The 68,467-nt window shown below is 47.3% G+C and overlaps 5 protein-coding genes and 1 pseudogene across 15 annotated transcripts; 2 read left to right on the forward strand and 4 right to left on the reverse strand.

Annotated features, from left to right (window-relative positions):
- Positions 1-12,309: 12,309 nt before the first annotated feature.
- LOC308346093 (ribonuclease 7-like) lies at positions 12,310-12,778 on the reverse strand (annotated as a pseudogene). The gene has a single exon. The product of its transcript is annotated as a ribonuclease 7-like (transcript).
- A 7,307-nt stretch (positions 12,779-20,085) lies between these two features.
- Positions 20,086-23,767, forward strand: RNASE13 (ribonuclease A family member 13 (inactive)). 3 transcript variants are annotated; one of them, XR_013967162.1, is made up of 3 exons: positions 20,086-21,898; positions 22,079-22,661; positions 23,338-23,767. XR_013967162.1 is itself a non-coding variant. In XM_080809129.1 (2 exons), exon 2 carries the CDS (start codon positions 22,087-22,089, stop codon positions 22,546-22,548), a length of 462 nt encoding a protein of 153 aa, XP_080665255.1. In that variant the 5' UTR covers positions 20,086-21,898; positions 22,079-22,086; the 3' UTR covers positions 22,549-23,767. The 3 variants fall into 3 exon arrangements, 2 of the variants coding, with proteins under 2 accessions (XP_080665255.1, XP_080665256.1); XM_080809129.1 differs by having other exon boundaries at positions 22,079-23,767; XM_080809130.1 differs by having other exon boundaries at positions 22,082-23,767.
- A 657-nt stretch (positions 23,768-24,424) lies between these two features.
- On the reverse strand, positions 24,425-30,681 carry TPPP2 (tubulin polymerization promoting protein family member 2). Of its 2 annotated transcripts, none has more exons than XM_080809004.1 (5): positions 30,412-30,681; positions 26,758-26,943; positions 25,851-26,092; positions 25,439-25,592; positions 24,425-24,706 (listed from the first exon to the last, which is right to left on the reverse strand). In XM_080809004.1, exons 3-5 carry the CDS (start codon positions 26,021-26,023, stop codon positions 24,518-24,520), a joined length of 516 nt encoding a protein of 171 aa, XP_080665130.1. In that variant the 5' UTR covers positions 26,024-26,092; positions 26,758-26,943; positions 30,412-30,681; the 3' UTR covers positions 24,425-24,517. The 2 variants fall into 2 exon arrangements, with proteins under 2 accessions (XP_080665130.1, XP_080665131.1); XM_080809005.1 differs by having other exon boundaries at positions 26,758-26,978.
- Positions 30,163-38,903, forward strand: NDRG2 (NDRG family member 2; the record flags this gene model as incomplete). Of its 6 annotated transcripts, XR_013967157.1 has the most annotated exons (18): positions 30,163-30,238; positions 31,835-31,897; positions 32,611-32,691; positions 33,058-33,099; positions 33,501-33,606; positions 33,833-33,953; positions 34,137-34,199; positions 35,166-35,226; positions 35,453-35,539; positions 35,684-35,740; positions 35,913-36,016; positions 36,452-36,496; positions 36,787-36,838; positions 37,076-37,123; positions 37,391-37,426; positions 37,588-37,639; positions 37,913-38,647; positions 38,796-38,903. XR_013967157.1 is itself a non-coding variant. In XM_080808999.1 (17 exons), the coding sequence occupies 15 exons, from the start codon at positions 32,617-32,619 to the stop codon at positions 38,077-38,079; spliced, it is 1,116 nt and encodes a 371-aa protein (XP_080665125.1). In that variant the 3' UTR covers positions 38,080-38,903. The 6 variants fall into 6 exon arrangements, 5 of the variants coding, with proteins under 5 accessions (XP_080665125.1, XP_080665127.1, XP_080665128.1 ...); XM_080808999.1 differs by having other exon boundaries at positions 37,913-38,903; XM_080809000.1 differs by lacking the exon at positions 30,163-30,238 and adding an exon at positions 30,824-30,901 and having other exon boundaries at positions 37,913-38,903.
- Positions 38,904-44,951: 6,048 nt separating this feature from the next.
- SLC39A2 (solute carrier family 39 member 2) lies at positions 44,952-47,269 on the reverse strand. Its single transcript, XM_080808484.1, has 4 exons — positions 47,004-47,269; positions 46,691-46,821; positions 46,423-46,473; positions 44,952-45,880 (listed from the first exon to the last, which is right to left on the reverse strand). The coding sequence occupies exons 1-4, from the start codon at positions 47,116-47,118 to the stop codon at positions 45,251-45,253; spliced, it is 927 nt and encodes a 308-aa protein (XP_080664610.1). The 5' UTR covers positions 47,119-47,269; the 3' UTR covers positions 44,952-45,250.
- A 1,576-nt stretch (positions 47,270-48,845) lies between these two features.
- On the reverse strand, positions 48,846-55,415 carry METTL17 (methyltransferase like 17). Of its 2 annotated transcripts, none has more exons than XR_013967204.1 (14): positions 55,311-55,402; positions 55,038-55,191; positions 54,819-54,953; positions 53,819-53,900; positions 53,487-53,568; positions 53,090-53,163; positions 52,547-52,641; positions 51,724-51,794; positions 51,421-51,528; positions 50,846-50,914; positions 49,932-49,982; positions 49,589-49,681; positions 49,168-49,377; positions 48,846-49,093 (listed from the first exon to the last, which is right to left on the reverse strand). XR_013967204.1 is itself a non-coding variant. In XM_080809807.1 (14 exons), exons 1-14 carry the CDS (start codon positions 55,389-55,391, stop codon positions 48,982-48,984), a joined length of 1,395 nt encoding a protein of 464 aa, XP_080665933.1. In that variant the 5' UTR covers positions 55,392-55,415; the 3' UTR covers positions 48,846-48,981. The 2 variants fall into 2 exon arrangements, 1 of the variants encoding a protein (XP_080665933.1); XM_080809807.1 differs by having other exon boundaries at positions 49,168-49,355; positions 55,311-55,415.
- Positions 55,416-68,467: the final 13,052 nt, after the last annotated feature.

A 68,467-nucleotide genomic window follows, 5' to 3' on the forward strand; every position in this document is an offset into this window, starting at 1 on the left:
ACTTTAACCCACCCCTTTGGTGTGGTGCCAGGCTGAAAAGGGAGGGAGAAAATGGTTCCCATAGGGAGAGCGCACAGTGAGGTCTCTGTTTGTGGTCTTGGGTGGTGCACGAACATTGCCTTCAGTAATTCTCTTCTGATCCTTGTGATAACATTTAGGAGGAAGTCTATTAGAGTAAGGAGGTAAATTCTTTCTCCCCCTTTCTAATAGAGACCACAGATCTCAGGCTGAGTCTTTAGCTGCAAACAATATCTGGATAGAATTTTTAAAATTTGGGTGATACTGGGGCTCCTGGCTGGCTCAGTCTATGGACCATGCGACTCGATCTCAGGGTTGTGAGTTCGAGCCCCACGCTGAAGGTAGGGATTACTTAAAAAATATCATAATTAAGGGGCGCCTGGGTGGCTCAGTGGGTTAAAGCCTCTGCCTTCGGCTCAGGTCATGATCCCAGGGTCCTGGGATTGAGCCCCGCATCGGGCTCCGTGGAGAGCCTGCTTTCTCCTCTCTCTCTGCCTGCCTCTCTGCCTACTTGTGATCTCTGTCAAATAAATAAATAAAATCTTTTAAAAAAATCATAATAAATCATAAAAAATCATAAAAAAAATCATAATAAATCATAAAAAAAAATAAAATGGGTGCCTGAATGGCTCAACTGGTTAGGTGTCTGCCTTTGGCTCGGGTCATGATCTTAGGGTCATGATCTCAGGGTCATTAGATCAAGCCCCACGTTGGGTGTAGAAATTACTTAAATAAGTAAAACTTTAAAAAATTTTTAAAATACCAAAGAATTTATATATATGTATGTCTTTTAAAGATTTATTTATATATTTATATAAAGATTTATTTATATATTGATATAAATATTCTCTCTGTATATATATTTTAAATATTTATTTATTTATTTGAGAGGTGGGGCAGAGAGAGTCCCAAGCACGCTCCACACCCTGGGCAGAGCCCCAGGTGGGGCTCAGCCTCACTATCCTGAGATCATGACCTGAGCGGAAACCAAGAGTCAGATGCCCAAAAGACCGCCCTACGTATATATTTAGTAAGTTACAGGACCGGCAGTGAGGGGATATTGTAACAATCGTCAAGGGACAAAGCAAATGACTGCAGTTGGCACACTTGCTCTGGGCTACAGCTTATCACTTACACACTTATCACTTCACTGCCTTTGAGATAAAATGCTCCTCAAAGTACCACAAATCACAGAGGCTCCTAGGATCTGCGTTGCCAGAGGGGAAACTGCTGAGATTTTTGTCCCTCTGCCACCGAGGTGGAGCCTGGTTTACCAACGCAGCTCACCTTTTCCGCAGCAGGGATCTCTTCATGTGCTCCTCCCCTCAAAGCTAACAAAACATTGATTTTTGAGCCCAGGAGAACATGATCTAGCCAACAGTTGACTTGGGCCCCAGGGAGCAAATATATACTTATTTATCCGGAAGTCATTTCTCTTTTGCAGGCCCTCAGCTGAGCTTCTCCCATGGGGTTGGGAGGATCACCAAGTGATTATTCATTAACAGTTGCAGACCCAAACCTCTGGGCTTTGGAATGAGGGTGGGGATGGGAGGGATGGGGGACGGGGGGAGCCAAGGGCTGGCATGAACATTCCATGCTGACTGAGATGATTGACCACAGATTTTGCAAGCTCTGAATCCAATTAAGTTGCAAACATGCTTTAACTCAGGTAGATGCTGAGCCTGCAGCTGGCCAACCCCACTCAGGCAGGCCTGGGAAAGGGGTTCCTTCGATCCTGTGTTTGGTCCTAGTCATCATCATAACTCTTCCCAACTGCCACAGTCTCAGGGCCCTTTTATCCACTAAGCACCAGAAGCTCAGTGCCTAGGGTTTGGGAGGTTTTCCAGGGCCTATGCTATTGAAGACCGGGAAGAAAACTACATTCTCTCCAATACAGGAAAAGTCAACTTCCAAAATCAACTGTAAAATACGCACTTACCTGTTATCACAGTAACAAAGTTGACTTCATTTATTTTGAAATTTTAAAAAGTTTATTACATTGCAAAACAATCTTAGGTTAGATATTCTCATTTTATAAGTATTCTCAAGTACTATAATTGCAGAAGAAGCAGTACCAATTTCAAAGTATTTGTAGTCAATTTCAGATGTAAAGCTTTAAATATCATTTCAGATACACTTTGGCAAGAATGATACTGAATGAGGAATATGTATATTAAATATATTCAGTGTGACGGAGTGTTATGGTGTCAAGCATGGTATAGTGGTACTAAACACGGCCCTACTTGTGGGTCCAGTCAGCACAGGCTGTACCACCCCAGCAGAAGGAAAGAGACACTACTAACCACAATTTCGTGAAGGTCTGCTTGGCACAGTGATAAGTACTTTATTAAGAATTCTAGCTATCATTTTAAAAAGCATTTACTGGGACACCTGGGTGGTTCAGTCGGTTAAGTGTATGACTCTTGATTTCAGCTCAAGTCATGATCTTGGGGTCCTGGGATGACCCCTGCATCAGGCTCTGTGTTTAGTGCGGAGGCTGCTTGAGATTCTCTCTCTCTGCCCCTCCCCATACTCATGAGTGTGTGCGCGCTCTCTCTCAAATAAATAAGTTTTCTTTCTTACTTTTTTTTTTTTTTAAGATTTTATTTATTCATTTGACAGAGAGAGAGAGATCGCAAGTAGGCAGAGCAGCAGGCGGTTGGGGGGGTGGGGAACAGGCTCCCTGCTGAGCAGAGATCCTGATGTGGGAGTTGATCCCAGGACCCTGAGATCATGACATTAGCCAAAGGCAGAGGCTTAACCCACTGAGCCACCCAGGTGTCCCCAAATAAATAAAAATTTAAAAAAGTGTTTACTGTGTGCCAAGGCATTGTACTTTGTATAAAATTTTATCTGCAAAGCAATTATGTGGTCCACATTATTACCCACCCCCCTTTTACAGAAAAGGAAACAGAGGCTTGGGAAGGTTAAGGTTACAGATTTATTAAGTGGGATTGAAAATGAGGTAGGTCTGGTTCCAAAGTTATGTTCTTCCTTTCTGCCATATTGTTTACCCATTTATTGATGTTACCTTATGGGCTAAGAGTCACCTGGTGACCAAATTCTATTCTAATGGACTGGTCTTCCTTTTGTCTACTGGACATGTTTCGCTCTTTTCAACTGTACTTTTGTTTTGTTGTTTGTTTGTTCTTTGTTTTTCCTTCCCTGAGAGCCTCCCTCAAATGTTATTCATCTTTCAGAGCTCAGCTTGATCACATGTGTGAACCCTCCCAGTCAAATCTACCCTGGGCTAATCCCTCCTGAACCTCACATCCTTCAGCATTACTTCCTGGTACCACTCATTTGGGTTTTTAGATGTGTGCTTCCTTGCTTTGTTATTTGATTCTTACATGTGTGTCCAGTCTTCCCAACTGGATGGAAAACTCGTGGGACAGGAATCAGGTCGTCTCGTGCTTCTCTAGCCCAGAGGGGGACACTCAGTGACTGTGCTGCCTCTCAGAATCCTCGTTGTTTTTTAACACAAGGATGTGTAACAGTTGTATAACTTCTAAAATGCCCCCGGTACTAAGACTCTATGAAACAAGAAGAAACATCCAAGTGCTCACAGCCAGACTAGAACGTAAGAAGAAACTGCACAGTTAGACCCTGAGGTAGCTCAAAGGAGGAAACGCAGAGAATCAGCGATGATCCCCTAAAGACTAGTGTTTTCCGGATCCTCAAGGAAGGGTGGGTGAGAGTGCCACAAAAGTCTGTCTGGGTCGTGGGTGTGAAGGACAGCAGCAGCATGAAGAAAGTCCTTGACCTACAAGTGCCACCCTCAGGATGGGTCATCAGGCTTCCTCCTTTGAACGTCCTTCTGGTGGTGAGAGACAGAGTCTCCAGGAGGAAGGGGGTTCTGGAGGAGTGAGGTGGTGCAGGAGGGGCCGGCGCCACTAGGAGTGGCTAAGGGGAACATGGCGTATGCATTTTTTTCATCCTTTGCTTGGGTCCTGTGTGAGCCTGTCCAGAAGTGCTTCCTGGTCGCTCAGTGGAGAGCAATGGGGGATCTATTGTGACTACTGAACTGGAAGCAACTTGCTCTGATAAGTTCCTCGCGACGGGGTGTGAGAGGAACTGCTGCTGCCGCCGTCTGGAGGTGCCAAGGTGGAGACAAGCTGGGATGCAGAAGGCTTGAAATAAAATCTACCCAGAGGGAAGCCCGATGATGGTAGAACATCAGCTGCTGGAGGCAAGTGGTTGCTGACAGTTGAGTCTCTGGGCTCCACATAGCTTTTCAGCTAACTTTCTGCCCGACAGCTTGACACATCCATGGTGGACCACCTAGAGCCAGGACAGGTGACAGGGAGGAGCACTTACTCCTGACAGTGATCCCCGCCGTCCTGGCCTTTGATTGGCTCCAGTCGTACAAAACCTGGTGTGGTGCTGATTCAAAAATGAGATGAGATTGTGCATGTTGAGCTTTCCAGTGATGTATGTCCTGAGTATGTATAATGATATCCTTGCGAGAGAGAGAAGAGACAAAGGAACAGAATAGTGTAAACCGACTGATCGTCCAGGGAACTGGGTAGAGGCGGGCTCAGGCTGGAAAAGCCCAAAGGCAAACAAGAAGGGTGAGGCTTCAGGGCAGCTCTGCAAGAACAAGCCTACCATGCCCAGCTCTTCTGACTATACTTCTTTGTCTGTTTACTGGGATCCAGGACCTTGGCGATGAGTCAACAACCACCAGGGCTGGGGGTGGTTGGTCTCACACTGAGGCAGGGGTTTTGTCAGAAGCTTCCAACAGGGAATCTCTCCAAGAGAGATTCTCATCCAAGAGGGGTCCTTGGCTCTGAAGACCCATGGCCATGACATATCTTGGATCCTGGTTTCTGAACTCTGAGTCTCAGAGTTCTGTTACAAGAAATTCATTGCCATATTCCTTCTAAAAAGAATCACTCTGTTCCCAGTGACTGACCCTGTCCCCTGCCAGGTCCATTTCCTCTTTACTGTGTAGCTCTTTGGGGTCTTCTCAGGGAGCCCAGTCCCACCACGATCTTGCCTCAGCAGTTGGACTGTCTCCCTTGTTCTTGAGTATAGGATCTGTCCTCAGGAAACAGAGCATGTAATCTTCAGCCCAACCAGAGCTGAAGCAGGGGGCTCTGCTCACATGTGTTTTGCAGTCTTTGACTTATTACAAGCCTGTGTGCAGCATTTGGATCTCCCAGGGGTGGCAAAAACAACAGTGATAGAAATGATCATAGCTGATATTTACTGAGGGGTTTCTGGGTTCTAGTCACTGTTCTAAATGCCTTATGTATGTTTTTTCTCTGCCTCTCTTTTATTTATTTATTTATTTATTTATTTATTTATTTATTAGCACGTGAAGGACCTTCCTACTGCCCTTACCCCATACTATCTTATCTTTCTTACCCAGTTCTTGAAGAGAAATACCGGTCAGAGACTCAGACCCACGGAGAGCAAGTTAAGGAAAACCTCGTTAAGGCCAGTGTACTACCTTTGACTGACATATGAGGGGTATACAAAGACACATAAGATAACTGTCTTCTTTCCCAGTTTTCCTGAAGTTATTTGGGGGTGGGAAGAGGAAGTAATTTAAAACATTATTTTTACATAAAATAAAACTGTATGATGGAGTATATTGAAAAATTCAAATAAATTACAGATTTTTTTTTACAATTTAAAATGTTTTTGCTTTGAAGTAATTTCGAATTTATAAGTAAGTTTCAGAAAAAGTACACAGAGCTCCCCTATATGCTCTGACCAGATTACCCAATTATTAACATTTCTGAACTATTTGAGAATAGGTTACAGACATTATGTTCCCTTACCCCTTAATACCAAAGTGAGTACTTCCTAATTACAAGTTCCCTTGCCTACATCAGCACAGCACAACCATCCAAACCGGGAAATTAGCTTTGATCTCTTATTACCCACAAATGAAATTTTAAGATAACATATAAAAAATCTATGCACATGGCTATTCTAAAAATATTAGTTAAGTGAAAGAAGGAGTCTTCAGAGAAGGTTCATGTTTGCTGGGCAAGAGTTGAGGTATTTTAATGAATTCTCCTTTGCCATTACTAGCTCTTCAGGGAAAAGTCTGAGACACATTGCTCTGTGTCTAGTTGACTAGGAAAACTCAGCCGTGGATGTACCAACTTCGAAGGTAAAGAATAGTGACCCTTACCAATGATAAAATGTTTTGGGATGTCTCAGGCCCACCTGGAGGTCTGCCAAATGTTTTCCTACTGGCTCCAAATAGCAGATGGAAAGTGAAGACCTTTGTTCTTGCAGCATGCCCTTATTCATGTCTCCAACAGCCAGTGGTATGGCCCGCGGACATACTTGACTAGTTTGTAACCAAGTCCCTGGGTACTGTTTTGTTCCCATCTCACTGACACAATATGAACATTCAGGTGAAGGGGATGTGGTCCATGGGTGAGAGGCAGAAACGTAAACACACTGGGATTATGGACACTAAAGCCTCTTTTGGATGAACATGTTTTTCTCTCAAGTCTGGGAATCTACCCATTTGCAGATTGATTTGCCAGACCATGGACAGTGAATTTGACTTTGGAAAATGTCTAAGATCCATCTGGGATAATTAATTAGAATTCCAGTTTGGAAATATCACTGGACTGGTTCAAGAAGCCCGAGTACTTACTTAAACTAGCCATGTGATCTTGGACAAGATGTTCAAGTCCTCTGGGTATTATTTTTCTCATTTGCAAAATGGGGAAGGCTGGACTAGATGACCTCTGAAGTCAGTGGATACAATCTCTTGTAACATTTTAATTTTATGAATATCTGCCGAAAGAGCCTAAAGCTTTATAGACGTGTAGATCTGTGTTGTGTTAGATGCCACAGCCTGAGCAGGAGTTTGTACTAATTTATACCAAGTCAGTTTATGCTTTAAATGTGTAAGCTCAACTAAGTTTCTATGTGAAGACCACTGAAAGTGACAGCTATGATGTTTTCCCACTGCAAGCAGTCTGTTGGAAAGCAGGGAAGGACCATGAGCCATGGGCGCTGGTGGCAATTTTGAGTGATGGAAGACAAAGTAGGAAAGGGAGCTGAATCTGGGAGAGGGAAGGATGTGAGGGTCCACGATGGAGGCAAGGGCATAGTGAGCTCACCTGAGGTTGGACTTAGATGTCAGGAGGGGAAGTTGGAAATGTCACTAGAGCCCTGTCGCCATTAATTGCTGTGATACATGAACCCTTTAGAGAGGAGCTGGAGTAGAGGACACCCTCAAAAATTAGTGGCCCTAAATCCTCTGCCTTCTTTTTATATCTTTTGATTCGTGGAGGGTAGAGCTGGGGAGGGGGGGAACCCTTAACTAGTCTGAACAGAAATACTCAATTTAACGCCCCCCCCTTTTCGCTCCAATTGGAGCTTTGCCCCCTACCCCCACCCCACTCCAAATTACTTTACCTAGAGCAATAATGCATATTGTCCTTTTTGTCTGACCTTGAGCCTTACTTTATCCACTTTTGGCTAGGGACGACTTTTGGCAAAGGGAGGCTAAGGAGGAGTTTGGCCTCTGTTTAAATCCTTTGTTCTTCTGTCACGGAAGTCAGGCCTGTTCCATCCATCACAGGTTTGGCCACTTGACATTTGACACCGCAGCAATAAATATAAATGATAACACCTCTTGAACTTTTCCTACAGGCCAGCCACTGTACTAAGTGCTTAAAATATATTGTCACATTTAATCTACCTAATACTCCTATGAAGTAGTTTACCTTTATATAGATGAGGATTTTCCATCATAATGTGTATTTATGGGTAGACATCTTTCTTTAGCTCCCCTCTTGGGCTTCATAGTTCTATTATGTTCCATAGCCCCATTAGTGATGTTTTCTCATGCTCCTGTGGTGTCATGGGTGCTCCCAGCCTGACTGCTTTGGAGTCCTGCACAGGCAAACATCCTGGCAAGAGCTGTACCTGCTCTTCTTTCTACCTTCCATGGTGGGATAGTGGTAGGTGAAGACCTATCAAAAATCTTCAAAGTCCTTTTGGAAGCTCAGTCATGTAGGAGCATGAGAATAGGCCAAGTTTCTCTCAAAGGAAAGGCTCCCTGGATGTTATTGCTATTGGTATGTTTTTTGCTGCCATGGCACTGGGGCTATCCCCTAGAGCCATGGATACTATCAAGAGGGTCATTGACACTATGAATCAATGTGTGGAGAAGGGTCCTCATCTCAAGGGCATTTCCTCTTCCCATGTTCTGCCCTTGAGATTGGGACACTTCTCACATTTATTCAGCTGGGCTTCTTGATAGTGTCTATGGATCATTTACTTCAGAGTATGGAGACTTTGGGAAACCAGGGTCACGTAAGAGTCTCCTACCTAATGTACCTCGGTTCTCACTTGTAGGAAAGTGAGTGAGCTCTAGTATCGGTTCTTGCATTACTTTCTTTACTAGACTCCATTTCTTTTCTTTCTTTCTTTCTTTTTTTTTTAAAGAGCACACACACAGGTGGACGGGGGTAGAGGGAGAGGAAGAGAGAGAATCGTAAGCAGTTTCCATGCCCAGAGCAGAGCGCAGAGCCTGACATGGGGTTCCATCCCAAGACCCTGAGATCATGACCTGAGAAGAAATCGAGAGTCAGACACTTAACCGACTGATCCACCCAGGCGCCCCATACTGGACTCCATCTCTGCTCCTTAGGTCCAGGTTGAAACAATTTTCTTTAAAGGAACCTATATAAGGCTGGGTAATGTTCCCCTGCATACCCTCCTTCCCTCTCCAACTCCTACTCCCAGAAACAGAAGTGTTTAATAACGAATCAGCCTCCTTTCCCCATCCTTCAAGTTTCAGGTAGGAATGCATCAAGCTTCAGCCAGCCTTGGTAATTGGCCCAAGCCTGTTATTCACTTTGGACCTCACATTTGACCTTTTGAAAGCTGAATAACCAAATGCTTATTTCAGCATTATTCTTGGCATCTGTGAACTTGGTTGTGATCAAGGTCATGTGAAGGAGTGGGTGACTGTCAATCAGTTAAAGCATCAGTAATGAGAACAAGGCAAGTCATTTGGATTCATTGTTAATATCTGAATCACTTTCAAATATTAGTGAGCACTCTAGATGTAACCTGAGAGTGAAATTTTCCTTATGAACTTTTTTAAATGTTGAAATTCTATCAGTCAGTAGAAGTATAAATGCACATTTATAATTTTAAGAAAAATTGTCTAGGTGTACCTGGGTGGCTCAGTCAGTTAAGTGTCTGCCTTCGGCTCAGATCATGATGCTGGAGAACAGGATCAAGCCCTGCTTCTCCCTGCTCAGCAGGGAGTCTGCTTCTCTCTCTGCCCCTCACCCTGTTCATGTTCTCTCTCTCTCTCACTCTCTCTCTCAAATAAACAAGTAAAATCTTTAAAAAAGGAAAAAGAAAAATGCTATAATAATGGTTGTCAAAGCTTATATTATATACAAAACAATGAAGAATTTTCACATAAAATAGGAAAATTAGTTGACCTAATATAAAGTAGGAGATAGTGTATTAGCTGGATAACTTGAAAAAGATCCTTACATACTTTTTGATCCAAAAGTATTTATAACAATTTAATAAACAGCATAGGTACTATTACATTCAAAAAATAGTATAAGGCATAACAACAGAAATTAGATTATATCTTACTTCTATCTATGATTCCATGATATCATAATCATTATAGAATTGATTGCTATATTAAGATTTATCATGTTAAATAAAATAATTTTTAAGAACTATACATTCAGGAGGATTTTTTTTTGAGGTATAACTTACATACAGTCAAGTACACAAACCTTAAGCATACAGCTCAATGGGTTTTCTGTCAAAGTAAACATAACCAGACCAAGAAAGAACATTTCCAGCTTACCTCTTAGCCCTTCCCAGTTAGTGCTCCCCAGGTTACCATTATTCTGAACTCCATCACCACAGATTACTTTTGAATTATGCTGAAGTTTTAGTTATTTAATACTATTTAGGTAATGAATCTTGCAAGAAAAAGTTTTATTTGGAAATTCTCATTTTGGGAGTATGCAATAAAGCATCATTTTAGCCACTTCAAAATTTGGTGTGGAGGGTGTCTTCAAAACCATAATATCCATAAGAAAAAATATCAATATATATAATTTATATTTATATGTGATAAATATCAATTTATACAATTTATGTTTATACAAATATATAAAGAGTTACAAAAAAAGAATAAAGGAAAAATCAATACCCCTAAGTATCTTGCTTTTCTATGCATCTCAGTCAAAACCATCTATTTAGAGTGATAAATGTAGAGTATAATGACCATAGGATATATAGATTTACACTCAGTCATTTGGCATTTGGCTACAATGTGTATTTAGTGCATCTCTACTTCAAGGCTCATCAATGTATTGGCCCCACACTCTGCTTGAATTGTTCAATGTTCGGCTTTTTCTTTGACCATCCCCTCCCTACCTTCTCTCCTCCTCTCAAACCACCCAACCCACCTAGCCGGACTTTGCTTGCAGACTTGTCCTCTAGCCTACTCAAGAACATCACTCTAGCAGGAAAAAGCCCTCAAGGAAAACTGAGTGGGGTATTTGCCTTAATCTGCATGCTTGCCAAGGTGAATATGACTAGACTACTATTTGCTGCTACCAGTGATCATTATTATATGCTTACTAGTGCCAAGGGCTGATTAAGGCTACATAGAAGTCATTTCTAAACCTTCCTGCAATCCTGTTGGGTAGGTGGGATTACTCCTGTAATTTCACTGTATGAAAATACAGCCACAGAGAAGTTTGTTCCTTTGCTCCAGGTCACATAGCCAGGAAGATGGAGCCAACCAAGATTTACACTCAATTTTATCTGGCTCCAAACTGGCTCTGACTCTGGTAAGGAGTAAGGGAGCACTGGCGGTGTCCGGGAGGGACAGAAAGAGAACAGACGCCCCAACTCGGAAGGGAAGGTCTAACAAGGTAACTGGACGGTGAAGTAGGGCAGGCATGGGGCATCCTGCTGTTTGTCTGGGGCTGAAATAAAGGAAAGAAAGAAGGGGCTAGTGATGGTCAGGACTGCAGGCAATGGGGGTGGGCTGGGACGTGGGCACCTCACAATAGACCCAAGGTAAGGCCATAGCTTCTCCGGTTGTACTCACTAGAGACAGATCAATGGTGTCTGCAGCCCAGGGGGACTGGGAGATGGCATTTTCACATCTCAAGCCCTCCGGCCTGGGCAGACTGCCAGAGTGGGGAGCCAGGGAAGCACCGAGGCAGGACAGATCATTATCAGAGGAAGGAAGCTCTGGCAGCTCCCACCAGCCTGTTTGTGACCAGCAGGCTCTGGGCCACGGAAGTCCCTTGAGGTCAAGGGAAATGTGATCCTGGAGCAGAGGGATGAAGCTGGGACACTCCCCTGACCCTATGCCTTCAGGCCAAAGGGATCTAGCCAGAGCCAGGCCCAAGGCCCAGGTCGGAAGAGCAGTGGGCTAGAGAAGGGGGAGGCCAATTAGAGAGGCAGAGAGAGAATGAATTAAGATCCCTGGAACACCTCATAAACAGCTCTTGGCTAGAGGGCTAGTGACCTTGATTGCAGCGGGCACAGGGCAACTGGCTCCTCAGAGCTCTCAGGGTACATTTCTTCATGGATGAACTCTTACCCAGTTCTCTTGTCTCTGCCGAGGTCTCTCCTTTTTTGCCCGAGGGACAAGCACAAAGTGCTCTGTATATAGAATAAGGAGACCTAGGTTCCAGTCCAGGTTCTGCTACTAACCAATTTGACAAGCTCTTCAATTAATTGCAGTTTCTGAAAGCTCCATTTCCTCCCCCAAAGAAAGCCCATTATCCCTCTCGAGTCTATTTCCCAAGGGACTCATGTGGCAACGCCACGAAAAACCTAAAATTCATATAGTATAAACATGGAGTGGTACTTCGTTTTCTTCCTTTCCAGCCGTCTCTCTGCACACAAGTCATGTCACCAGCACTTCAGTTGTGGAAGATTCCTAGTTCAGGAATAGGAACAGCTCTGTCCATACATTTCATACCCTCCTTGTCCTTTCATTTCCTCCTCTTGTCATGCTGCTGTGAAAAGATGGGTCAGGAGAGAGAGAGGTCCAAGGCATAGACCAGGTAACCCATACTCCTAGCTTGTTCAGCCCCTCTCTTGGGGTATAAGCTCCTGGGAAAACAGCCACAGAAAGAAGAAAGGCCGTCTCTTCTGGAGCTCAGCCCTCTCAGAAGAGACTGAGCTAGGAAGGGCCCTAAGACATGGGAGGAAGATAAACTGTGGGCATATGAGGAGTGGCCTAGAGGCCCAGAGAGGGAAGTCAGGTGTAACACGAGAGGGAGGAAGGCCGAAAACCTAAAGGGTTTTGTCCAAGTGCACAGGAAGCAGCTTGAATTTCCTAGAGTCCCCTTTCTCAGGAGGGTCATAGGCCACAATGTAAGAAGCAACCTCGTCTCTCTTTGTATTTGCACCCTGGGTACTTCCTTGAGGTGAGCTCACATGTGCTCAGCGAGACACGGTTTTTGCTCTGGTGGCAGTTTCTTCGACCCTTCTTGCAGACCACCGTGGGGGTGTGACAGGTGGCAGCCACACTGGAGAAGGTTTGATGCAGGAAGGTGTTGAAGGGTTTGCAATGTTTTGTGTACTTGTTGACCGTGCCCATCGCCGTGTTGCATCCCTGGGGCCTGGGCTGCACGTGCTGAAGTTCAAATCACAGAGCCGAGGTCATGTTGCTGGGCTTGGCTCTGACTGGACCTTTAGGCACCCACAGCCACAGCAGCCAGGGCAGCAGCAGAGGGCAGGACCCTGTTCCGGCTGCTGCCATCTCTTGTAGGGAAGCAGTCAGGATGGAGGGCTGGGGTTGCTGGGGACAGACAGCAGGTGGTGAGAAATTAGTCTTTCTGTCTGTGTTCTATCTCATCACCGTTATTCTCCCCTAAGTCCCCTTCTCCCCTCCCTCTGCATCTCATCCCTTCTTCCTGCTCTGTTCGCCCTCCTCACCCACTGTGACCCCATCCCCCTCACCCCATATGCCTGTCTTCCCTCATCCTGTCCTTCTTGTCTCTCACTCTTTGTTCTATCGCTTCTTCTTCAAGCCCCACCCCCTTGTGTCCTTCTCCCTCGCTCTGTGTCTCATCCTCTCCATGAAACCACCCCATGTCCCTCTGTATCCCCATTCTATGTCTCCATCCCCCGCCTCACTCTCCTCTCTTCCCTATGTGTGTCCTTATCCTCTCCTCCTTTGTCTGTCACATCACTCACCTGCATCAGAACCTGTCCCTTCTCTGTCCTCTCTCCTCACCCAGGTCCCTCCACAGTCTGCACCTCCTCATTGAGTCCTCGCATGGCGGCTCCTGCTCTGGGGCTGAGGATGCCCTTACCTGCCACTGGCCTCAGATCACTTGCCTTTTGACTCCTTATGAGCTGGCCTGAGCTATGTTGCTTCTGTTTGGGGCAGACTGGGGTGCAGTTGGGGATCAGGAAATTAATCAAACATATGTGCCTTTCCACCTAGATGTTCCAAATAAGTGGATACCTATGGAGCTAGTGTACCTGCCTGAACAGGTTCAGCAATGAAGAAACATCACTCCCCACACTCCAAGACTAGATTTGGCCCCTGGCCACATGGTTTCAGTAACTCTGCTAAAGCACCTGACCCAGGTGTCAACCCCAGATGCATTTCAGGGAGAACGGCCATTTATCCCCTATATACATCTCTGGTTCATGATTCTGGGAAGAGCCAATCCCTGTGGTGGTAAGAATAGCTTTTTCTCTAACCAGAGGTACAGAGGGAATAGCCTCGAATATTGCTTGGTATGATTACTTGTCATCGGGTCTTCCTGCTTATCTTTTGGAGGAGATGGAGATGGAGGAGACAGAGAAGCAGACGAATCATCACAATCACGATGCCCAACACCACCCCAACTCAGCTATTCTGCAGTGATTTACTCCTCTGGTCACTCCTCGGTGCCAGGAGTACCAGGTGGCTGAGCAGGGCTACCTGGCTTTACCTGGCGAAGGCTCCCAACACCTTTCATCCCTTACTCTCTTCCTCCCTACTTCGTTGAGATTGGCAAAACTTAAACACTGTCCAAATTCGGAAATGCTATTGGGAGTGTTGGTTGCTTCATTCTGCCTTAGGTCTTGCTCTTGTGTACCCTGTTCCTTGCAGTAGTCATAGGTGTGTGGAGAGCCCGAGTTGGTACTGCTCTGGGGGCTCGAGTGAGCTTGGCATATGGTACTCAGAAGAACTGAGACACTGAGGATTAGAAGTATCACTCTCTGTGGGTGGGAAGATCTGGAAAACTGAGATGAACAGTTCTTTTGTTTTCAGGATTCACCTGTAAGTAATAGGTGATCTCAGAACACCAGGTTTAGGTTCACCCATGCAGTCAGTAAACAAATATTTCTCAAGCGCCTATCATGTGGTGAGGTGCTTGGGATAGATCAGTGAATGAAAGAGACAAAAATCCCTACCTTTGTGGAGCTTAGGTTCCATCAGGAGAAAAATAGTGAAAAATAAATATACCCTTTGCTTGAAGTGATGACTGCTACGGACAGAGGTAGGAAAAGAGGGAGGTTGGTAGGCAGTGATTTTTAAATAGGGACATTAAAGAGAGCCCTTCTGGGACAAGGATGTGAATTTGAGAAAGTGAACTTGTGGGGAAGAAGGGTCCACATTGAACAGCGCTGAGAGGCCAGATCATGGAAAGCCTCTGAGACCAGCAAAGACTGTGACTTTGACTTCACACACACTGGGGAGGGTCCCCGAGGGTGGGAGGCCATTCTAAGCAGAGTGAAAGGCCGTTGTGTAGATTGTAACTGGAGCAAAGCCACAGAGATGGTCTTGAGTGGGCGCCTGGATGGCTCAGTCGGTTACATGTCTGCGTTCGGCTCGGGTCACCATCTCAGGGTCCTGGGATGGAAGCCCATGTCATCACGCTCTCCGCTCAGCAGGGAGAAGCAGACTCCCTCTGTGATCTCTCTCGTTTTTTCTCTCTCTCAAATAAATACAAAAAATCTTAAAAGTAGTCTGGATTGTAAACTTTGTGTTCTGGTCCAGAAGTCAGAAGTTTGAGTCGGGAAGAGAAGGTGTTCGTTTTTGAGGCCAGAGGACATCGTTTTAGCAGATGGCATGCGGAGGATGATTTTTGGAAGAAAAAACGATGTTGGAGGTGGCAAGCACCGCTAGATGGCAACAGAGAACCAGGAGCAAGTTCCCACAGGCCTCTGGCTCCTCGGCTTCTCGGGGAGGCCTTGGCTGTGGGAACAGCATTTGCTGCTTTGTTAAGGAGCCTGAATCTCTGCTGTTTGGACTTCGGGATGGAGAATTATGCCTCTGCTGCTGTAGAGATGCAAATGTTTGGAAATAAAATCCATGGTTTAAAGCAGACTGTGGACAGAATGCGGATCAGCACAGGCCTGTCCTGCCTTGGACCGGAGGCTGCTCAGGGGAGGGAGCGGGAGGCCAGGAGCTCATTTGAATTCTTAGCCAGGACTTCACACTTCTCATTATTCTAGAATGAGATGTTTCCAAACCACGACTTGCACTGCCCTGTGCTCTTGTGTTTTCCTGTCGTTATAATTATCCTAGTTTGCTCTTCAAGCCCATTACCCCGAATTCTCCAGAAGCCGGCTTGAGTGCTGTGTGGAAGTCAAACACTACCCTCCTGTCTCAGGCCAAAGGGGAGAGAGAGTAAAGGTTTAGGTTTGCACACAAAAATTAAAGAGTTGAAACTACCACCTTTACAACTCTAGCTGAAACCCTTACTTTGCCTCAATTATTTGGATAAGGCAGGTGATTTTGTTTATTGATCAATTTGCCCCAACTCTCTCGATTCCAAGATCCACTTCACTTTGCACTTGGGAGGATAATTTTGCCAGTTTTCCTTCACCCCGTGTAAGGACTAAGAGGAAAAGATGGAGGAAGGGGGGACAAGATTAGGGAGAACAAAAGAGGTCAGGCATCAGGCCAAGGACTGATCAGAGAGTCTGGCAGAGGGGAAAAGAGACAAATTAGAAAGGGGTGAGCAAGAAGACAAAATGGGGGGAGAAGAGGGGAGGGAAGAAAGGCCCTCTCACAAGCAGCCTCTATCTGGGGAGATGAGGTAGCTACGCTCGCTTCCTCGTTCTATGGCCATAGTCATAGCTCTTGGCCCAATCCCTGCCAGGCTACTCCCATGCCCATGCATGGATGCGTGCATGCCTGTGCGTGTGCGTGTGTGTGAGTTTAAAGTCACTGGGGTGGGTGTTGTGAAAATCCCAGCAGTGCCAGGTGGACCTCTGCCTGTCTTCCCCACAGGACAACAGCTGCTGCTTCCTCTGGCCTGCACTGAGAGGGGTGAGGGGAGCTGGCTGAGAGGAGGGCAGGGCCTGGACTGGCGCCCACCCTTCAGAGGCCAGCCTCTCTCGCTTCCGGAGTTCCACACAGCCTCTGGATACCGATGGAAAGCCCATGAGAGTTTCCCTCCAAGCAGGAGCACATCCAAATTCTGTTATCCTAATTTCGTTGCTCCTAGGATAAATAAAGGTAATGGGCTCATTTCTGTAGACAGAGAAAGTGAAACAAACAGCAAGTTGGGGTCAGATGTGAGACTTGCTCTGGGTCTTTGAATTCTCATGACCTTTCCTGGAACAGCTGCGGGTCTGGAGGAGACGGCAGTGACAGAAGGTTGGAATCCTTGGCTCCCAGACCAACGCCTTTAGACAAGCCAGGATGTAGGAGAGGGGGACCTACTCCGGGGTTGAAAGGCGTCATTAGGTCACTCTATCTCAGAAGCCACTGTCAGCTCCCCCTTTATCTACAGAATAAAATTCAGATTCCTTAGCCTGATAATCAAGATCTGCAACAATTTGGCAAACTCATCTTTTGAACTTTGTCTCTGACTTTTCTTCCACCGAGGTGCCTCAATTCTAGCCAAGCTGGTTTTCTCTATTTTCTTAAGCATACCTTTCATAATCCTCTTCATCTCTACTTAACTCTTAACCATACCTTGAGATCCATCTTAAGTAGGGTCCCAGGATGACCTGTCCCTCACACAGAAAATTTGCTCCAATCCTCCCAATTCAGAGGGATTTCTTCACCTCTAAATTCCTACAGTTCTGTCTTCAAGATGTATAATTTTCTGCCTTGAATCATTGGTTATTTCTTCATATGTATTTATCATTTTCCTTCAACTTAGACTATCTAATCTTCAGAAGACAAGGACCATCTATATTATACTTCTTTCCCACTTTGCACAGGGGTAGTTTAGTGCCTTGCATATAAATGATCCTTAACTGATTCAACTTTTGGGTTAGAAGGCATTCATTGTGCCCCTGAATGATCCCAGTCCCAGGTGGGACCACCAGCAACCTCAGCACTGGTTAGCAAATGGAGGAACTGACAGTGACTTGGACAGTGACCTGGACTTCAACCCTGGGCTTGAGGTGAAGTCATGACAAGAAGGCTGAGCTGCATGAAGCAATCCTTTGGGTTCAAGGACAGCCCAGGAACTGCCCATGACACACTATGCTGGTTGGATCAATTTCGGTTGGACAGGGCAAAAAGTGACCTTGCTGAGACTGTGGTAAGCTCACTCCGGGCAAAATCTTGGGGTTCCCCTCAATCATAGGGAATCACTCCTGCACCTGAACGCTAGCTATTTGTTCTGGAAATGCTTATCACTGGGGAGGGAAGGAGGGAGAGAATGTGTAGAGGACTACAGGCAGAGGGTCACCCTTACAAGAAAAACAACTCAAAAACACTCATTTCAGTGGTGAACATTCAGTGCTCTTCTTGCTGGTAGAAAAACCATCACTAATAAAAGCAAAATCTAACAAAAACATTTCAAAGTTCTGGAGATTTGCCAACCCTTTTCAATGTATAAGGCATAAGTAATTCTGCCTTTGTTAGGAAATCTGATTCACTCATTAGACCAGGGTTTTGTTTCTTTTCGTTTTTTTTTTTAAATTTTTTGTAAAGGATAATGCGCAAAGAGCGTTAGTTTTCTTTCTTTCCTTTTTTTTTTTAAGATTTATTTATTTATTTGACAGAGTGAGAGATCACAAGTAGGCAGAGAGGCAGGCAGAGGGAGAGGGGGGAAGCAGGCTCCCTGCTGAGCAGAGAGCCCGATGCGGGGCTCTATCCCAGGACCCTGAGATCATGACCTGAGCCGAAGACAGAGGATTAACCCACTGAGCAACTCAGGCGCCCCTCTTTTTGTTTTTTTAAAGTGTATTTATTTATTGTTTTTTTTAGTAGTCTCTGCACCCAACGTGGATCTTGAACTCAAGACCATGGGATCAAGAGTCGCATGCTCTTCTGACTGAGCCAGCCAGGTGCCCCAGACCAGGGTTTCTCAACCTCAGCACTATTTACATTTGGTCTAGATAATTCTTTGTTGCTGGAGCTGCCTTGAGCAATGTTGGATGTTTAACAGCATCCCTGGCCTCTACCCACTAGATGCCAGTAATCCCTCCCAGTTGTGACCACCCCAACATGACCAAATTGCCCACCCTTGCCCCCCTTTGAGAACTACAAAATTAGACATATGACCTTGAACAAACTACTCTCTCAAACTTAGCTTCTTCATCTCTAGAGTAATTCTTGTGTATGTAAAGCCCAGTGTAATGAGGCAACAAATTCCACAAATCTCAGGCTTCGGGAACAGATGAAACCATGACAAGGATGTTAGCATGAAAGCAGCAATGCTATGGATCAACACCTCAAAGATAGGATTTTATTTTATTTTATTTTTAAAAGATTTTACTTATTTATTTGACAGACAGAGATCACAGGTAGGCAGAGAGGCAAGCAGAGAGAGAGGAAGGGAAGCAGGCTCCCTGCTGAGCAGAGAGCCCGATGCGGGCTTGATCCCAGGACCCAGGGACCCAGGGACCCAGGGACCCTGGGATCAGGACGCGAGCCAAAGGCAGAGGCTTTAACCCACTGAGCCACCCAGGCGCCCCAAAGATAGGATTTTAAAGGCCAGGCCACCAGAGTTACAGTCTGGAACCTGAAGACTGAACACCTTTCCTTGTCCTGTGCTCAGGCCTTTCTAACATATGCTTATATGTGCATCTTTCTTGCTGAATTATACATGTAATCTGGGCTGGAGCTGTTTTATTTACCTTTATACTGCCCCCAGCATTTGTCATAGTGCTTTTCAGATGATATTTAACAACTTTAAAAAATTAATTAAAAATTTTTTTTAAGGTAATCGACACATGGCATGGCTAGTAATAGAAAGCTTCATGAAGATGAATTTTAAGTCAGGTGTCAGAGGAGGTTCTATGTTGGCAGAGCTGGGATGAGGAAGGTCACTTGGATCATCTGGGAAATAAAAGAGGCTTTGCCGATATTGAGTTGGGGGAAAAAACTAGTTGATGTAGAACCCAGAAGATCAAATCTAGTCATACATTGTTTATACACCATGTGATAGTTGAAAGTCATGTTCATCTTGACCATCTCAGTTTCTTCTTGCAGCCTCATGAGGTAAGGAAAGTATTCATCCCATTTCATAGAGGAAGCAAAAATTCGGTAAGTTATCTGATATCAAGTCCTGAACTCTTTCCTCTATGAAGGGCTGTTTCATTTCTGTAACTGTGCGTCCAGAGGTGAGAAGTGGTAGGCGGGTAGCGAATGAAGGAAGAGGAAGACCAGGAGTCTTTCATGAAAAGCCCCTTCCTCTTTTCAGGGAAGCTGCAGCCTTGAGAAAATAGGGAAGAGGAGGCATGCTTTGAGGTGGGAACAATAGTAAACTTCCTCAAAACCAACACTTGAGTCAGCTAGGCTCAGGCAGCTCCTTGCAAGTCTCCCACTCGGTGTTGGCCTATAGACCCAGCCTGAAGGATACAGATGAGCCAGTGGCCTGTGTGTGGGCTTCACATTCACTTGTTTGGCTGCGCACACTTCCCAGAGGGTGGTCATCCAAGCAGAAGCTTTTTAAACAGGATTTCCAGGTTGAGTCTTCACATGAACTAGCTCAGTGGAGGTGATGGGGATAAGAGTGGTAGGAGGTAAGGAACAGCATCCTGGGTAAAGGAGGTGGCATAAGCCAAGATGAGGAGGTGGAGGGTGGCACAAATGGGGTAACAGTCATGGATGGCGATGTAGTTGGAGACATGGTGGGGGTCGGGTCATGGGGAGTCTTCTGTCCTACGAAGTGTAGAGCCTTACTGGAGTTGGAGAACATGTGATGCGGAGAAGGGGGAGCCTGAGCAGGGAAAGACACAGAGATGGAAGGGACAGTTTCAGGAACAGTCTTAGATGTCAGGGCTGTGTGACTAATGGACTCATGCTCATATTAAGTACTCACCAGGTGCCAGGCACTGGGCTAAAATCTCTTGATATATATCATAATGAATTCTAATACTGCCATGATGTATAAAATATTACTCCCATTACTAGATGAAGAAACTGCAACTTACAGTGGTCTTTTTTTGTTTGTTTGTTTGTTTTTTATTTATTTATTTTTTTTTTTAGCAAACTTATATTGGTGATACACAGACTGTAAGTAGCAGAGCCAGGATTCAGCCAGGATTTCTGGTCTGTTTGACTCAAAAGCCTTGCTCTTGGCCACCTTGCAGCCACTGCCTCCCCACAGGTGGAGTAAGGGAGGGGGAAGGATCTAGGATAACAGATTTCCCACATAGGTAACTGAGGAAATGAGACACAGACGACATAGGAGGAGAAGCAAATTGTGGGGGGAATGGGTTCAGTGTTGGACTCCAGTTAATGCTGTCAGGAAGAGCAACACCAGTATCCCCAATGCCTGCAGTACTCTGCACCACCCCCAAACTACACATTGGCTTTGGAACACCTGGGAGTCTTTGTTCTGACTTCTAGCTCCATTCTCCAGGACAAGGATGGTAGGCTGTCCTACGATGAAACCCACCACCCTGAAAACACCCTGCAGGGAGGCGAGGCAGAGAGGCCTGTGGAAGTCAAGGGCCATGGCTGGCAGGCTCTTTAGTTCTCAAGAAGCAGCAAGTGTTGACAAAGAGAGTTAGAACAAACTACAGTAAGAATCTGATCCTCTGGGCTCAGGGGGCCCACACTTCCTCACATTCAGGCTGTGCTGTCTAATCTCACCTGATAAGTTGGAAGCTTCAGGGTCAACGTGCATAGGTTTCTGGGAGTGCTTGGACCCTGATAGGGCCTGAGGTTGTAGGTAAGAGAGTTGGCTAATAGCGTGATTGGGACCAGTGTGGAGGTGATGATGGGGACTGCGGGGGTCCACAATGAGGTCTCTGATTCTCAAGCCAGCACTCTAGTGGGCGGCCCTTGTGTGCATGTGTGGCCTCCGGGTCAAGGGTGAGTGGGATGAGTGGCAGACCCTCTGTTCTCCGAGGGTCAGGAATAAGCAGCACTTTGTTCCTCAGAAACATGACAGTGCTTTCCTTCTCACCTTTCCACAGAAGCATGGCCTACGGACCAGAGAAAACATCAAAGAAAACCCAAGAACCTCGAGCCTTCTGGCAAGGAGCTGGAACTAAGTGTTCTGATGACAGCAGAAAGGAGGAAACCAGACAGCAATGTCTCTATCCTCCCACCCATCCAACCCCCTCAGCACAGCAGCTCCTCAAACTCAGGCGACACTCCCTCCTCCTAGACTGGTCTTTGCCCAGAGAGCTCTTTAGTTCCTTCTCACCTTTGGGCTGCCTTTGGCCTCAGGCAAGAAGAATTCCTGCTCCTGCCCGGCTGGTCTTCCAGCTCCTGTCCTTTCTCCAGAGCAGTCAGAGAATAGTAGTTCAGCCCGATCCTTCTGTCCCCTTTGCATTTTTTACCAGAAAGTTTGACCAGAGCTAGAGATAATCTGGAAGAGTGGCTCACCCAAGGACTGGTTGGACTTCATATTCTGTAAGTGCTACAGTTCACAGACTGGCTGAAGCTGAGGCCCCGGGGTGGACCAAAGGAGTTGGGGGAGTGGCTGAAGGTGACCGGCCAGCTGGGTGAACTTGGGTAAGTGTCTGCTCTCTCTAGGACATGAGGACCTGGTTTGGATGATCTCTGAAGTAGAGCCCAGCTGTTAGGTTATAGGGGAAGGCACATGGGGAGGGATGGGGAAATGCTGGAGGCTCTGGGAAGGGGCAGACAGCCACTCTAGACCCACCTCTGCTTCTAACCACTTAACTCCACCAGCAGGAGGAATGGCACCATCTGTGGCTCGGCTTGTGTTTCTCCAGCTTGTTCTAGGACCCGCTCTGGTTGAAGACACCAAGGTGCAGATCGCCATCAGGAACTTCCGCCTGTTACACATCGACTATCCCCGGGTTAGCTACCCAAAGGGCTTCCAGGGCTATTGTAATGGTCTCATGGCCTATGTGCGGGGCAGAAAATGGAGTTGGTATTGCCCCCAAATCCATTACATGGTGCATGCTCCCTGGAGAGAAATCAATGGGTTCTGCAAGTACAGTGATAGCTTCTGTGAGAATTACAATGAATACTGCACACTCACAGAGGACGCCATCCCTGTCACGATCTGCTCTCTGGTCTCTAGACAACCGCCCACGAGCTGCCACTACAATGACACCCTAACCAACCAAAGGCTCTACCTGCTCTGTTCTGGGAAGAATGATGCTGAACCGATAGGCATCATTGGCCTCTACTAGGAAAGGAAGGTTTTCATTCTGAACCACCCCCTACTGCCACCACACATCAGCCTGACCCTACTCCTGAACTTCTGATCCCTGGTAGAAGGCTTCCTTCCTGACTTCACAGACAGGTAGGATCCCCTCCCAAGAGACAAGGAAGGTAGGACAAATGTCTTGAGCTTCAGTCTCCATGCAAAGTTATATGGCCTTGTAGCCTCTTTCCAACTTGTTTACCTCCTTTCTTTCCCTACCATCCTCCCTCTCCCACAGACAGTCTTACCCACCCAAGAAGCTCACTGTGTCCAGTTGGCAGTGACTATCCATCCACTGGGCCAGATCCTGAATCCTGGATGGAGGCCCAGAGCCTCAGCTCACACCATGGCAACAGGCACCCAGCTCCATGTCTCAACTCCCCATCTCCACCAGCCTTCTCTTCTTAGCGTTCCCCATCTCCCTTAGAACTCTTCACTCACTCACCTACACAGTAGGTACCTTTAGCTTCAGGGACCTCCCTGAGACCCTTAGACTCATTCTAGCCTCAGCTCTCCAGAAAACCTCTCAGTTCCCAGTCTGTTTCTCTCTGTGAAATCATTGATCTTCTCTCCTCATCACATGTTCTTTCCTTTCTCCTCTACCACAGAGCCCAGGGTAGTCTCTCCCTGACATTCCCAACCTCCTGTAGTCACCTTGTCTTCCTTTCTCTGACCCTTTTTCCTTCTACCCTTCTCACTGTGACTCACTGGAGTTTCAAGTTATTTTCTCTGACCTGTTCTCCCCAAGATTACTGCATCCCTTTCCTTCCAAAAGCTTCTCCCGATACATCTCCCCACCAAGTCCAAGATCTGCCGCTGACAGGACAGAGCTGAGGTGAGCCTGGCTGTAGTCATGGAAGGTTTTAAAACCACATCTGAGTAATGTAAGACATAACCATTGGGTGAAACTGGGGTAAAGGAGGGGTGCCTGGGTGGCTCAGTCGTTAAGCATCTGCCTTCCACTCAAGACGTGATTCCAGGGTCCTGGGATCAAGTTCTGTGTCGGGCTCCCTGCTCTGTGGGAAGCCTGCTTCTCCCTCTCCCACTCCCCCTGCTTGTGTGTTCCCACTTACTGTGTCAATCTCCGTCAAATAAATAAATAAAATCTTAAAAAAAAAAAAGAAACTGGGATGAAGGGTATGTGGGACCTCTCTACTATTTTTGCATCTTTCTGTGACTCTATAGTCATTTCAAAATAAAAATATAAAAACACATCCAAATCAGTTCTGATTTCATTCCTTTTTTCTCAGCACACCAGAACTCCTACTCTTGGAGTCCTGGAGGCCACCCACCTCTGGTTGTCTTCCTGGGTTACCCTTAGCTGTGAGTGGGATCTTCTGTTCCATGTGTACTGCGATGGAGGTTGGGTGGGGTAAAACTCAGTTTGGGCTGGTTGTTAAAAATGGATTCTCTCATCCCCCCAGCTTAACCACATTCGTAATAGTAGTCAACCTGAGTAAGTTCTTGGCCCATCTTAGCTAGTTTCTATTTCTCCAACAAAATCTGGACTACAACAGATGAGAAAGGTAGAGGGACAGGAAAGGGTCTGGCTGGTGGTGTCAAATCAGGAACTGCTACTCTCCTCTGGGAGATAAGGACAGTGGATACCAGTGACGTATGAAAGCAAAGGCACACATAGTTTTTGCCACCACATCTGGTTTGTCTTTTACCTCCAAATATATTCCTCAGCTCTGATCGTAGAAGCAGTTGTTGAAGGGAATGCTAACCTCTGGCTGGGAGGCATGAGGCTAAGTAGAGAAAAGGTACAGAACTGGAAACCCTGACTTCTTGGGCTCTCTCTTCTTTCTGCATTGATAGGCCCATCTATCCCTCATCCTGATGGAAGACAAAACTCATTGGCTGCTGCACACACGGATGTTTATTGTTCCCTAGGGTCCCTGGTGTTTAAGATGCTGGGTTGAGGACTGATTGACCCTAGTTGTTGAGGCTACTTCTTATTTGCTGCTCTTCTTGTCATAGGTGCCAGCACCCTTGTAGCCACTCACATAGCCTGAGTTGTCAGTTTTCTCTTCCCGTCCTGCGATGCCTTTGCCCTTGCCACTCTCGTCAAAGCGCTCCTTGTGGGTGCCCGTGTATTTGCTGGTGTCCGTCAGCCGGCTCACCCCACCCACTGTCGTTGCTTTCTGCAAGCCAGAGGAGGACGGGTCTGATCTCTCTCTTCCCCTTTGATGTCACACCCCTTCTCTAAAGATGGCCTCTGATTCTGCTAGTACTCTTCACTCTGTTCTACCTTTGGGATAGGGCTGCTTTCTCTAGGGCCCAGATGCAGCCAGGGGTGAGAACTGTGACAAGAGCCATCCACTCATGAGAGTGGAGGAGTTCGGTGTATGGGAACCCATGTGGGTGTGTGTGGATTTTTCTATTTTCAAGGGAGTTATTGTGACCAGGCTGCAGCCAAAGGACATCAACCCCAGATCCAATATGCAAGGTTCCTCCTATTGGGAGGGCCCTATTTGAAACCCAGAGTAGAGGGAACTTAAAATAGAGAGGGGACAAATAGGGAACAGATGGTGGGTGAGAGGCAGGAGGTCAGAGATTACAAGTCGGGATCAAGTAGCAAGTCCTCTGCACTAAGCATTCCCCCAAATCCGTGGACACTTGGGAATGAGTCTAAATTTTACTATTAAAATAGATGTGGACCCTTATCTGGGCCACAAGTTCCTCATCTCTGAAACTAGTGGATGATCTCTAAAGTCTGTTCCAATACCAGCAGGGCACCAGAGGCTTCCTGCCTTGTCTCCCTACAGTATTACTAATGGTAGAGGTGAGGGGCATTGGAAGGTGGGTTGGGAGGCAGGAGCAGCAGGGATCTAGGGAAATAGGGTCAAGCGTGAGGGATGAAGCATGTCACTCACAGTAACACCAGTGGTAGCTGGATCCTTGCCTTCCATGAGTTTAAAAATGCTCTCCAGAGCTTCATCTGGTTTCTTGTCTTTGAATCGTTTCTGGCCCAGTTCCTTCATTGCCTCCTGGAACTGTTGAAATGTGATGGTTCGGGCATTCTTGGCCCTGGTCAGTCAGACAGAAACCCAGAAACTCTGGAACATGAACTCATCACCTTCCAAGGTCCAACCCTCCCCTTACTCGAATTGGCCTCTTGACACTGAGTGTCCTGAGGACAGGACACTCAGGACACTGAGGACAGGGCCAAGGACTTAGTAGGTGCTCAGTAGACCCATTACATATGTTCTATCCCATGGACCCTTCCATGTCCCACTGCCTTGCTGGTTCTACTCACCACCCCTACCTCCCATTCTGGTCCCTTACTTGACTTTGCTGAATACGATGTCCACATCAGTGGAGGTGACTGTCTTGCCATCCATGATGCCACAGTCCTTGCATAGTTTAGAGAAGTTTTTGTTGTTTATTTCAGTGCCACTGCTCGATGATTCTCCGAAGACAGCAAACCGCTGGAATGTTCTCCCTGCTTCTGATGCCATGATCAACTGGAGGTGGGGGAGGAGAGTGGGGGGGGAGACTTGGGGGTGAAGGAGGAGGGGATGAGAGGACTGAGGAGTAATAAGGATGGGGGTTAAGATAAAATCAGGATCAGTAACAGGAACAAAGTCCCTCTTCCCTGTCCCTCTCTTTCCTCGTCCCCCTCACTCACATCCCACCTACTGTTCCAGCACTAGGGGTACTAGTGTGGATACTACGTGCTGAATAATCACCACTACCACCCACTTCCCTACCACTTTTGTGCACCTAAGAGTACCCGGATGGTATCTGACCCCTCCCAGCCTTTGTTTATGTGTGTGCAGGTATGTGGGAGCTGGCTGACTGGAGAGACTGTGTGGCAATGGGGAAATAGACAGGGGAGGAGAGGGAAGTTTCTATGACCTCAGCAGTGTTTATGTGACATCACCCCAGAGACAGCCCTAGTCTTGGTAGAGGGGTCTTTTCATTTCCCCACTTTGCATGCTACATTGAGCAAGCTGCCAACCTTCTGATCTCTCCAGTTGATCAAGCTCTCCCTCATCATTCCAGCCCAGCCTGACCCAGTCTTCTGGGTCCTGGTCAAATTGGTTTATACTCTGCCCCAAAGAGCTGAGAGGAGCCCAGGGAAGGGGTTAATGAAAACAGGTTGGCATAAGTCCAATAGTGCCCTCCTTTTTAGTCTCAAGCCCAAGATAGTGACTGACATGGAGAATCCCAGTGGCTTTGGCAGACCAACCTCAGTAAGAACTTTAAATGGCTTCCAGTGTTGGGCCTGACATAGAACGAGCACAGGCCTTGGAGTATGACAGATCTGGGTGAGTCAAGGTGAGTGAAGTCAGAGTGAGGGTGAGTCTCAGACTCCGAAAATCTTCCAGATAAGTTTCTGTGCAGGTCAGGGATTTCTCTTCAACCTGTTCTCTAGCTAGAAGCCATGTAGATGGATGAGCTTTAGGAATTCTAAAACAGAGCAACTGGGTTGGTGACTTACCTCCCCTTCCCTTCTATTCAGTCACCAATTTCCATGAATGTCACTTCCTTGTCTAACAAACCCTCTCTTTCCATTCCTATGGCTCCCACATTTAGTCAAGTTCTTGTTATCTCCTATCTAGTTGATTTCCCTGGCTTCTAAAGGATCTCTCTCCTAGGGGCATCTGGGTGGCTGAGTCAGTTGAATTAATTAACTCTTGATATCAGGTCAGGTCCTGATCTCAGGGTTGTGGGATTAAGCCTGCCTGTCGTTGTGCCCCTCACACTGTGGGGAGTCTGCTGAATATTCTCTCTCCATCTGCTCCTCTCCGCCCCTAAAATAAATAAATCTTTAAAAGAAAGAAAGAACAAAAGAGAATCTCTCTCCTAAATGGAATGACCCTCCATAATTCATCTTTATCACTCACCCATCAGATTAATTTTCACAAAACTATTTTTTATCCATTAATCCTGCTCAAGAACACTCTAAGGATCTCCAGTGCCAAGACTCTGTGCTTGTCATTCAAGGACTTTCATGCTAGGGTCACACTTTTACCAAACAACACCCATCTCTCATCAGTGTTATTCATCTGGGACCATATGGCTTGATAGGCTACCTCAGTGGCAAGAGCATAGCCTTGGAGTGGAATAAATCTGGGTGGGGATTTGAGTTCTGGTTTTGTCATTTACAGCACTAGTTGGTTGACCTTGGGCAAGTGACTAAAGCTTCTGTTACAGAAATCTCTGAGCCTCATTCAGTTCCTCACCTGTACTGTGAGGACAATAATAGTACTGTAGGATAATATATAGGAAGTACCTTGCACATAGTAGTTAATATTCAATTCTTCAAAGTAACTCCTGTATTTCTGCCCTCAAACTTTCCCTCATGCTCTCTTTCTTCCTGGATACAATGTTCCTCTCTCCCACTCAAATACACTGTGGTTGTACTCCTCATGGGGTGGTACACCATGGGAACAAAACCCTTTTCCTCCTCTGAATTATACCAAGATAATGGTTCCTAGCCTGTAGGCTGTAGTCTCCTGGGGAAAGGATTTCTGAATTATTGCAAGGACCCCTGGAATCTATATGTACACAGAACACTGATCATCAACTGAAAAAATAATATGCTTTGCACACATAGATATTACTATATACATAGGTGTTATCAGAATTCTATACAAACTGGGGTGTCTAGCTGGCTTGGTTAGTAGAATACGTGACTCTTGATCTTGGGGTTTAAGTTCGAGTCTCACTTTGGATGTAGAGATGACTTAAAAATAAAAATCTTTAAAAAAAAGAATTCTCTACAAACTCATTTGAAAGTATTGCTGAATTCATGGTTTGTCTCCATCAGAGGATACTAAAACCATCAAGTGGGAATGGAAATCTCTGATCTCCCACTTGAGAAGGGTGGGAAATGATTGCCGTAGGATTTATTGCCTAAACAATTAATCTTGTATAAGCATCATTTTTCTTAACATTTCCCATATTTATTACTTCTCCCACCTACTCCACCATAAACTTCTAGAGAGATCATGTATGACTACCTGTCACAATTCTCAGAATTGCATGCATACACTGGCTTGCGCACAGTAGGTACTTAAAACTGTCGCTTCACTGAAGGTATAGTTTGAAGCTGCTTCTGGCCCAAGGGCGGGAAGTTAGAGAGAGATTACCCTGGTTGGGCCACTTAGAGCTGAGCTGTCCTGGGACCTGCCCTGGTGGAGAAGAACCCTACCTTAGGGCTTCTGCCTCATTTTTGCCTCTGGGAGTCTGAGACCCCTAGGCGGCTGAAGCAAACAGATCCCAGTGGAAATTTCCCACCTCCTACCCGCCACACGCCCCTGCGTAGGCCCCTTATCAGGTTCCCCCTGAGTCATCCTGACCCAGAGACGAATTTAGATGCTGGAACCTCCAGGTCCTTCCCTCCCCCACTCCAAGTAAGACTACTTTAGACACATCTGAGATCGTGGCAGGGAAGGCGGAGGATCTTGCTCTGGGCATTCTTTCTTCCCCAGCTCCAGGAGGGCTGGTGAGATCTCTCTCCTGTCCTACACAGCTTTATCTATGATCCCAATGCCAGCAAGTTTTTCCTTGTCCAGGAGAGTGTTAAACTGGCATCCAGAGGGGAGAGGGGACTAGGCAAGCTGCCAGGGTGCCCAGCTTCTGGGCCAGTTTCTGAGGGAAACAGTTATGAAGAGAGTGGGGGAAGGGAACAGAGGAAAACTTCCGTGCTCCAAACTGGGAGAAGGTACGGGGGTCCTTTAGATGTGAGTTTGTTGAAAGCCCGGTTTGATCCTGACCAGTTCTCCTACTCTGGGTCACCTCCTCCCTCTTGGCCCCTCCTTCTTTCCAATAGACCTTGCCAAGTGGGGATGAAAGGGGCATTGATGTTCCTTGGAGGGGAAGGGGGTGTGGGTGGGGAGGGGGGTGGTGGTGGGGGGTGGTTCCCAGGCAGGAGGGGGGAGGGCAATTTGGGGGTCTTGGGGGGGCAGTCTGTGCTGGTGTTGCGGTTGGCAGCTCCAATTCCATTGGCCATTGTTCCCAACTGGCCTGCCGCCCAGCCCCCGAAATGGTAACCAGGCCGAAGGAAGATGGAGTGGAGACCCTGGCAGGGAGGGGGCGCTGGAAGGGTGCAGGTGGGGAGAAATTCAATCTGGTTTCCTTGTGCTTAAGACAACTTCGGAACCCCACGGAATCCCCCCCGCCCCCCAACTATTCCATTCCAAGTGGCCTTCCTCTAGGGCCACAGGGAGGGTGCAGCTACTGTTGGGGGAGGACAGGGTGAGTGAGGAGGCTAGGACGGCAAACCCACCCCAGGCCCTGGAGGGACACGCAGCAGTCCCCGAGAAACCACTGCCTGGGCCCTGAGATTCAGCTGGGCCGAGCTGGTCTCACCCTCCTTCTCTGGGCCGGACTAGGAGGGGTTAGCGCCGAAGCCACAGGGTCTCTTGGGTTCCAGCCCGGGACACAGCGTCCTCCCCAAGCCCCCACTCCACCCCCGCAGAGTTAACTCCGCCCCCGCGCCTGTTTACCCTAGAGTCAGAGCCCCTGGGGGTCCCTGGCCCCTCCTCCGCCCCCCCCTTGGGGCCTTGACCCGGGAGTCCCCGTTGGCCATCCTCTCCCCCCCTCCTGCGATCTCCCTCTATTTATAGCGGCCCCCCGCATTCCCCGCCCCCCCTCCCCGCCTTGTTTTCCAACTTCTCAGGGAGCAGCCGAGAGCAGGCGTCGGGACGCAGCAGAGAGAGGAGGTACCAACACCCTGGGCACCCCGAAGTTGAAACTCCTGCGCCCCCGACGGCCCCCCACCCCTGCCCCGCTCTTTTGGTGCTGGCACACCTGCGCCTCCCAGGCGGCGAGACCCTCGCCTCCTCAGCGGCTATCCCCGCCCACCTCCTCCTTCCTTAACCTAGCTTGTGTTTACCCGCAAGCCGAGTCGGAATCATGGGGTGCCAGCACCGTGGGTTCGCCTCCCTACTTCCCGTCCCCACTACTGAGTCTGGGGGCGAAGTAAAGAACCACAGTGCGATAGGCAGATCCAGGTCACGGGTGGGGGCGGTGTTGAGGGCGGGCGTGGGGATCCCCTGCAGGACTCAGGGATCCCCGCACACCCCACTACCGCCCGGTTGCGGGGGGATTTGGTGGGGAGCGCGAGCTGAGTGTGGAGGCACCCAGCAGTTTCCTTCCTTGGAGTACCCCTGGGGCCCCCAGCACAGCCCCTCCCTGAGCGGCAGACAGCCTGGGGCGGGGTAAAAGGGGGGGCGTGTTTACTGGGGGTCTGGGGCGGATCTGCAGGGAGCTGTCGGCCCGTGGGCGGGCTGGGGCGGGCCGAGGGCGGGTCTGAGGGGAGCCCAAGCCGGGCGGGCTGGAGAGTCAAAGGCAAGTGAAGGTGGAAGCGGCAGCGGCGGCAGCAGGTAGGGGGAGGGGCGGGCGAGGGGCCGCTGGGCCTGGATGGCGCCTGCCGGGCCGGTGGGCGGTTGGATCCCAGTCCCTCCGAGCTGACCGCTGGCGGGCACAGGCCCACAAGGAGGGGGCGCTGGGCTGCGGCGCACAAAGGCGGAGGCTCCGCGAGCGGCAGGGCGTGTTTGGGGCGTGCGCGAGGTTGTGTCCAGGGTCCAGGGTGCTCCTCGCCGGCCGCGCGGGGGTGTTGGTCCCCACGCGGACGGACAGCGTTGGGACTTGTTGGTACAGGTCCCGGGTGCTGGGCCCGGTCGATCTCACCCGTCCTACTCATCCCTTCCCAGCTGGCGCTCGGCCCTTGTGGGTCGTCGGGGAGGCTGGGAGGAGACTGTGGGGCCGCCCTCCCTCCCCTTCTCCGCTCGCGGGACCCACACCGAGACAGGGAGGAGGAGAGACGCGAAGGAACGGGGCTTTTTAAATGCTGTTTTTAAATGTTTAACTGGGAAACAGTCATGCTCAGCTATCCTCATCTCACTCGAGAGCTGTCAAAAATCTTGAGGCTCCCCTAGTCCCCACTTCTAGTTTGCAAATAGGAAATTGAAGCCAAGGGAAGTAACTGAGTGGGCCAAGGTCACACCCTTAGCAGCAAAGCCGGGACTAGAATCCAGAGGTTCCGACACAAGCCACGCTCTTTCCTCCACATCAGCACTTCCTTCTCTCCTCCCCCAGCCTGGACTGATGATACCTGCTCTCCATTTGCCCCGCAGGCCCCTCCAGCCAGTATTGATTTAGCTGAAGCCTAGAGAAGACATGTTCATTGGACTCAGGCATACAGATTAGGGAGGGTTAGTGACCCACGTAGTCTAGATCTTGGCTGAGGCTTTCTGTCTCTAAAAGACCCAGCATCTGTCTCCCATGTCATTCACCTCATTGCCTTGTTTTCTCAGACCCTGGAGCCAGGAGGAGAACCCTGACCCCTAACCCCACTGCATCGAGCCAATAGGAGCCCAGTAAGTGACCCCACGCCCAGTAAGTGACCCCACCCCCAGGCTGCAGGCTCCTAACTGCCATCTGCACAGGTGTTCTGCTCCTCACCACCCCACTAATGTTGAATGTAAGCTAAGAAAGTCTTGGGAGGAGGGGAAGGAAGCATTGGGTCAGTTGGACACAGGTGCCCCTTGTTCTTTTTGTTTCCCTCTCCCCTTCTTGGTCATGATACTTGGGTCATTTTTAGCCCCTTTCCCTCTGAGCTGCTGACCTTGAGGCTTAGTTGAAGGTCACAGTTAATTATGAACTCTCACTGTTCCGTCCCTCTGTATCTTTGGAGTACCCAGTCACTGAGCCACAAGTTTCATCCCTCCCTAACTCTGGGAGTGTGGGGTGGCCCCTGAATACAGCCTGGAAATCCAGAGTTGCACTCCTGCCCCACCCTAGTATTTCCATCCAGGCCAGGGGAGGGGGTTTCTGAGGTGTGGGTGTTGAGGGCCAGCCGTGGGGATGGCCAGTCGGAAAAGAAGTGGTATCCTGAGTCCTCTGCCACCAGCCCTCCTTCCCAGCGGCCTGGACATGGAGCTGGGGGGCAGGAAAGTCTCTGTGTGTGTCCTGAGGTGGTCAGCTCTGGGGCCCTCTGCACCCCGCATTGCCCTGGGACAGGAAGCCAGGTGCTTCAGATGGGTGGGTGTGGAGGCCACCTCCCCACTCGTGGTGTTTCCTCGTCCTGCAGGGCACCATGGCGGAGCTGCAGGAGGTGCAGATCACCGAGGAGAAGCCGCTGTTGCCGGGGCAGACGCCTGAGATGGCCAAGGTTATTAGAGACCCCTGACTCCCAGGCCCAAATTCCAGACCTGCAGGCATCCCCATCACCTCCTGCCTTCCCAAACCCATAATCTCATTCTAACCCACAGCCCTGTTTTCTCCACCTGTACCCATGTCTCTCCCCCATAGACCACAAGGGGAGTCCAGGCCTTTGTCCTGTCACTACACTAACTTTCATCCTCTCCATGTCTCTTTTTGTCATCTCTTTTGTCTTTTGTCTTGGTTGGTCTCTTCGCGAACCTTTCTTCTATGTTTGTCTGTCCGTCTGTGACTCTACGTGGCTGTGTGTCTCTGTGTCTGTGTGTGTGTGTGTGTGTGTGTGTGTGTATGTATGTATGTATGTGTGTCTCTCCAGGAGGCTGAGTTAGCTGCCCGAATCCTCCTGGACCAGGGACAGGTAACAGCTTGGGGGCAGTCCCAGGGTGGTAGGAGGGGTTCTTCTTTTTCCCAGTAAGGAGAGGGCTGCTACCAGGCTCTTTCTCCTCTCTCTGCTCCCTTTCCTTCCATTCCAATCCTTTCCCTTCCCCATCTCTCCTTTTCTTTCCTTTCTCCTCAGAGTTCCTTGGTACTTTCCCAGCCTTTATGATTCTTTTCCATCCTCAGAATCATTTTCTGCTCTTTCATTTACCTGCACCAAATTCTTGCTGATCCTATTTCTAATTCTTTGTTCCTGTCTTCTCTCTTTGCTCCTCCCCATCCCAAATCCCCGACTTTTATGGGACTTTTGTGGGCACCCTTCTCCTGCCTCTTTTTCCTCTCAGCCTAACTCCTCCCTGATGGTGACCTGTTTTTCTGCAGACTCACTCCGTGGAGACACCTTATGGCTCTGTCACTTTTACTGTCTATGGGACCCCCAAACCCAAACGCCCAGCGATACTCACCTACCATGATGTGGGACTCAACTGTAAGGACCTGAGCTTCCCCTCCCGCTCCTTTCTGGGACAAGGCTGGTGGGAAGGGTAAAACCCCAAGGGAGGGGAAGGGTCAGCACGGGCAGGAAGGGAGCCATGTGGCATATCAAGGGGGAGTTCTGTCCTGGCCTGAGTATGGCGTAAAAAAGGGTGGGTTCTGACTTGGGGATGCGTTTCCCTGGCTGATTCTACGATTGGGGTGGTGGGGATTCTGTTTAGATAAATCTTGCTTCCAGTCGCTGTTTCAGTTCGGGGATATGCAGGAAATCATTCAGAACTTCGTGCGGGTTCATGTGGATGCCCCTGGAATGGAAGAGGGGGCTCCTGTGTTCCCTTTGGGGTGAGACTTAGCTCCCTCCCTCCTCATGAGGCTTGGAGGCACAGGGCAGGGGTGGGCAAGAGTGGACCAGGGGAGGAGGAATGGCGGGACAGTGGAGACTCTGGGAGAGGGTGAGTGGGGCACCCTGAGGTGCAGGCACTGGGGGCAGCTTGGTGTTTTCCTTAACGTTCTTCTCTTCCCCAGATATCAGTACCCATCTCTGGACCAGCTTGCGGACATGATCCCTTGCATCCTGCAGTACTTAAAGTGAGAGGCCTGGGAACCCCTCAAAGACAGAGTTTTCTGCCCAGCACAAGGGGGCCCTTAGAACTCCTATGTCCACCAGGGTTCCTGGGCAGGTTGTGGTCTCTGGCCTAGATAGATCCTTCCTCCTCCGTGCCTCCACCTGACCGTTGAGAAGAAGAGGGATAGATTTGGAAATGGACTTGAGTCAGCAATGTAGTCCTGATGGAGAGAAGCAGGAGGAGGAAGCAGCTCTGCGTGGCCCTGCCCCAGGCTGAGGAGGGGCTTCTTGGATCTGGAAGGTGGAGAGGAAGAGGAGGGGTGACAAAGCCCAAGGAGCCAGATAGGCTTGTCTCTTTTCCTCCCACTTCCCCTCCTCCAGACACACACCTGGTGCCTGGAAGCCCTGGGTGTGAGGGAGAGTGGGAGAAGGAAGGGAGAGCCTGGTGAGCCTCTGGAGAGCGGTGGTGGTACGCAAGCAGGGTGCTGACGATTCCCCGGGCTCTGGCGCTGGCTCAGCTTTTCCTGGGCGCCCGAGCTCTGGGCAGCTCGGGTTCACCTTTTGCTCTCTTTCCCCCGTTCTCTCTATTGTTCACTGAAGTTATGTCTTTTTTCCCCCCATCTTGCTTCAAGTTCCCTTCTTCCTGGTTCCTCACGAGGAACCAGGAACTAAAACAGAACAAGTTGAACTAGCTCCTGAGAATTAAAAATGGACACAGAACTCTGTAGGAGAAGTGTCTGGTTGGTTGGTGGATGGCTGTTACTCTTCAAGATACTAGCTCCCCAAGGGACAGCTGAGGTAGATTTCAGGGACCTGCGCTGGCTACCAGTGTCAGTGGTTAGCTCTTGGGCACCTTCCTTTTTTCACACCCCTCCAGGGAAGATTGCATACTGTCCTTTGCGCAAGTGGCCTTGGGAGGGAGGTGACGAGTTTGAAGGGCCAAAGTTTTGGACACCAGGGCCGGTGAGAGATACGTTTCTCTTTCACAGTTTCTCCACAATAATTGGAGTTGGTGTTGGAGCTGGAGCCTATATCCTGTCACGATATGCTGTAAGAAATTCAAACCAAACCAAACCAAACCAGACAAGGGAAAGGCAGGTGTAAGGCCCGTGGCAGACTGATTAGAATATTGTTTGCTAGTGTGTGTTTGTGGGGAGGATTTGGGTATAAGGGTGGGGAGCAGGCCCCATGGGAGCCTAAAACTGGCTGGAGCTCAGTGGGAAGGGAATAAGGCCCTGCCCAGTCTCTGATTTCCCTTCTTTCTGCTCCTTCTCAGCTTACCCACCCAGATACGGTCGAGGGTCTTGTCCTCATCAACATTGATCCCAATGCCAAGGGTTGGATGGATTGGGCAGCCCACAAGGTTTGGAGGGGCCTTTGTGTTGAGGTCCAGGGTTGGGGGGCCCTCTTGGGAAGGGGAGCGGAGCAGGAAAGACGTGTGACTTTTTAGCCTGGGTCCCTTCTCCTCACAGTATCCTGAGCTTGCTCACTTGCCCTTTCCTCATAGCTAACAGGTCTTACCTCTTCCATTCCGGAGATGATCCTTGGACATCTTTTCAGCCAGGTAAGTGGTTGTGGAAGGTGGAATAAGTGGAGGGGACTGGCAGGGGCTTGAATGCTTGGGGTGACTTCTTTAGATGGGACAGGATCTGGGGAGGAAAGAAGGCTTGCCTCTTCTCGTCCCGTAACTGGTAACATCTCTTCTCAACCCTATTTCTCCCTTTTCTTTCCTTCAGGAGGAGCTCTCTGGAAATTCTGAGTTGATACAAAAGTACAGAAATATCATTACACACGCACCCAACCTGGAGAACATTGAACTTTACTGGAACAGCTACAACAAGTGAGTGTGTGGTGCGTGTGTGCGCGCACAGGAGAGCAAGGTAGAAGCAGCAGTCACGGGTCCCGGGTGGGAGGAGGACAGGGAGATTGGGGAATCACACAGAGCAATCACAGGGAGGGCAGGGTTTGGTGCGCAACTGGGGCAGCTGTGGGCCAGACCCCATGGGATGAATTGTAAGGAGCTGTCCCCCTTTTTCTCGTTTACTTCCCTTGGGTTTTTGGATTCCCAGAAGAGAGATGATTCCTCCGTCTTCACTGCCCTCTAGCCAGGGACCTGGGTTCCAAGTGGCCGCAGGGATTTGAGGCCTGCCTGCCACTTTCCCCTTTGGTTCCCACTTTCAGTTATTAATAGTTGACTATAATTTTTGGAAGGAAGACAGCTTCCTCAGGGAAGGAACTGCCTAAAATTCCTGCTCTTCTTTGAACCCCTTTCTAGTCGCCGAGACCTGAACCTTGAGCGTGGAGGTGCTGTCACCTTCAAGTAAGACTTTAAGAGTAAAGCTTTGTCTCTCTCCCTGGATCTTCCCTAGATGCTTACATTCTTTAGAAGAAGGAGAGTGTTTTAACAGGGAATTTTCTCGTCACCTCCCACCCTATCCTAGGAAGCAAATCCTACCTTCTAGTCTTACCCTTTTGGGTTGTCTTGGAAGGGTTAGTGGGGTTCAGAAGACTGTTTCCTCTTTGGAGCCGAACAATTTCCAGCTGCTCTTCTGGGAGGCAGGGGAGGGAATAGTGGGGGCTCACCTTCTCCCCCTGACACTATGCCTCTAGGTGCCCTGTGATGCTGGTGGTAGGAGATCAAGCACCCCATGAAGATGCAGTGGTCAGTAGAGAATTTTGAGGCGGGCAAGGGGGGGTTGGAGTCCTTGGCTGGTGGTCAGAGGGGTATCTTGCCAAGAGGCAAGCTCTCTTTGGAACTGGGAGAGCGACCGTGGGGCCTAAGATCGAAATGGGTATGGGGCTGATGGGGAAGGAACTGGGATCCGGGTCCCTGGGTCCCTTGGATGGGAGAGGCCGCAGGGAGTATAACGCTATTCATTCAGCTTCCTGCTTACACTAGGTGGAGTGTAACTCAAAGCTGGACCCCACCCAGACCTCGTTTCTCAAGGTCAGTGACCCTACTCCAGGCGCTGCCTGACTCCTGGCCCTGCCTGACTCCTGACCCCCTGTCCGGAGCCATAGATCCTCTCTAGGTTCAGCTTCTAGGCCTTCAAGATCCCGCACAGGAGCAGGCAGGGTGGATAAAGACCACAAACCCTCGGGGCCTGGAGTGGGGAAGCTAGAGAAGAGAGAACCTTTCCTATCTCTTGGCATGGCTGCTTGTATTTATGTGTGTATCACTTCTTCTGTATGGCTGTCTCCATCTCCTGACCAGATGGCCGACTCTGGAGGTCAGCCCCAGCTGACTCAGGTGAGTACCGCTGTCCTCTATGAGATGGGATGTTAGCGGCACTGAACTATACTCTTTGCCACTCACCCCCCCCCCCCCCAACCCGCCATGGTCTTGGGCTTCATCTTGGCTTCGAACCTCATCTCACTGTCTGTCCCCCTCTGCTCATCTTATTTCCACAGCCAGGCAAGCTGACCGAGGCCTTCAAGTACTTCCTGCAAGGCATGGGCTACAGTGAGTATGGGGGTCAGAGGCTATCGTGAGAGCAAGTCCTGTCCTGCTGCACAGGAAGAGGGATGGGTACTGAGTGGGAGGAACCATTTCAGGCTAGTTCTGAACCTTACCACCATCTGCCAAATCATGGACCCCTTCCTCCCCCCATCCCCTCCCCCCATCCCCCGCATCGCCATTTGTCACTCTCATCCCCACCCAAATACCCCACTCGGAGTTGCCAGCCTCTCTTTCCCACCTCCTCTGTGCCTGCCGCTTATGCTTCTGTCTCCACAGTGGCCTCATCCTGCATGACTCGCCTGTCACGATCGCGCACAGCCTCCCTGACCAGTGCAGCGTCCATTGATGGCAACCGGTCCCGCTCTCGCACCCTGTCCCAGAGCAGCGAGTCTGGGACTCTCCCTTCAGGGCCCCCAGGGCATACCATGGAGGTCTCCTGTTGAATGACCTTTGTTGCCCTGGTGTACGACCCAGCCTTCACCTCCCCCAGCACTAACCTGGGAGGTGCATAGGGCACTGGGCCAGAGTAAGGGAAGATGGGCAGATCATGTGGGGAGATGATCTTGATCTTTGATTGCTACCCTAACCTTGACCTCTAACCTGTGATTCCCCTCAGATCCTGGGAGAGATGTCCTAATATCTCTTAGGGACCCAGACCCCGAAATTATCCCTCTCCCTCATTTTGATGTTAAGGTGGAGAGGTCATGTGTCCCCTCTCCCTAATCTAGGTGTCCATAGATACAGAGTAAGAGGTGGTTGTAGTTGCCCCATGGTGCCTCCATCAGACTCTCCCTACTTATCCCATTGCAAGAGTAGGGGACTTGGGGCTGGGACTCTATTCACCAAAGCTGTTACGGCTTTTCATTAACCCTTCAGATCTCTGAAGAGTATGGGCCTAAATGAATGTGTGTCAGAGGAGGCTTGCTGGTGGGTTAGTGGTCCTTAGGATGAGATAGAAACATCTGGTGTGTGAAATGGAAGTTGGAATGGGAAGTGGTGGGCAATGAACAAGTATGAGGGAAGGATTGGAGCTGGGGCAATAGGAAGGGGCCTGGGGCCATTGGCTGCACTAACTTTGGTAGCTGTCTAGACAGTGTGTGTCTAGAGTGGGAGGGGGAGGGAGCTAAGCTGGGGCAGGGCTGCTTGGGGCTTGGCATAGGGGTGGGAAGGGCTATCTTGGGGCTCAGCTCACACTGTGTTATGTGTGGAAGGGTGCCCTCCTGTGTCCCACGACTTCTGCTGTAACAATAAACTGTAGAGGAACTGAGTGCCATTCTTCTTTGTCTGAGTATGCCGGCATCATGCCCCTTCCCCCCCACCTACCGCCCAACTCACATTCTCTTCTCAGATAGGGCCTGGCTCCCTGTGACCCTATGTGACTACAGAGTCAAGGGCCCCTAGTCCAATAGGTTGGTATTGCCCTTAACATTGATAGTAATTCCAAGTTTTGGGAAGAGAGGAGCTACTTAGGTCTTACAAGACTTCCTTATTAGTTATAGATCCTTGAGAAATGCCATAGGATGTCAGAGATGTCACCAACATCATGATCTTAAGAAGGAAGTATGGAATGCTGACCGAAGTGTCCAAGGACATCTTGTGATCACCTTCCTGCAGGATCCTCCCTAGGGGGCACCTAGATTCCATTTTAGGTGGCTCAGTGCAATGAGTAGGCCAGGCCTCACCCAGTTACTAGAGAGGTTGGCTTGCTCATAGTTGGTCCCAGTCTGAAGACTCCTTCAGGAGAGTAATAGGACAAAGAAGGATTTCCTCTAAGGAGTTCTCCTCCCCCATGAATCCAAGGATTCATGGAGTGTTGATTAGATTATGTTTGTGGTTCTCTGAGAAGTGTTTCAACAAGTCTGCACAATACTCACCGAGAGGACTTTGGATACTGTAACTGTTGCAGGCTGATTCTTGGGCTCTTGGGGGCACAAGAAGTAAAAAACAAGAAGGTACTTTATATTGTTATTGGTGAGAGTACCATGGATGGAATATTGCAAGGTCACTTGCTGGGTTACTTTATAGAACCTCCACAGACAATGACATGCTTTCCTCAATGAAACTGAGCTGAGGACTATAATGCGGCTTGATGTCTGGTGCTGACACACCGACATGGAAGTGAGGCATGGAATACGTTATTGACTCTTGAGCATTTCATCACTCTCTCATAGGCCCGAGTCTATTTTAAATGCAGTAGGCCAGGATCAGAAGGGGGCAGGGGTATTAAGTGACTCGCAGAGTTCTAGAGCTAGTTATTGATGGCAAGGGTGTTGGGTGATCGCATGCAGGGCAGGCAGCAAGGAGTGCTTAAATGCCACCCTAAGGAAAAGAGCGTAATTGGAATCACTGGACCAATCAGCTCCTAGTTAAACAAAATATGAGGAAAAGGCAGAGAACTCCAATGAACAACAGCCTGGACCAGCAAGAGGTGCTGTTGTGAGGGGCACTTGGCTGGTTTAGTCCACAGAGCTTTCCACTGTTGATCTCAGGGTTGCAAGTTTGAGCCCCATGTTGGGTGTGGAGCCTACTTAAAACAAACAAACCAACAAACCAAACAAAGGTGTTTTTCTACATTATGGAAAGGAAGGCAGGTCTTCTCAGCATGTTTGCCAGAAAACACTCTTAGCAAGGTAATCTTCAGAATTGGGGGGAAATGAAAGTGTGTGTGTATCTGCTGGGAGCTGGTGTGTGAAATGGGTGGTGACTGTGTGTCTCTCTGCTATAGATGCGTCAGCACGAGAAACCCAAGAGTTAGGAAGAGGGAGAGAGGCTCTCTGCTGGGAGCAAGGCAGAGGGGGTTTGCTGTCCTTGATTGACCTCCTTACTGTGTTGGTCCCAGACAGTCCGGCTAGCCCATGGGAGTGCAGCGCCCTCCTGTGGGTGGCATGGTTCTTCCTAACTTTCTCCAGGTCCTGCTTCCCTTCTATCTCTCAGTGTTCTTTGTGATTCTATGTAGTAGCTACATAGGAAGAGAGTGGTCCGTGGCTCCTGCCTGTTTTCAAGATCAGAGCTCAGGAGAGAGGTGAGCAGAATTCATAGAAGCGGAACCACAAACTCCCTACTTTTTGTCTCTGCTTCAGGCTTAGGACTCCTGTTTCTCTCCTACTGCCATTCTCAAGGGCTGTGTTTTCCTGACTTCAGGGACAGAAGCTCAAGATAGCTAAGACAGAGTTCACTGGGAAGGAGAATATAACTAGAAGAATATGGTGATGAGACCCTGGTGGGGTCAGCGTGAAAATTCTGGAACTCATGAGGAGATTTTAAAGAGTGATTCTGGGGTGCCTGGGTGGCTCAGTGGGTTAAGCCTCTGCCTTCGGCTCAGGTCATGATCTCAGGGTCCTGGGATCCAGCCCTGCGTCCGCCTCTCTGCTCAGTGGGGAGCCTGCTTCCCTCTGTCTGCTTCTCTGCCTACTTGTGATCTCTCTCTGTCAAATAAATAAATAAAATCTTTTAAAAAATAAAGAGTGATTCTCTGAAGTTACATACAAAACAGTGAAACTGCAGCAGGAGGGATAGATATTAACCTTTAAGGGCACTCCTTTACATACTTAAGGGAAATGCTACCGTGGGAGACACCACCTTTCTAGAGAGATTTGGGGACTAACAGGAAAGTGAGAATCAGTTCTGACTAGAGGCCAGGGGTGTGGTCAGAGTAAAGAGTGCCAGAGCAATTAGATTGTTTGCACCCTCTCTCCTCACCCACATTACAATTTTTCCCAAATTGGATAACTATATATAGTAAAAGCAGAATGCATTCCATATTTGGCATTCAATACACCTAAAGATAGTAACGAAATTGAAATAAAAGGGAAATCAACAACAACTGGCTTCTTTAAGCATCCCTGCAGACTGGGACCTGTCTACACCCCTGTCTACACCCGTTTTGTTTCACCTTTGCTGGTGGCCACAGGCCCCTCCCTGAGGTCCAGGGGCGGGGAATATGAGGGTGTCTGGCCAGTTGGCGCATTCCCACTCACACATACCAACCCACTCCAATTCTGGCAACTGTTCTTTGTACTCTATCACCCAAAGTCAGGACCCAGAGCACTGTTTCCTGCGAGCGAGGCAAGACACTGGAAAACTGTCCTTCAGGGGGGTGAAGTGGGCGAACTGTCTCACAAGTTAGCCTGGAGTTCTGTGGTTTCGCTCCTGGATGCCTCTTGTTCATAGGTGCTGGTCTTTGGCTGACCTCCCATCCTGCCCCATGATACTCACTAACCTCTATTCTCTTTGATGCTGTGCCTCAACTCTTCTCAACGGCAAAAACCCAAGCCTCGGCTTGTATACAAAGGAAGGTAGGGGAGCTCCAAAGGGTTACTTCAGAGAACCATTTATTGGTGCAAGAATGGAACGCTGGCTCTAGGTGAGAGAGCAGTTGGAGGTCTCATTCTTCTGTTTTTTTTTTTCTATTTAAATATGTAAAATATACATGTGTGGGGGTGCAGAATAAGGGATGGGAAGAGGACCCAGGGGTTCAGGAGACTTGAAAACTGTTCCACATAAATTCTCTTGTGACTATTCCAACTAGCTTCTTTTCTTACCCTTTTTCCTAACCGGCATCTTTCCTCATTTTTTTCAACGTTAATGATTGTAAATGTTTTCAGTTATAACCTATCTCTTAAGGCTGAATGAGTAAAAGTTCGCTCGTGACTCTGGTTTCCAGTTGTCTTGGCCCAACTACTTCAGCTTCCCCTCCAGTCCGTGGTTCTCATGCCCGTTCTCATTCCATCCTTCTCACTGCAGACTCACTTGAAGTCACATTCATCTGCTCCCTTATAGCCCTCTCAGACTCCTAGCTAGAGATTCAGAGCTTTGGAAAATGCTCTGATTGTTCCTTTTTTGACTCGATCCTCATTTTTAAAAATTTTATTTATGTATTTGAAAGAGAGAGACAGAGGGAAAGCATGAGCAGCGGGGAGGGGTAGAGGGAGAGGGAGAAGCAGGCTCCCCACTGAGCAGGGAGCCCCGCCCCAGGACCCTGAGATCATGACCCGAGCCAAAGGCAGATGCTTAACCAACGGAGCCACCCAGGCGCCCTGATCCTGAGGTTCTAAGGAGCCATTCTCTAGCTTTATTCCCGCGCTTGCAACGATATGGTTCGAACTGAAGATGGTTCCTGTTGGGGTTGGTAAGTTGTTGGGAGAGGAAAGGAAGTGCTCATGGGAGGGAGAGAAAGCACTGATGGCTGAAAGCAGAGGTGGCTGAAGGTGAATGTAAGGGCTCCCGGGATGGGAGGAGGCAAAAAGTGCATGACTCACCTGTGCTTGAAATCTCCCACCCTCTGCTCATTTCCCTCTGATGCTGATAGCATAGGTGACCCAGAAACATCTGAAGAGCCCCAGAGTCTGATGTCCTTCTCCTCAAGTCTCCTTTCTGTAGTCCTACAAATCCTCTGTCCCTGAAATAGCTAATGTCCATATAATTGTATCCCTTCCAATTCACCCCCCCAAAGTCCTGGGGAGACCACTGCGGTGGACGGCAGCGGAGAGTGGATGGCACGCGGGATCTGCCCGTCCAGATTTCTTGATGTGCCTCACGAGGGTGACCTATCTTCCATGGACCATCAGATATTTTTGTCTTTTGGCTTCAGTTAGCATGACCAAGAGGAGATGCTGGCAGCAGATGACAGAGAGGAAGAGGAGGGTCATCCTCCGGCTTCCTCCTGGTCAAGTCCCTTCGGGCTGGGTGTACCCCTCCACCAAAGGCCGCAAGGCTTACTGGACGGCCCCCTCTAGTTTCTGCTCCCCACTCCCTCCTCTTCAGCCTGGGCAGCAGCATTGTTCAGGCTCAGCCTCAGACACAGCATTGTTGCTGCTCAGCCCTTGGCTATTGCGCCACCGTCTGTCCAAACCTGTCCTGTTTGAACTGTGTCCAAACCCTGCCCACACCTCCCTACAGTCTCCCTTTATGCAACTTGCCTCAGTTCTCCAACGTGCTCCCGCTTCTTCTGAGCCCCTGACACATAAGATCAGGAGGTAAAGGTAAGGTAAGGGAGGAGAGAATCTGGATATTTGAGCTTTTCTTTAAATCAGAGAAACACGGGTTGGAAGCCCAGCTAGCTATGCGATCTAGTTATTTACCTTTCCTGCATGTGCTTCCCTCCACTCGAGATGGGAATAAGATCTACCAGGCGGGGTCGCGAAGGCGAGACAGTGTCTGAGAGGGTGATAGTACAGCACCTGGCACACAGCAGGTGCTCCGTGTGGAGACTCTACTGTGATTATTACATGTGAGGCACTGTCTGGAGAATGAATTCCATTACTTCATGCTGAAGGGAAAACAGAATGGGATGGTGCTTCAGGGAACTTGTTTCCTGCATCAGATATTTTTAGTTAGTTTTGCCTCAAGTTTGCCTTCTCACTCATGCCTGGGTGCGTTGGCTGGGCTTGTGAGGAGGTTTGCGTATCTTAGTTTGTGGGGAGGGCAATCGATGGACAGGAGGCAACTGTGACAAGGACACTCAGGAGACTTTGTCCACGTGAAGGTGACTTGGGCTTCTGCACTGAGAGTATCAGGGGAGAGTGACAGAGCTCATGGGGCGCACGTTCTCTCCCCTCCTTCTCCATGAAGTCTGAGATACTCCTCCATTTTATGGGTCTGGGCACTGGGCAACAGCCAGATAATCAGCTTTGTATTTGTCCTTCATAGTTTTTAAGAGAAGCAACACATTGTAGGGGTTCCTCACACTGAAAGATGGCCTAGTGGGGAGGGGCTGGAGGCAGAGTGGCAGGTAGAGCAGGCAGCAGGAAAGCCACTAAGTTGGGCAAAGCCCGGTAATCGCCCTCGGCATTTATCTGGCGCCTTTCTCCCTCTCCAAACACACTGCTTCTTAATCCCTCAGCACAAGGCTGGATGGAGACAGAGGCTCAAAGAAGAGCCACAGCATCCTTGAGGCCACGCAGGGCTCAGTGTGAAAATAGGAACCAGATGGAAGGAGGCTCTATTTAGCCTGATCTCAAGAGTCTACTGGACACACTGTGGTTGGCCAATAATAGGTATTGGGAGTGGAGCGGGTGTGGTTAGCATAGGAAGAAATCTAGATCCTGTGGCTTCTGTTTTTACACCTCTTCTCTCTAAATGCTGGGAACTCTAGCTCAGTTTCTCAACACCTGTGGGCAAGGCAGGAGTAGGTTGCTGGAATTTCAGCAATGCTCCCATGTGTGGAGGGCATGGCCTGCAACTGGCAGAATGACTAGGGGCCTGGATTCCAGAAGAAAATACAATATCCAACAGTCAGCCTTTCCATTCCCCACTCCATCACTTCCTGTACCAGGCAGCTCCTAGGCCACCTGGAGAAATGAAGTATAGCATGACTGAAGGGGAAGGGTAAAATGGACATTTTATTATACACAGTAGCAAAAATGGGACAAGAGTTCAATCTAGAGTGATGATCTTCATATCAATTCTCCAATTTAGAGGCACTCAACCTAAAGGTCCTCTTCTCAGTCCTGGAGAAATGGATTCTCATGTAGGAGAAAGCTGTGGTCCAGTTCACGAGGGTGATGTGTAGTGAATGTCACTTAGTCTCAGTGGAGGGCCAAACCCATTTGGGAAGTGTCTCCCAAGGGTAGGAAGGCCATTTTAGATGGGTCCATCAGAAAAATCAGGAATCTCTCAGGCCCACAAGGCAATAAAGGCCATGAAGGCAAAACCAGCGGCTACGCAGCCCCATTTGGCCAGAGGGGCCTCAGGGCCAGCTAGCTCCCGGGGCAGAATTTCCAGGAAGGTGACATACAGAAAGGTGCCGGCTGCCACACCTTCTAACACAGCCTGGGCTAAGCCCTGCCCCACTTTAGAGTCCCCTTGTGTCACAGCCAGCCCCAGGACTAGGCCCATGGGGGACATGAGAGCTAATGACAGTATGGACAACATGGCCCATCGTGACCCAGTGCCTATCCGCACCAGCCGCAGTCCAACTCCAAACACTACGAGCCCTTTGTGAGCCAGGACGGCAAGACAGAGCTGAATGGTGGTTGCTACTGTTGGCTGCAGCCCCACAGCTAGCCCTTCAAACACTGAGTGAAAGGAAAGCGAGAGCAAGAGGACGAGGGCCCGAAGGGGGCCCTTTGAGGGTGAGGGTGGGGGTCCATGGCTGTGGAGTTCAAGGACATGAGTCCCACCCCACTCCTCCTGCACTGTCGTTCCTCCAGCAGCCCCAGGACAGCACTGCAGTGCCAGCGACTCCAGAAAGAAGACAAAGAAGAAGCCCAGGGAGATGATGAGCTCTCCATAGGGATACTCCATCTAGGAACAGAAAGAGGGGCTGTGAGGTAGGAAGGGAAGAGAAGCAAGGACACTGGGTGGCCATGGGAGTGGGAGACTGAAGAGAATGGGAAACGTGGAACTATGCCCAGTTAGTAAGAATTGGCCAACTCTTTGCCCTGCTGGCTCTCCCTCTGGCCTGTGGCCTTATTCCCATCTGCTTCAGATGCTTCCAGATTGATGCAGCATATTGGGCATAAAGAAGGGCAGGGGATGAAGCCAAGAGCAGGTATAGACAGCAAGAAGAAGAATCCCTGAGGGACTAAGGGACACCAGAATAATAGGGTTAGTAATTTGGGAAAAGAATGTGAGGCATGTCAAAGGGATGGAGAAAGAATGAAAAAGTAAAACAGAGCTTTTTCTGGGGTTCCACAAACCCAAATGGATTGGGTGGGCTCCTCCTTTCCTCTGTGCTGTCTGAGCTGAGGAGCAGAGGGGATCCCTGGTTTCCTCACATACTCCCCTCAAAAGGGTCCGGCAGGTTTTCCACCCCCACCAGGGAGGGACTGGTGGGAGATACCTACCTGAGCTGAATCAGCATCATCAGAAGCATTTCCCTCCCTTTCTGTCCTGTTCTAGGGAGAGAAAAGCAGAAATCAGGTGGGGAGCAGCTCAGCTTCCTGTCCTGCCCCTTCAGATCCCTCACTTTCCCTAAAGTCCAATATGACTGGTGTTCACCATGCCAGAAAGAGTCCTCTTGCTTGTCCTTCCACACTTGTCCTCAGCTCTGTCATCTTCCCCCCTCATCATTCTGGCCGCACAGCCCTGCTGCTTACCATTTCTGCTGCTCACCTGCATCTTAAACTTCTGGATCTCTGAGTCAATTCCCTCCAGGGCTTCAGCAGTCATGTGCATGAGCCCTGCTCCCAGGAAAACACCAGCAGAGGTGCAGCCCAGGAAGCTGAGGACCCGGCGGTGACGACCTAAGAAAACGAGGAGTTACAATCCAGTTGGCAATGAGATAGAAAAGGTGACAAAAGAGCAAGCATGTGGCACCCAATCTCCCCAGCTTGGGGATGGTGAGAGCCTTGGAGCAAGGCATCAGGATAGGTGACAGGGCCATAGTCAGCCTGAGGTTATGGGGCCAGCAGCGGCAGGGCTGTACCTGTGGCGGCATCAATCTGGAACCACTTGAAGCAGATGGGAATAAGGCCACAGACCAGGGTGAGAATCAGCAGGGCAAAGAAGCAGCCAATTTTCACTCCTAGTTGTGGTTCCATCCTTGGGGTACAGGATAAGCAGATGCTTCAGAATAGCAAATGGAAGTTACGATCTTTGAGCAGGAGTGTAGAAGTAGGCGATCAAAGCTGGAGTATCTCCTCTCCCGAGCTCCAGGAGGGCGATGGGATCCTCCTGTTCTGTGTTGCCTCTGCTTGCGCAGCCTTGCATAGCTGACTGGGGCCCTGCCCCAGATTCCCGCCCTCCCCCTACCAGGAGGCCCCTCCCCTGGCTCACGCCTTCTGGAACTGGGAAACCAGAAACTCCAGACTCCCTGCCAGGCACAGCCTGTGCTGTGTGTCTTCTCCTCTTCACTGCCATGACTAATCCAAATGCTGTGGACAGTCTTCTTCCATGCCTGGTGCTGGTCTAATCCAAAATGGGAGTCTATGGTACGTCCTTCCCAGCTGTTTTGTACTGGCGACACCTGGTCCTGCCTTATTTAAGACATTTGATCTAAGACTCCCAAACCTTCTCCACCCCACCCTATGTCTCATAGGTTGTTATGCTGATATCTGAACCCTACCTTTTCAGAGGGGATTTGGGGCCACCTTCGGGTAGGAGGTGGAGCTGAGAGGTGGTGCCGCCACCCGCCCGTCTGTGAAAACTAGTAGATGAGAGGCCTCCCCTCTCCTGTAACCCCAGAGAACTAGCTCCAGGGATGGCAATTTCTAGCGGGGAGTTGAGATTTCTATTATTACAATATTGATGTTGTTCCAACTTTTGACTGTGCCCGTTTCTGGATACATACATATCTTCCACAACTTATGATGGGGTGATGTTCCAATGGGCCCAGCCTAGATTGGAAACCTCCTAGGTTGAAATGCATTTAATACACATAAGCTACCAATCCTAGCTTTGACTAGCTTTAAACGTGCTCAGAACACTTACATTAGCCCACAGTTGGGCAAAATAATTCAATCAAAGTCTTATTTTGTAATAAAGTGTTGATATCTCATATAATTTACCACATACTGTTCTGGAAGTGAAAACCAGAATGGTTAGAAGTGTGCCAGCCGTTTACCCTCGTGATGGTGCGATTGCCTGGGAGCTGCGGCTGCCCAGCATCACAAGGGACTATCACACCACACACTGCTGACCTGAGAGAAGAGCCAAATTCAAAATTCAAAGTCTGGCTTCTACTGAATGTGCCTCACTTTCACATCATCTTAAAAGTTGAAAATTTGAAAATCAAGCCACGGTAAGTCAGAACCATGTGTACTGGGGGAGAGGGCCTGAGAATTTTAAGACAAAGAAAGGTTCTCTAGCTCTGAAATAGCAAGGCCTAGGGAAAACCCGAGAAATGAACCAAGCAAATTGAAGGATCCTGCCTGGATCTACAGGGGTGGAGATGGAAAATTCAGTCTTAATGGGATCGGCTCTTGAGGAAAATGTATCAGGCAAACTCTGGGGGAGCTGATGAACCCTGAGAAAGAAAGAAGGGAGGGAGGGAGAAAAACACAGAGGCTAGGCAGCCTGGCTCCCCTATTTAGGTAGCCCACCAAACAACTGTGACACGTGCTGAGCCAGCACTCAGAGACTGGGGGCGGCTTTCCCTACTATTCCAGATTACTTCCTTGGGAAGTCCTGGTCTCTGGTAGAAGCAGTATCTCAAAAGCTTGCGACCTGTGTGGGAAGATAAGGCACTGAATATCTGAGAATTCTCTCTGTTACAGGACTGAACATGACAACTGACCTCTGTATCTTTTAGGAATCACAAGATCCATTTCTACTCTTTGAAAACTTTTTATTATTATTAAAGCCTCAAGCAAACATACATAGGGCTGCCAGCACTCCCACCCTGGATACCAGGGAGCTTCAGCCTTGGCAGGCCTAAGTAAGAAAATCCTTGTTACACCTCCTTGTCAAATTCCAGGGGGGTCGTCAGCAGGGGACAGAGGAAGCTCCGACTCTGAAGGTGTGATCACAGGTAAAAGATCTCCCCAGGAGCTGACTCGAGCACAACGATACAAATCCCTATGGAAAAGAGAGGTCAATGTGGGCTGTAGGTTCTTGCCACCTCCCCCTAATTTTGGTCACACTCTTTATACCTGCCATGCTGGCGGGCTGTGATCACAGCATGCTGCATATGTCCATCTGGACAGCACAGGTGACAATGCACATGGCGTGGCCGTTTAAGGACAGGCTGAGTGATACGGGGCCAGCGATTAGCCTCTTCTGGAGACCCCCGGGCAAGAATTACCATTGAGAACTTCTCCTCTTTTTGCTTCTTCTTGTTCTATGGTAAGGATACAGAGAGACTATTTGGAGGAAAAAGGGATGGGAAAAAAAATTGTGATCCTCTGTCCCCCATCCCTGCAGCCCTTTTCAGATTCTATAAGCCATGTACACCCAGGCCTGCAAATCTCCAGGCTCTTTTCTGACTTCTCCAACTCCTCCCACCTCTGACTCCTTATCATCCTGTTCCCCCAGGCTACTTTCTCCCTGCCCTAATATTCCCAGGAAACATACCCAGCTGAAGGGGATGCAGTGGTAAGCTTGAGAAAAGCTACAGGCCAGGGGCTTAGAGGCTGTCAACTGGGGACAGGGAAGTTCATGTGGACACTGTGAACATATAAGACAAAAAAACCCAGAGAATCATACAACTGAAAAACAAAGAGTGACAGAGTTAAGAAGGGCTAGGGCAATGGGAACATAGGAGCTGGAGGCAGGAAGAGCCAAGGGAACAACTAAGAAAGATACTGAGCAGGGACACAAAATAGTAGAGGGTGGCTTAGCTTTACCCTCTCACTTTTCCTGGCCACAGCTTGAGTTTACCTCTTTGTAGGCTGGGAAAGGCAGAAGTAATACTCACTGGGGCAAAGACAAAGCCAGGTCGAGGGTCCAAAGGTGACTTCTCTTTTCCCTAAAATAAAAAAAAAATTAAGCTGGGACTGAGGGGTCTAGTCTCATAACTCAATCTCTGTACTCAGTAAACTGAGGACTCCTTTAACATTCAATTCTGATAATTATTAACTAGGCTCCTTGAGTTAAGCTGGCTTCTTCTCTAATACTCCAAACAAAGAACCTTCTCTTTGTAGTAGGAGAAAAGCAGGAACTTGGCACATAGTATGGTGCTTTCCCTTGTCAGCAACCTCTACTCTCAGAAAGATCTCACTCCAGGACAATTAAATTTATGATTATATACTGGCTCATACTGTCCCCAAAAGATAAGGTTCTTGGCTTAGCAATGCCCTGGATCAGGGGTTCGAGTGCTTACTCTTTTTTAAAGGCCTAGAGAGTAGGCAAAATCTGTTTCTGTCCCAACTATTCAACTCTGCTGTTTATAGTATGAAAGCAGCCATAGATAGGACACCTGGGTGGCTTAGTTGATTGAGCATCTGCCTTCAGCTCAGGTCATGATCCCAGGGTTCTGGGATCGAGTTCCACATCACGCTCCTTGCTCAGCAGGGAGCCTGCTTCTCCCTCTGCCTGCAGCTCCCCCTGCTTGTGTTCTCTTTCTGACAAACAAAAATCTTAAAAAAAAAGGCAGCCATAGACAAGAGACACACCAATAAGCATGGCACATATAAAAATAGGTGGCAGGCCAGATTTGATCCACAGGTCCTGGTTTGCTAATCAATACCCTATATCATAACAACTTTATATGCCTAATATCCTGAGAGTCACCCTTACCATTGTATGACAGAGTCTCTTCAGTCTTAAGGGAGCAGCAGTGACTACTGACAGATAGTGGGGCAGGAGTGAAAGAGGGAGAAAGACTCTTACCTTAAGGACAAGGTCCCTGGCATCCATGAGAAGGCAGTGCCCAGCTTTTGTTCCATTCTCTACCAATACCTGTTCACAAAAAAGGAAAGTAAGCATAAGCCCTGAATTACATGAAAACATAAATGCTAGCAGCTCTGTAAGAACATTAACAGATGCAGCAGAAGGCCCTAAAGGAAAGGGCCATCCCCATATAAGATGGGAATGGAGAGCCTAAAAGAGGGACAAAGGGATCTACGCATGATAAAAATGGTCAAGAATGAACACAAGTTTTGGGATGCCTAGGTGGCTCAATCAGTTAAATGTCTGCCTTCAGCTCAGGTCATGATCCCAGGGTCCTGGGATGGAGCCCCACCTCCGGCTCTCTGCTCAATGGGAAGCCTGCTTCTCCCTCTGCCTGCCTATCACCCTGCTTGTGTTCTCTCTCTTTGACAAATAAACATATAAAATATTTAAAAACAAAACAAAAAAACACACTTAAAAAAAAGAATGAATGCAAGTTTCGATGGAGAGAAGGAAATGCATGAAATCCATGACACTGCTTTAAAACTTGAAGGGAAAAAGGAATTTCAGCTCACCAGAAAATGACTTGTCTTGCGCCATAGGGTTTGGACTAGTTCAGTGCGGTCAGCCTTGCTGGGAAGCTCACTTAAGGAGAAGGCTGATACCACCACATCGAATTGTACCTGAGAATCAAGAAAAGGAATGTGACAGATCTGACATCCCCGCTCCCGACCCTCCTTTCAAGAACCTAACAAAGTTCTATCCCCTTATATTTCTTCTATTTTATCTTCTAACTCTCAAGGCTGGGTTGCAAAGCTGAAGCCACAGTTTTCCATCTGCCAAATTCCACATTTAACACTCTAAACATTGTCACTTGCCTTGGGTGATACAGGTAGAAACTGTCTGAAGAAGACACCTGGAACATAAGGCTCACCAGATTCTGAACCACCTGTGGAGTAAAGCAGAGGCGCAGCAACTATGAGTGTACAGGTATAAACTGAAGTGATCTCTCGATAAGAAATAGGGTCCCAAAGCTAAAGAAAACTATCAGGTGGGGCACCTGGGTGGCTCAGGTGCTTAAGCGACCATCTTTGACTCAGGTCATGATCCCAGGGTCCTGGGATTGAGCTCTGTGCCCTGCATCAGGCTCCGTGGTTGGGATCCCTGCTCAGTGGGGAGTCAGTTTCTCCATTTGCCCCTACCCCCTGGCTCATATTCTCTATCTCTCTAAAATAAATAAAATCTTAAAAACAAAAACAAAGGGCAGGGAAACACTGGGTTGCCTGTCCTGTTTATCTTTTTTTTTTTTTTTTTAAAGATTTTATTTATTTATTTGACAGACAGAGATCACAAGTAGGCAGAGAGGCAGGCAGAGAGAGGGGAGAAGCAGGCTCCCTGCTAAGGAGAGAGATCCACGCGGGGCTTGATCTCAGGACCCCGAGATCACGACCTGAGCCGAAGGCAGAGGCTTAACCCACTGAGCCACCCAGGTGCCCCTACCTGTCCTGTTTATCTTACCCCCCCCCACCCCCCACAGTCCAGCAAAGGCCTCTACAACCCTCTGCTTGACCACAACACTGGAAAGAAATCAGACTCATCTTTAACTTTCAGCCCTCCTCTATTCCCCAATAAAACAACTTTTTCATTCTCTGCTTAACTCCTTCAACTTTGAAGAAACCCTTCCTTATCTTTTGTCCTCACCTTTCAGTAACTTTTCTGCCAAAACCAACATAGCAGCTGAGCTGTCCACACACAAATATTCACGTAGGCTCTGGCCCCAAGCACTATGAGCAGCCCTAAGATGGTAAAATATAAATCACCATTTCTCATGACAAAGAGTCATCCCTATAAGAGATCCCTTGCCCCCAACCCCAACCCTGGGAAACAGAATATTATCTTAAAATGGTTGGAAAAACTAACAGTGTTATTTTCTTACTTCATTTACTACTCCTTAAAAAAAGGGCAGACTCAAAAAAACTACTTGTAGGTAAAAAAAAATCTTGGTGCTACGCCCTAGACTAAATTCCTTTCCTTTTTTATCTTTCTAAACATGGGTCTTTTTTCACTTGAAGTTTCTTTAAGTTCTGGCCCTAATCCATATACTTTCTTATGACTTACCTAATCTGAGCGAAGAAACATTCTAGTTCCCAAATTTCCTATTCTCCCTCTGGTTCCCTAGTCTCTTGGAGTGTTATATACATGGCTCTGTAGAGCTAGAATTGACAGAGACAGAAAGAAACTTACCAAGTGACAGAACCAGTACCCGAGCCAAAATCCATTAAGGTTTGAGGCTGGAACTCTGGAACTCGAGCCTGGATCTGAAGAAATATGTAACACTCCACAGTAGGGGAAGCAGACCCTTATTTAGGGCCACTATGAATTAGGGGACCATGACAGAGCAGATGAGATGCGAATGTTTTTTGAGATTCAATGTAAATACTTTATAGACTGGTAACTTCCTAAAACAATGATTTTAAACATTTATTGGGTCATGAAACCCTTTCAGAGGATAAAGAGAGCCTCTCAAAAAAAAAAAAAAAAAAAAAAAAAGACATGCAATTTCCCAAGAACCATACCCCAGGAGACTACTTTATGGATAAGGGAACTGATGGTAACAGGTTGGAAGCTGAGGGGCTTTCACCTCATGGAATGCCCTGGAGACTGCTGCAAAGCCACCATCCAGTCTTGCTGCCATATATACCAGGCTCAGGCTCTCACTGTAGCTGCCAGAAAAACCGGAGAGTCACACCCACCAGGAAATAACCTCCAGCCCATAGTTAACCTTCTAGATTTTTAGGAATGAAATCTTTGGAAAGGGCTCCTCCAGCTCAGTACTTTCACTCCTTAAAAGAGAGAAGTCCTGAGTTACAAACCAGGTAGGCTTTTCAAACAGGAATTGTGTAATAGTACTTCCCCAGTCTCCTCCTAGAGACAAGATTTTTTTTTTTTTGCAGCCCTTCTAGCCCCCCTTACCTCAGTTCTTGCCAATGGTATGTAGTTTTGCGCAGGGCTCGCAGCACAGCTTCACGAAGTTTCTCCTCCACTTGACCTAAGTCTGTGGTGAGAACAAGAACTGAGTGAGGACCTAGGAAGACCAGGACTCAGATCCAATATCTGAATATGCTACTTGCCCATTCCTCTGCAACTCCCATCCTTGGCAAAATCTCAAAGCTTAAGAGAAAAGCCAAATCTAGAGAAAAATTTTGGGTAAGAATAACAGCAACCACCACCATTACCACCAGAAATAATGAGACAGTATTTTGTCTCTACCAGCAGTTTATTCAACAAGATCAAAACCATCCCACAGGCTTTGCTCTCTTTTAAAGGGAAGTGTCTCAAAGATTTAAAAGGATAGGATAAAGACAATATTTTGTGGATTGCCTCAGGTCCCCCCAAACTTTAGTACGTGACATCTCCAATGTTCCTAGAGGGAAGAAAGGGGTTTGAAAAAATCTCATCTCAGGATTGTGTTCAGCTCAGTACTATTTTATCTACTGAGCACCTATGAACCAGGTACTGTGGGAAGTGCAGGGAACACAAGATGAATAAAAGGCAGGTCTGTAGTATTAAGGAGCTCACATTCATGAAAATAACTTGATAAGTTATACTCATTCTCCTATCCCTGAAGACTGTTTCAGTACTGGACAGGGAACCATACAGGGATTTTATTTCACTTTAATAAAAACTTAGACCGTCCTAATCCAATGGATTTGCAGGGAAAAAACCCGAAATCCTAGATTTTGATAGGATACTGAAGTACCTTGCTGACCTTTACGAAAGTCCCAAGAGCAACCTCAGAAACTATTCTGTTTTAGCAAGACATCACTGTAACAGGCAGCTCCGGCCAGAAAATCAAACAGGAAACCGCAGTATCTATTTGTCACAGATACTCAAACAGATGTGTAAAATTATTGCTTGCTCTTAATTTCCCACCAGTATTTCAATTGGGCCTACTCTTTATCTTAGGCCCCACCTGGGTTTTCCAGGAATTTCTTCTCAAGATGTACAGCCCGTCTTTGCAATTCCTGGGGCTCTACAGGTAAACGCCGGCTCCACAGATAATTGGTAAGTGCTTGCACCTGCTTCTCCACATTGGGCATCGAGCTCTCTATGGGCCAAAGATGAAACGCGACATCACTTAATGCACACCCAGTTTTCGCTTCTCGGATTTCCGCTTCCCACCGTTACTCACCGAGCAGCAGGAACTGCGCAGCGGCAGCCAGTGCTGGCGGCACCTCTATGCATGGCAGCTGCAAGATGCCGGGGTGCCGGCGATGGGGCGTCTTTCCCAGAAAATCGGAATTGTTATCGACCTGGGATAAGCCCGGAACGACGGCAGCGAGCGTCTGCAGGCCGGGAAAGAAAAGCTGATTGCAGGGCAGAGGGAAGGCTCTGGCGTTCGCTAAGGAAGGGGCTATTCCTGAGATCCAGAGTTTCTCCGACAGCAGGGAAAGCAGACACTCACGCGAGACTGGGAAGCTTCTCCACCGCCGCGGCGCCACCTGCTACAGGTCAGCAGATGCCTCAGGCCCCTCACGGTCGCCATGGCACCGGAGGCGAGCAGGAAACGGAAATGATGAGACCCGTGACGCGCACGGAGCAGTGTCAGCCAATGAGAAGAGCGAGTGCTTCTAGTAGCCAATAAGCAACCGAAATGTAAATCACCTCGGAGGGTAACGGTACGTGGGTGGGGTCAAGCCCAGGGTTCCTGCGTAAGCAGTCGACGGCGACTTGGCGTCCAGGTTGTGCGGAGTTTGGTCGCGGTGTTCCGAGGTCGAGGGGCGGGGTGGGGACGGGCCCTTTTCTGGGCTCTTTAGAGAAGCGCCATAGACAGGAAAAGACTATTTCTGAATGTATTATCTACCTGTGTTCCTTGCTTCTCTCTCTGGAGAACCTCTGAAGTCTTGGGATTTTTTGTCCCTGTGTGTGAGAACGGGAGGATTCAGTAAGGGAAAGATAAAAAAAACCCAAATTTAGGCAACCCAAGATAACAGAAATTAATAGTTAATAGATACATTTTTTTGACATATTATTCTCCATGTTAAACTGTCCTCTTAGGGGGTGCCTGGGTGGCTCAGAGTGTTAAGCCTCTAACGTCAGCTCAGGTCATGGTCCCAGAGTCCTGGGATTGAGCCCCATATGGGGCTCTCTGCTCAGCAGGGAGCCTGCTTCCCTCTCTCTCTCTGCCTGCCTCTCTGCCTACTTGTGATCTCTGTCTCTGTCAAATAAATAAATAAAAATCTTAAAAAAAAAATAAACTGCTACATGTCAGCAGATGCCTGACATGTACTTATCTAAGATCTAAGATGTCTCTTAGATAAGTAGCTAACACTTAGAACATACCTGATACAGTGGGCAAGCGCATTTACATAATATTACCACATTTAGTCCCTGCTATCTATGAGATGCATTCTGTTAACACCATTTTGCAGTTGAAAAAAGTGAGTATTCAAATGGTTAAATATCACGCTCAAGATCACAAACCTTGTTAGATGACAATTAGATTTAAACTTGGGCAGTTTAGGGTCCCCTGAGTGGCTAGGTTGGTTGAGGCAGGGACTCTTGATTTCAGCTCAAGTAGTCATCTGAGCGTTGTGAGATTGGGGAATCTGCTTGAGATTCTCTCCTTCCCTCTGCCTCTCTCCCCACTCACATGCTATATAGATAGATAAATAAATCTTTTAAAAATAAAAATAAAAGAATAAACTTGGGAAGTTTTAAGTCTGAGCTTCACCTTTAAATATATACTCTACCAGATATTGTTGGCCCTTGGAATGTAACTTAGCAAGTTAACTGGGAACAATATGCTACATGTCCTGAAGTGTTAAACTAACATGTAGCATTAAAATGAACTCACTGGGCTGTGTGCCCTCTTGATTCTGTTAGCAAACACATTGGTTAACTATGGAATATGTTAACGTTTTGGTATTTGCTGACTCGTATCTGGTATCTGCTGCAACTGCAAGAGTCCAAATATAATAACTATGGGGTAAAATATGGAGAACTATATCCATCAGAGAGTTAAGTGTCTGGTTTGCATTTAGGTTAGTAAGCTTCGATTCTAATAAAGGAGACTTTGGCTTTATAATCTGAGTGCTCTGGAAGGAGTCTTGTGAGGGGGGAAGGAAGAGGAAACCAGAGGAGGCAGGAAGAACTGTTAGAGTGGGAATATAAGTTTGAGCTCTGTGAAAGAGGGCGGGAAGTAAAACAGGTTGGATACACACAGTTCTAAAAGAGTTTCAGCCATGCCAATGGAGAATCTTTGAGCCCAAGGTCGAGGTTAGAGGCGTCCTGCATTGGGCAGAGACAGGGATGACTTAGTATCCCTGCTACACTGATTTTTTGAGGACAGCCCATGGGAAGTGTAGCAGATTCAGTGTGGCAATTGGGGCCATCGTCAATTATGATCCCCATGGCAGGAGATCTGAGGAGTGCATTTTCATAGCTGCCTAGAGCCACACAGATCTACTTTTCCAGACGGGTTCAAGGGACAATTTCTTCAACCTTCATACGGGCCTCTATTCCTAAAGAGAAACTTAGAAGAAGGAGGTTAATGGGGCAAATTATAGCCACTATCACTGCAGTTGATCTAAGGGCTGCAACTGGCCCGCATCCACTCCCTCCTTTACTATGCATTCTGATTTCCCCTCACTCTCCACTACATGTCCTCAGGTCTTAGTGGCTTACCTGGTATTATGACCCAAACCTTCATTCCTGAGGGGTCCAAACCCTTGACAGTCATATCTTTCTCTGGCTGAGATTGCCAAACGCACATATTCACAGTTACAATGGAGCATGGGAATTCTAGGAAGCACCCAAATAGATCGCTTGGGTTCTACACGAAATCCTGTCTGGCCTCATTGTGTAAAAGCAGCCCTATATCCTTCCTCTTGCTAATAAGGACTACTTAACCCTGACAGTCTGTTAACTCCATGTTGTTGTTGTTTTTTAAAGACTTTATTTATTTATTTTACAGAGAGAGAGACGGCACAAGCAGGAGGAGCGTCAGGGGGAGGGAGAAGCTTGTCCCCTGCTGAGCAGGGAGCCCCATGCAGGGCTGGATCTCAGGACGCTGAGATCATGATCTGAGCTGAAGGCAGACACTTAACAAACTGAGCCACTCAGGTGCCCCTCCACATTTTTTTTTTTAAAGATTAAGGGTGCATCTGCTCTGGGGACCTGGACCTTTGGCCCTGCAGAGCCCAGAGTTACAGAGAAGAAAGTACAAAATTTCCCAGTTGGTCAGTGGGTGTGGTAAGTGGAGTCACTTCTGCTTCTGCTCTTTGGTTGCTGGAACCATGTATTTTTCCTATTTGGGACACAGTATCATTTAGAGCTCTCTTGTTCAATAAGCACACTGGATCCTGAAGAATGGTACCCATGCCTCTGAGCTGTTGCTTTAGCTGTGCATTTAGAAAGCTAGTCTTTCCCCTCCTTCTGCCCTCCCTCCTTTCTCTTCCTCTGTCTCCCACTCTCTTTCTCTTGCCCTCTTTCTTTCTCTCCCTTCTGTTCCCCTCCACCTCTCTCCCTTGGAGCTGGAGTGTGCTGTGTCTTTTCTTTTGTTCCGAAGTAAACACCAATCATCTCTTCTCATTAGTCCTCTACTGTCTTCCAGAGGTAAGTGATATTACTGAAGTATCTTCAGCAGCAATTAGGGGAGTTGTTCTGAACTGTGATTAAATAGAATGTCATAGTTTAGCTAATTCTTGGTTATACCTTTCTGTGACTTTGATTTTACTTATCAGTCTAGCAGAGCCATCTGGTGATGACCTGCACTACCTTTTCATCTTTGATGTTTGTCTTTTCTCTTTCCCAGATTTGATAAATGATTTGTCCTCACTTGATCTACTGATCCAGGATACAAAAGAGGTCCCAAGCCATAGTCTTGATGGCAAATGTGCAATGTCCCTGGTTATGATGGGCTCTTACTGAAGGTAATTAACTGCTGCGATAGAAAGATTTTCTCTTAGTTCAAATATACCCTTCTGAGCTGGTTTGGGAAATACCCATTCCTCATTTCTAAGGCACATGAATACTGATGTTACTGGTTATCACTTGGATAAATAGGCAACATCCTCTTTCAAGCCTTTCTTCACAGATTTACAGCTCAGTATTTGACATATACTTCATAATTATTATCATAAGCAAAGTATGTGGGGAGAGGATTTGTAAAATGCAGACACATGTCTATTTTCTTCACCACTGTATACATGGCACTTAGCATAGTGCTTGCCACATCAAGGGCACTCAGAAATGTCACTTAAATAAATATTAATGATCTAAAAGTATATCTCTGTTGTCTTTACATAAGAATAAAATATGAGTAAAAAGGATCAAATATCCTTTGTTTCTTGGTGTCCATAGGGTAGTTTTTATTTTTTCAGTGGAATTTCACAGACTACTGTTATCTGTATTCCTCTCTGGTGGTCCTCTTTTCCTATTTAAGAACTTCCAGAATGCCTTCTCTTTTGTTGCGTTTTAGAAGTTTTTCAGAAGGCAGTGTTTTTGTATTACTTCTGCTTATGATGGGACTCTATGATCTCTATTTCTACAATTAACTCCCCACCTTCTGCCAAAGAATGTTTCTTCTATTTTTTTAAAATATTTTATTTCTTTATTTGACAGAGATCACAAGTAGGCAGAGAGGCAGGCAGAGAGAGAGGAGGAAGCAGGCTCCCCGCGGAGCAGAGAGCCCGATGCGGGGCTCAATCCCAGGACCCTGGGATCATGACCTGAGCCGAAGGCAGAGGCTTTAACCCACTGAGCCACCCAGGTGCCCCTGTTTCTTCTATTTTTGATTATTAATTCTGTGTCTTGTGTTTTATGTTCATTTTTGAAATCTCAGTATACTTTAGTTGATTGAGAATCAACTGAGAGGCATTATCCTCCCACCCCCCCCCCGTAATTAAGGGGAAAATGTCATTATCAATGAGTTACCAAATTCATTCTAATGTAAGATGTATAGGTTCCTGTCATTTGGCTGAGCTTTGTAAACTATACTTGGTGCAGTGTAGAAATGGGGAGGTAATAAAGATACTAATATATTCCAAAATAGGAATTCAGGTTAATAGGTCCTGTTAATAATTTTGGGAACCAACTTACATATTCAGCAAGTAGACATTGTGCATTTTAACCGGCTGGACTTCGTAGTTGTTGGAATGCAATTCAACATGACCCTGGTTGGGTGCCTGGGTGGCTCAGTCAGTTAAGCATTTGCCTTCGGCTCAAGTCATGCCTGGGATCAAGCCCCGTATTGGGTTCCCTACTCGGTGGGGAGCTTGCGTCTCCCTCTCCCTCTGTTGCTCCCCCCACCCCACCCCCTGTGCCCTCTCACTATCTCTCAAATAAATAAATAAATAAATAAAATCTTAAAAAAAAATTGCCCTGGTCTCAGGGTGATGGTTGTTCAAGAGAGGAGGACAAGGCTAGGAATTCTCTTAGAGTGACAGAGACTCATTAGATTGGCCAAGTTGAGAATAGGTTGCTGTCTATTTCTCTTATGCTTTCAAGGATTCAGCAGGCCAAGAACTACAAGAAGAAGGATATGTGTTTTATTTTGAGTAGTAACTCAAGGTTACATGCAAAACTCTTAGGTTCAGGATTTCAAAATGTAGGCAATACTGAGAGAAAATATTTATGATATATGCCCACACATTTGATTAATACAACATTTACATTTATACCTGTCAGTGAGCTAAGCAGGGAGCAAGTGAATGAATGGGGTAGGACAATAGGGAGACATACCAACATAACAGGAACAACCAGTGTTTCAGTACCAGGCTGCTGTTGTTGCCAGCCACCTGCAAGGTTTTCTTCCTCATTTTTGCCCAAGGAGGCTGGAGTCACCTCAAAGACTGGGGGTCATGGTCTGCACAAAACCTGATATAAGTTCTCCCATTAGAAATGCAAAAAGTGTAAAAAAGAAAAAAAAACTTAAAAAAAAAAGAGAGAAGGGCAAGAGACTGGTGCTTGATGCTCCGTGTTCAGCGACAGTGTGGCTGCACAGGCGTTTACACTAGAACTCTTACCAGGGACTGGGGGTTACTGCAACAAGTGGTCTGGCCCTAGACTCTCATCCATTCTTCCATAGCCTTCCTCTCAAAAACAACATGTACACATTACTCAATTTCAGATATAAACATGTTTTCTTTTTTTTTTTTTTAAGATTTTATTTATTTATTTGACAGAGATCACAAGCAAGCAGAGAGGCAACCAGAGAGAGAAGGAGAAGCAGGCTCCCTGCTGAGTAGAGAGCCCAGTGCGGGGCTCGATCCCAGGACCTTGGGATCATGACCCAACCTGAAGGCAGAGGCTTAACCCACCGAGCCACCCAGGCGCCCCTAAACATGTTTTCTTCAAAAAATTTCTCAAGGGGCACCTGGCTGGCTCAGTAGGAAGAGCATGGAACTTTTAATCTTGGGGTTGTGGGTCTGAACCCCCTGTTGGGTGTAGAGATTACTAAAAAAGTAAAATAAAATAAAATAAAATAATTTCTCTTAAAAAAGATAAGTTTTAAAGCAAGTTTACATAAACAAGTTTACATGACCCTAAGATCAAGAGTCACATGCTCCACTGAATGAGCCAGCCAGGCACCCCTGTTATGTGGGAAACAAAGGCAGAAGAAAAAATATTAAATTTCCTTACTACCTACAGCCCACTGACAAGTCCTTGAAACAGGCAGAGTGACATTCCTCTAGGGACTCAACTGCCGTGCTGTTGATACTTTGCTAAGGGCAAAAGGCAGTCTTAACCCAACCCCCAGGATCGTGTAAGTCTAATTTAACCTATAAAAATTCCTTTGGGAACTTCCTTTATCTCTACCCCCCAAGATACATGTTGGCAATCATCCCCCAAGCATATATCCACTGATATACATCTGAAGGGTCTCATGACTAAGGTTTATTGGACAGTAATAAACGACCTTTCCCCAAAAATAGCTAGCCCCCTTTAGGTCCTGGAAACCTTGCTTCCAAAATTCCTTAGAGACTTTCACTATTCCTGACCTCTCCGGGCTTGAAAGTATATAATGGGCCACTCCTCATGACCCCAGTGCAGCTCTTTCTGCCCAAGGTCCTGTCCCCATTCTTTAATAAAACCACCTTTTTGCACCAAAGAATTCTCTCCTGGCCGTCGGCTTTGAACCCTAATGTTTTTCCCACATCACCCTTTTTATGAGATTTCTTAAGAACAACAGAATTTTATAATTTACAAGGTGAGGTAAAAACCCTCTGTCAAAACAAGCTCATTTCAGTTGGGGAATGAGGCATCTTTTAAAAATACTTAAACGATTCACATGATTTACAATATGTGTCCAATATTAGTTGACTGATGTCCTTCTGATTCATTTCTGTGTATCTTAGATCTATACACAGTCTTTTCTTCTTACTCACTTTCCATTGTTGAAGAAAAAAAAATTCAACGGAGTAAAATAGAAGATCTAATTAAGACAGGGAAACTGAAGGGACCCCATAAAAACTGTTCTTCCCCCTCCTTTTCCTATCTTACAAATGCCTTAGTGTATGTCCCCCTTGTAAGGGACAAGGAGTTAATTTCTTTGGAGCCTTCCAGCACAATAGATAACATCTAGGGAGCCATGGGGCTAGAGTAACTGAGCGAGGCCACATGTGTGTATTCCAGACCACTGGTGCTGGAAATCTGGGTGCCAAGACCCCCTGTCTCCAGGGAATAAGTAATTGAATAGTTTCAATCTATTCAATGAATGCCATCTTTTAACAGTCAATATGAAATTTCCTGATCAGCACTAGTGCAGTAATATACATGATAAAAACCCTGTAGTTCCCCCTACCCCAACATGTCCTGGCTTGATACAATCCTCTCTTTTCCTTTGCTAATAACTTCTTGTCCTACCCTCTTTTTTATGGAAACCCTTCATTTTGACAATTCCAAGGAGCTCCCCTCTACTTACTAGATGGGATGCTTTCTGATTCATGCATTGATTAATAAAGTTAATTAGATATTCAGATTTACTCCATGGAGTTCTGTCTTATAACAGCATTCTAAACTGAAACAAAGAACAAGAACTTCCAGGAGAACAGGTCCCCACCCTGGTGATCACACACATTTGAAACAGCTCGAGGGGAAAGGCCACCAGCACTGAGGCAAAACTTCAGACATGGTTATCAGCTGTCAGGCTGCTCTCCTGTGTGGACAGAATAACCGAATCACTCAGCAATAAGAGAAAGGATAAGTAAGTGATGTAAGATGGAAAACAATGCTGCCACCATAAAATACACCCCCTGAGAATGCTTATGGGGAGGGGAAAACATTCTCTTGTTATTGGAAAGGGGGGAAAAAAAAGAAGCAGAACATAAAATACCATGTTTCCTATCACACATTTTAGTTTTAAATACAATCAGAAAAAATGTTGGTTGGAAATTTGTGAATATGTTTATCTTTGGCTGGTGAGATTACAGCTGACTTGTTTTTGTTTTTTGTTTTTCTTTAAGATTTGTGATTTTTCCAAATTCCCTAACATTTCCGTATTCAATATGTGTTACTTCTCTAATAAGAAAAAAATGGAGATGTTATTTAAAATGTTGGCTTCTTAAATCAGACATTCTGAGGTCCTTTCCAGGCTCATCAAACCCTCTTCTTGCTGCAGTGGGGACCACACACTCACCTAGACTTTTGGACTCCTCTTCTAGGTGGGTAATACTGATAGAGGAATGTTTGGAATCCCAGGGTTGCTCAGAGAATTCTTAACTGTTTTTATGAGTTTCTTTCTCCCTGAGAACACTTCAAGAAAAATGCTTCACCCTCCGGATAATTGCAGTTTCCTCTCTGTTGTTTTTAGGAAGGCTGACTGATAACACATACCATCCAGGGAACTATAGAACGTTTTTCTCCAAGATGAACCATAATTGACTTCTGTCTTGATCTCCTGTCATTCTTTCTTATGAAGGCAAAGTTTGGCATCAGGAAGAACATATGAACTTAGGATGAGGACAGATAGGAGATCATCAAAAGCTCTGATTTAAAAAAAAATTGAATATATTTGACATATAACGTTATATAAGTTTAAGATGTACAATGTACTACCTTGATGTATTTATATGTTGTAATATGATTGCCTTTGTAGCTATATTTAGCACCTTTATCAGATTACATAATTATCCATTCCTTGTAGTCTTTGGGATAATTACATTTTAGTTTCTTAGTAAGTTTGATAATATAGTATAGTATTTTGTTATCTATATTCATTATACTGTGAGTTAGATCTCTATGACTTATTTACTACTCATTGTAAGTTTATACTCTTAAACTACATCAGTCTTATCCCCTCACCCTCTATCCCCTGGTGTTACAGGATTTTTTCTCCCCCTATCCCCTGGTGTTACAGGATTTTTTTTCTCAGTGCCCAGGTTCTCTGTCATGCAGCTTCAAAGAATAAAGAGGTAGGCCAGACAGAGTGGTGGGCAGCAGAGCAAGGTTTGTTGAGGGATAGCTAAATGATAGTACCAAGCTCCCGAGGAGGGAGGGGACCTGAGAGGGTTTCCACCAGAATTTCTAAGTCTCAAGACTTTTGTGAGCTGGTTGGCAGCTGTTTTAATCTGATTAACCTTCCCTGAACCTGTCATCCAATCAGGTTTTTGTCATGTGGGAAAGGGTGGCCGCCTCCTTCCAGTGGGGTGTAAAATCCTTTTAAGAGTGGTTCCCCCTGAGGTGCGGGCCCTTACCCCTGTCTGCCTGCTTTCCAACTCTCCTTCATCACTGGTAACCACCATTTTACTCTGTTTTTTTTTTTTTTTTTTTTTAAGTTTGACCCTTTTAGATTCCACTTGTAAGTGATATCATCTAATATTTGTCTTTTTCTGTCTGACTTAATCTCGCTTAGCATAATGTGCTCAAGGTCCATCCATGTTGTTGCAAATGTCAGGATATCTTTCTTCCTCATGGCTGAATAATCCACTGTGTGGATTTTTTTTTTTTTAACCTATTCACCCGTATATGGGCATTTAGGCTACTTTTATATCTTAAAGCCCTGATATTTTTTAAGCTGAGGCAAAACATGAGGAAAAGGTAAAGAACTCCAAAGAGCATCAGTCCTGACCAGCAAGAGGTGCTGTTGTGAGGGGCACTTGGCTGGTTCAGTCCACAGATCTTGAGACTTTTGTTCTCAGTGTTACAAGTTCAAGCCCCATATTGTGTGTGGAGCCTAATTAAGAAAACAAAAACAGAGGTGTTGCTGTGTATTATGGAAGGAAAGGCAGGTCTTCTCAGCACATTGCCTACACAGAAAGCACTATTAGCAAGGTAATCTTCAGAATTGGGAGCAAATGATATTTACATGTTCACACATGAATGTGTGTGTGTATCTGCTGGGAGCTGGTGTGTGCAGTGGGTGGTGACTGTGTGTCTCTCTCCTATAGTTGTGTCAGCACAAGAAACCCAAGAGTTAGGAAGAGGGAGAGAGGCTCTCTGCTGGGAGCAAGGCAGAGGGGGTTTGCTGTCCTTGATTGACCTCTTTACTGTGCTAGTCCCAGGCAGTCCGGGCTAGCCCATGGGGGTGCAGCGCCCTCCTGTGGGTGGCATGGTTCTTCCTAATTTTCTCTAGGTCCTGCTTCCCTTCTAAGTTACTCCTAACTCTGGCTTCCAGTTGCCATGGCCCAGCCACTCGGCTCTTGCTCCTGTCCTTGGCTCTCGTGCCCATTTTCATTCCATCTTTCTCACTGCAGACTCACTTGAGGTCACATTCATCTGCTCCCTTATAGCCCTCTCAGACTCCTAGCTAGAGATTCAGAGCTTTGGAAAATGCTCTGATTGTTCCTTTTTTGACTCGATCCTCATTTTTAAAAATTTTATTTATGTATTTGAAAGAGAGAGACAGAGGGAAAGCATGAGCAGCGGGGAGGGGTAGAGGGAGAGGGAGAAGCAGGCTCCCCACTGAGCAGGGAGCCCCGCCCCAGGACCCTGAGATCATGACCCGAGCCAAAGGCAGATGCTTAACCAACGGAGCCACCCAGGCGCCCTGATCCTGAGGTTCTAAGGAGCCATTCTCTAGCTTTATTCCCGCGCTTGCAACGATATGGTTCGAACTGAAGATGGTTCCTGTTGGGGTTGGTAAGTTGTTGGGAGAGGAAAGGAAGTGCTCATGGGAGGGAGAGAAAGCACTGATGGCTGAAAGCAGAGGTGGCTGAAGGTGAATGTAAGGGCTCCCGGGATGGGAGGAGGCAAAAAGTGCATGACTCACCTGTGCTTGAAATCCCCCACCCTCTGCTCATTTCTCTCTGATGCTGATAGCATAGGTGACCCAGAAACATCTGAAGAGCCCCAGAGTCTGATGTCCTTCTCCTCAAGTCTCCTTTCTGTAGTCCTACAAATCCTCTGTCCCTGAAATAGCTAATGTCCGTATAATTGTATCCCTTCCAATTCACCCCCGCAAAGTTCTGGGGAGACCACTGCGGTGGACGGCAGCAGAGAGTGGATGGCAAGAGGGATGTCTTCTGTTTGAAGGAAGGAAGGCAGACAGATTGGTCTTCTAAAGGCACAGCTGAAAATTCATTTTTTGCCTTTGTTTCAGCAAAATCACTGTTGCCACAGTCTAGGTTTTTACACAGTTTATGTTCTTCTTATGACAGCAATGGATATGTCAAAGTAGCTAATTTTTCTTGGATCATTGTAAGTTACTAATTTTTAAAAATTAAATTCCATTTGAAGATTTTTTTCTGTTAAAATTTTTTTCTGTTAATTTTTTTTCTGTTATGGGAGTGTATTATCAGTACTGTTCTTAGAGCAATATTTGGGACGCCTATGTGGCTCAGTTGATTAAGCATCAAACTCTTAATTTGGGCTCAGGTCATGATCTCAGGGTCATGAGACTGAGCCCTGCGTTGGGCTCTGTGGTCAGCATGGTGCCTGCTTAAGATTCTCTCTCTCCCCCTCACTCTCCCTCTCCCACTGCATGCTCTGTCTCTGTCTCTGTCTGTCTCTCAAATAAATAAACCTTTGAAAGAAAATAAAACAGGGGCACCTGGGTGACTCAGTGGGTTAAGCTTCTGCCTTTGGCTCAGGTCATGATCTCAGGGTTCTGGGATTGAGCCCCGCATCAGGCTCTCTGCTCAGAGGGGAGCCTGCTTCCCCCTCTGTCTCTGCCTGCCTCTCTGCCTACTTGTGATCTCTCTTTCTGTCAAATAAATAAAATCTTAAAAAAAGAAAGAAAATAAAACAATATTTAGATTTGGAAATGAGTTGTGAGTTTTACATATTATGTTGTAACACTGAAATGGGTTTGCATATGTTAAATTAAGATTATCACAGTAAATGTTATGGATTATTTTCATTTTATTATATAAAGTTCTGTAACTTCTATTGCTATTTTTATCACTTCTTAAAACAATATCTAGATATATAGAGTTTTGTAAAGAGTTAATATGAAGTGTCACACTACATATGTACAAATTTAAGGGTAAAGAAATCGGATATTGCAAAACATGCCTCAGCTGCCATGTACAACTGTCGGGGGGGGGATTGTGCTAATTTGTGAGTACTGTCAGAACTGTGCATTGGAACATGAAGGGAAAGAAGGAAAGAGATGCTTGGCATCGTGATACATCACAATATAAAAATGCACTGCAGTTATGCCATCTGAAAAGAAGAATTTGACAAGTCAGCCTTTTGTTTTACTGACGGGCTTCTGTGGCTCAGATCCTTCCAGTACTTGGAAGCAGGCCTGTCTCCTATCCTGGCAGAGGCACAATCTGTAAGCGGTCTCGTCACTCAGGCATAGTTCCCTTTTAAGGCTGTTGGGCAAGAGCTGTGGAGAACTATTTCCCTTGGATTAGAGCTGTGTCAGGCATGAAAGCAGAGGTTTAGGATTCTTGGTTTCCCTGGATCTCAAGTCACAGAAGCACCTCTGTGTTCCTTAATATATTTATTTTTATTTTATTTTTTAAAAGATTTTATTTGTTTATTTGACAGACAGAGATCACAAGTAGGCAGAGAGGCAGTCAGAGAGAGGAGGAAGCATGCTCCCTGCCGAGCAGAGAGCCCGATGCGGCACTTGATCCCAGGACCCTGAGATCATGATTTGAGCCAAAGACAGAGGCTTAACCCACTGAGCTTCCCAGGCACCCCTTAATATATTTATTATGTTATATGTTTGTGTTAGTTCTCCGTTGGCCTTTTTAAGTGTGAGACCCAGGGAAGGGCCTTGGTCTAGGGTAGTTCTGGCTGTATCTTCAGCACTTTGGCCAAATCAAGTACACAGTAATAGGTGATTCCTAATAATATCTGATCAAATATTTTTTGAGTGAAGACAATGAGCTCCTGAAAGAGATGTGTTGCTGGCTTTCTGAATGTCCCATAGTTAGTGAATTTTAAGCAAAGAAGAGTGTTTTGTTGTTGTTGTTTTAAGAAGAGTGTTTTTAGAGTACAGATAAGAGGGAGAAAGCCTTCAGAGCAGAAGTTTAGAATTGTTGGCCAAAAACAGATTAGTTTAGAAATGTTCTACGGGGACACCTGGGTGGCTCAGTCTGTTAAGTGTCTGTGTTTGGCTTAGGTCAGGATCCCAGGACCCTGGGATCAAGTCCCACATCAGACTCCTTGCTGAGCAGGGAGTTTGCTTCTCCCTCTCCCCCTACTTGTGCTCTCTTTCTCTGACAA

The sequence above is a fragment of the Martes martes genome, assembly GCF_963455335.1.
Source record: "Martes martes genome assembly, chromosome: 7".
Lineage (NCBI taxonomy): Eukaryota > Metazoa > Chordata > Mammalia > Carnivora > Mustelidae > Martes > Martes martes.

Coding starts and splice junctions, on each gene's coding strand:
- RNASE13 (XM_080809129.1), top strand. CDS start 22,087: ATGGCACCATCTGTGGCTCGGCTTGTGTTTCTCCAGCTTGTTCTAGGA.
- TPPP2 (XM_080809004.1), bottom strand. CDS start 26,023: ATGGCATCAGAAGCAGGGAGAACATTCCAGCGGTTTGCTGTCTTCGGA. Junction 25,593..25,850: donor ATCGTATTCAGCAAAGTCAA/GTAAGGGACCAG, acceptor CTGACTGACCAG/GGCCAAGAATGCCCGAACCA. Junction 24,707..25,438: donor CAGCTACCACTGGTGTTACT/GTGAGTGACATG, acceptor TCTGGCTTGCAG/AAAGCAACGACAGTGGGTGG.
- SLC39A2 (XM_080808484.1), bottom strand. CDS start 47,118: ATGGAACCACAACTAGGAGTGAAAATTGGCTGCTTCTTTGCCCTGCTG. Junction 46,474..46,690: donor TCCAGAAGTTTAAGATGCAG/GTGAGCAGCAGA, acceptor TTCTCTCCCTAG/AACAGGACAGAAAGGGAGGG. Junction 45,881..46,422: donor ATGATGCTGATTCAGCTCAG/GTAGGTATCTCC, acceptor TTCTGTTCCTAG/ATGGAGTATCCCTATGGAGA.
- METTL17 (XM_080809807.1), bottom strand. CDS start 55,391: ATGGCGACCGTGAGGGGCCTGAGGCATCTGCTGACCTGTAGCAGGTGG. Junction 51,795..52,546: donor GGCAGAAAAGTTACTGAAAG/GTGAGGACAAAA, acceptor TTTACTCCACAG/GTGGTTCAGAATCTGGTGAG. Junction 49,682..49,931: donor CTGGCTTTGTCTTTGCCCCA/GTGAGTATTACT, acceptor ATATGTTCACAG/TGTCCACATGAACTTCCCTG.